The following is a 61,250-nucleotide window of genomic DNA, read 5'->3' on the forward strand; positions in this document are numbered from 1 at the left end:
CATTTTTGTGAGCTCTTTTCTGTCTCCCCCACCCCTTTTGCTGGGGAAAACTTCCTTTTTCTGTGATTTTCACAGATTTCTTCTCCTCACTTCTCTCCCATTCCCTCTGCACTGATACATGCTCATCCTTTCTTTGTATCACTTTGAGGAATTATTATTTATTTATTATATCTTTTTACATGGCTATTCCACACCTTGTACATGTGAGGCATGCACATCCAAACAAATCAGTTTTATTTCAAGCTACTTCTTTGTGTGAGTGCTTATACAATATATGGGTATGGACGCTATTATTATAAAGCCTTAGGATTTTGCCTCTATTCCCAGACCATGGAAGAAATTGCATCGCTTTTGAGCATGGTAACATTGGGATAGGACACAGTCAGCAAACCCAAGGAACGCTGGTAAAGGCAGAGATCTCCAAGGCTAACCTACATCCTAAGGCAAAACCATGTGAAACCTTACTGAGAAAGCAGATTAGTGGATCAACAAAGATTTTTCTGTTTCAGCATGTGAAGAGATTCATTAAAGACGCTCTTGGACATCTGAAGGGTAGAGTGCTTTTAAACACAGTTTTCTGAGCAAACTCCAAATTGTATAACTCTTCTTCAATCAAAATGATTTGCCTTTAACCTGTGAAGAACTGGCATTTTGTGGGGGTATTTTAAATAGAAAGCTACAATAAACCACTAAAGCTATGCTACTTCTCAGTCACTGGATGTAGCTTATAACCAATTTGTCATTTTTTCTAGATCTTATGAAAGATACAGCACTCCATAGTAATGAAATCACAGAACTACATTCTTAAGCCTTGAGATCCAAAGCAGCCAGAAAACAGATTCATGACAGAGAGCATAAAAAGGGAATATACAATAAATAACGGGTAGAGTGATGCTGTTGTTGCAAAAGTATTGTTTATTCCAAGGAAAACAAATCATATAAGTTATTTTATCTAATACTTTTTGTTGATTGTTTTTAGGGGTTTTTTTCTCAGCATCACCAAGCAAACTGCATTTATTTGTTTATAAACTGTATGAAGTAATAATGTTTATAAATTCCTCTGGGTTCCTTCTAGATGAAAGGCCCTGTGTAAATGTTATTACTCTCACACTGTCACATACTTTCCAGAACTCTTCTATTGTTCTTGTACTTCCTTCTGTTTAAGTATCACCCATAAAAACTGAGCAAAAGAGCAAACCAGCAGGATGCACCCTACTGTGAAATCACGCTTGCCATCCTGGGCATTCTTCTCTTTTCAAATCACAGTGGCATTATTGCTACCCAAAACACTAAAAAAACTAAAATTCTTTAAAAATAAAGTGAAAAAGTAAAGCCACAAATGCTACATGCTGGAGAAGGACTTTTTACAAGGGCAGGTAGTGACAGGACAAGGGGGAATGGCTTTGACCTAACAGAGAGGAGATTGAGATGAGCTCTTAGGCAGCAGGTTTTCCCTGTGAGGGTGCTGAGGCGCTGGCACAGGGTGCCCACAGAAGCTGTGGCTGCCCCATCCCTGGCAGTGTTCAAGGCCGGGTTGGACACAGGGGCTTGGAGCAACCTGCTCTAGTGGAAGGTGTCCCTGCCCATGGCAGGGGGTTGGAGCTGGGTGAGCTTTAAGGTCCCTTCCAACCAAAGTCATTCTGTGATTCAATGATACACCGTGATCACCCGCCTTTACAGGACAATACTCATACTACATGTCACGTTCACGACAGACCCAGCCCTGCTATGAGTTGCATCTTGTGCTATCCTGGATCAGAAAAACAAAATTCCTTCACATGAGGCAGGGAAAATACCACAGACATAATGTTTTTAATCATGACTATCATCATTATTACCATTGCTATTATTATTGTTACTACTTGTATTGTTATTACTACAGAGACCTCCTTTCCCTGCCAATTCTATTATGGCAGTTTTAAGTATTTTACTGTTACTCTACAGGTCTGAGACCAATACCAGAGCTTGACTAAAAATACCTGTTCATTAGGCTTGGTTGTTTAACTTAGCACAAATCTGACTGATTGCAGGACAAACTATTTTAATCTCAGCTTTACTTTCTTTTTTTATTCAGAGAATTGGACAGTGACAGAGAATAAGGTTACTATAGAGGTGGTTGTTTCTGTACAGGACAATGTGAAAAGAGGCATGGTTTGGCCTTTAACATTAAGGATTTGGGTGCTTTAGATAAAAATAACTTACACAGAAACAAACTTCTTCCTGTTCTACAAATAATTTTGTAGCTGTCAAATGCAGTAGATATGATAGATATGATACATCTTGGGTACCAATGTCTGTTTTCTATCCTTACACTATTTTTCTGTTGTATTTACACTTTCCTGCAATATAGCAAAGCAGCCCTGTAAGCAACAAAGACAGTTGTTTCCATAAACCTACCCCATTGCCCTAAAGACCTTTTCAAGAAGTATTTCAGCATTACCCTGTAACAGTGATGCACTGATTCCCACATTCAGGGACAAACACTCCTACAAATAATGCTGGTAAAAAGTAAAAGCACGATCCAATCAACATTTCTCTGAGAAGGCAGTTACACATTACACAAAGGGGTATATGTTAAAATATATATGTATGTGCAAGCATATAAAAACTGCTTATATACAATTCACAGCAACGTATTTGGCTTCTCTTCACTGATCAAGAAAATACTGTGAATCAGGAGCCCACTTGCCACCTGCCTTAAGGAGTTTAGATCTAAACTGAAGCGTCTCCCTCCACAGACACTGGAATCCTACCAATTATTGTACCATGTGGGATAGCCAGGATAAATGCCACAGCTCACAGCTGAGAAGGGATACACACAAACAGAACTCCTTGAAGAATATAACTCTTGTGGCATTAAAAACCTTTTTATAAGACATCCAGTGTTTTCACTTCAAAGTAAAGAGATCAAACTGCTCCCTGTGTGCCCATCAGGGAAAAGGGTCTAACAGAGCCAAGAAGAACGTGCAGACCAGCCTAGATGATTTCCAGATCAGACCTGTGACAAACTGCAACCACTGTATTATTTCTCATGTGTAAATGTCAGCGAAAACAGGAATACCAAATCCAAATTGCAGATTAGAATATTAAACACTGTTTGGTTTGGGGTTTTTTGTTTATTTTAAGAGGTGCAGGTGGGGTGCATATAACATATAATGAATAATTTTTGGCTTATGGTTAGGCAAGTCTTTTGAGACTTTATATACAATAAAATACTCTGACTAAAATCTGGAAAATTACCTCTTAAGGCTCTAGCTGTACAGCATCAATAGAAATGTGGTGCCAGCTAATGGCTGCAATAACTGTCTTCATCCCTAGAGAATAATGGATGGAGAATATATCAATATGAGGAGTGGAAGGGCCAGAGAAACTGAGCAGGCACTAGTTATCGGACACAAAGATGATGCCACATGCATGATGTTATCTGTGATAATCTTTACTTAGGGCCCAGGGGGTGGGAAGGATATTCTTACAGAGAAGAAAGTATCCATCACGCCATATTCATAATCATCAACGTTCCACTAAGTAAGCATTTTTGGAGAAGGGTTGAGGGAGCACTGATGTAATAGAAATCAATGAAATTCAGCTTTTCTGCATCTATTGTGTAGAGCAAAGTAGGGGGGAAAAAAGCCTGTACATCACTTTCATTTCTGATTGTTCAGTCATACGAAGTACTCAAAAAAGGCTCTGAAGGAAATCTTAAGAGAACCACAATAAAACCCTCAACTATTTAAAACTCTGTTTAAAATCCACACCTGGACATTCAGAGCTACCAAAGGAAACACACTCTTGAAGCATCAAGTGCATTTTTTTTACTTTGGCCACGTGAGCACTTGAAGCAGTGCAGGATGTGAAATCACTGTTTGGCTTTATCCTCCCCTTGATGCAAGCCCTTTCTTAACGAAATGGTGTTGGCTCCAAGCACAGGCCCAGTAGAAAACAGAGTGAAAGCTACTGCCTTTGCAGGCTGATGCTGTGCCTTTTAAACACCTTTCATAGCAGGTGTTTAAGAATACCACAGAGAGGAGATTATAGGACATCCTGGTATTTTTTCTGTAATATCTGTAGTATGTTTTTCCTGCAAGTTTAAGCACCTGACTTAAATTCACACACCAAGACCGGAGCACCTGTACACTGAGGTTTTGTTACAAAAGGCACAAATAAAATGTGCTGGCTTTCTGCCATTCAAATCAAATCAGCACATTTCCATCTAATCACATGTAGGAAAAAACAACATTAGTACTGTGTCAAATTTGCTCGATAAAACTCGGGAAATGCAGGAGTTAAACATTCCAACAGCAGCACAAACTTGACCATGTTCTACATCCTGATTATTTTATGGTATATTTATTACAACAATATATTAAGCTACATATTGAACCACAAAAACAAAAACAGAAAGACAAATACTACTCATGTGCAACACAGCTGCATTAGCATTTCTGAGGAGCACCGAACTTCACAGTTCTTGATACTGTTCTGAATTCCAAATCCTGCACTCAGTTTCTATGTATAAATAGTCAAGAAAATGGGTGAGAGCTTCTATTAATTCTGTTTCCTTTTTAGGTGTCTCAGTGAGGTTCTGAAGCTCCACGCCATTTGGTTGTATGGATGGAAGATGTGATTTCCACATCATCACCAAATCTGCCTGAAAAAAGAGATTCTCCTTTTCTACAAAGTGGTTTACACAGTAACAGAAATGTCTTCCAGGAGCTAGTGATCCTCTTATGCCATCACTTCTGACCAAAAGCAGTCAGATAACCCACCTGAGAAGCTTCTTCAGGGTGAAAAACTCTCTGGGCAGGCAGTGACATTCTTAATGCCACTGTCCAGCTGAGGGGCACCAGGATGGGTCCAGACAGGATGCTGGCTGACTGTCCTGCAGAGCAGGGATGCTCCAACAGGGAACTCTATCAGGCCTCTTGCCAAGCTTCCTTTTCAGGGATTTCTGCCTTTTAAACTGATTCTGCAATTTCTGCAATTTAAACTGATAATGCCCTTTCCTAAATCATACTTTAAAACAAGGCAGCAAAAGCTGCTAGCCAGTTTGCTGACTATCAAAAAATCTATGCAGTTAACTAGGTAGCTCATTTACATCAAATTTCAAACACATCAGAGTAACTTAAGCTTTTAAAGATATACTCTTAGGTCAAAGAGATTTCAGCACATATGAAACCTGAAAGCTTAGACAAAAGCTTTACTGCAGCCTTCAACATGCCAGAGCATAACACCCTCTTGATAGCATAAGCTATTAAGTGAAACGACTAAGCTTCAAAATCCTCAGGACAGCTCTTCACCAGCACAGGCCCAAGAAACCCATTCATCTAGGGAAAAAACCCACATCTTCATGCCCAGTCCCACCCCACAGGCAAGCTGGGGGGGTGACAGGGAAAGGGCTGTGGTGGCAGCAGCTCTGGCTGCTTGTCGGGTCCCAGAGCTTTCCAGAATACCCCAGTACAAAACGACGGGTGTCTTTAACCCAGCTTTGGAACCTCAGAACTAGAACAAAGCTTGAGAACTCATATTAAAGTTGAGTTTCTCATATTAAAGTTTCTCATATTAAAAACATGGCACAGCTGGAGAAATGCACTGTGAACAGTGACAATTCACGAGTCTGGATATTCAAATCATTTGGTAAATATCTCCAAAAGCTTTATTTTATCCTCTTTCAATTCCACCACTGTTTCACAAAAAAAAACACTGCAAATCAAGCATTATGGTGAGGAAGAGGATACTCCTGCTCCTCAAAATCCAGCTCAGTGGCTTAGTTCTTAAAAACAAACTGCAATGTCTTTAGAAAAACCCAACACACCACCACCAACCAGTAACTGAAATCAGAAAAGCACAAGAATTGGCAAAATACACACTTCAGTGAGTCTTTTCTTTTGATTTTTTTATCTAAAATAAAGCAAGGCTTGTACCCTAATTCTCTCTGGTGGAATAAAAAGGAGTGAGAAGGACGCAAACAAGACTTTTCCCATTCGGCTTCCTTCACTGAACTCTGGCAGATTCCTAGTACCTTACAGCCATGTATAGGAAGAAACTGACACCTATTGGCAACTTTAATATTACTGCATAAAGCTGCTTTTCTTCAAGCTATTATAAGAAACAGCTTCTTCTAGCTATATGTTTCATTAAATACACAGATAATATAAAAAGAGAATTTAGAAGTTTTCCAGTTGCAACTGAAAATACATCCAGAAAGTTTAAAACTCTCCTTTTAAACAATAAAACTCTGATCTTTCCAAAGTAAATTATGATCCCTCCATAATCTACAGATTTTAAGAGGCTATTCTAATCCATAAACAGTGACACCAGTCACTAACTGCTTGAAAAATACATTACTTTTTTTTTCTGGGGTGAACACTTCTTTGGTTTTCCGCATTACAACACACACAGTCTTGGGAGCAGGTAAATGACATCCTAATCCTAACTAAATCCCAAGAGAGAGCAGAGCACAAGCAATAGAAAACGTATCATTTTTCTCAACTAACATATTGATTATTGTGTTACAGCTGTTGAAGCAGCAAAGGGACATATAGGGTACAGGAACAGCTTTTGGTGAGAACCTTACCCACTACAATCAATCGCCTCCTATTGAGAGGCAAGTCAATGGGTACAGAGAGATAAAGGGGAGTCTGAGCAAACAGTTCCTTCATGCTCAAGACATGTGAAAAAGCATTTGCAGGCAAATAGCTGTGTATAGTTTTTCTACTACAATAATTTACTGGTCTGCTTGAGCTCTGGGGCCTGCTAAAGTAAGGATACTTTAAAAAAATAATGTACCTGAGTCTAAGGAACAACACAAAATGAAAAGCAGGCGGATCGCCGTCGATGTGTTTTCTAACTAACTGCTGCTTATGCGTACAACCTGGACGTCAAAACCTGAACATTTTGCACATATTTGTGCAAAATGAGCAGAGGAATTTTTCAGCTACCTACGGATGTCTGTGTAGGTGCTCTTCACTCCAGTGAGAAGTTAGTTACAGTAATAATACATATGCAAAAGAGGAAAAAAATCAGGAAGTAACATTTGGGAGGTTTCTGGAAGCAACAGATTTCCTGAAGCTCCAAACGAAGTCATGGGGACCTGCTCTGAGGATTTAGAAATTTTACAAAATGATAACTAAAATTTCAACCCCATCTGTTTTCTCTCACTCCACCACAAAAGGACCAATTATATACATACTTGTAACGAAGAATTTTTTGGTGAAAGTACAGCTGTCGAAGGCGGCAATTTTCTCTTGCAGGACTACGACAAGTATCCTGAAAACACAGAAATGGAATGTGTACTTTAAACATTAAATGCATTGGTTTAAAGATTCAATATCTAAATGTAATTATTTCCAAAGCATCAATATAAACTCTCCAGTGATAGACTGCCAGGTTACCAATACATGGCAGTTATTGAGAGTTCTCTCTCATCCCAACCACATAACCTTCATTTCAGGAAGTACACAGATCTGATACAGAACAACACAGCATATTTATGATACACCTCCTGCAGTAAAAGCTCCATTAAACACAAAGAATGGGATTGCAAGGATCCTGAATTACTTTCAATGACTCAACTAACAATCAAATCAACAATCAGTAGAACACAAGCTAAGTTTGAAATTATCCCATTGCCCATCTCACTGCAAATCTATTAAACCATCTTATTTACTAAAAGCAGGGATTTTTTTTCATACCAAGAATATATTTCAGCACACAAATACAGAGGAGAAGCAGAATTTGTGTCAATTAGCAAAATTACAGGGGTATGTATATATATTCACTTGTACTTGCACACACTTTCATTGCAAAATACCCATTCACTTAAAATGAAGAATACCAGCCACATGATAACTAAGCATGAAACGTTGTACTGTCTGCACAAATAGAAGCCAAAGATGCAAATTTGAAAGTGAAGCATCTTGAAGGCTTTATGACTAGAGAACATCTTCTCCTACATTGACGACTTCTCAAAACCAAGTTCTTAAAACCTATGAAATGAAAGAACCACCTGGAAAGTTGAGAAATAGAGAAAATCTAGGAGCTATCTGGAACATTTAGCAATCTGACATAATTAAGAATCTGATTATTCTCTCATTGGTAAGAACATGGGACAGTATTTTTTAATTAGCTGACAAGATGGAGCATTATTAAATGCTGTTCTAATAGTTTTAATTATAAAGATATGATGTGGCAAAAAAATCATATCTCTCAACGACTAAAATACACACCTAATGCTTTATCTGAAAATTATGATTGCACATTACAGTATTAGAATAATAATCTTTAAAAAGATGAATCACATCAGTGTCAGCACACACCTCTGGATGAAAGGCGATGCTTATCTCCCATCAGTGTGAAAACCAGCTATTAAGAACCAGCTATTTTCTGGTTTCTTTTCTTTCTTTCTTTTTTTTTTCCTCTTTTCATCTGTTCTGCCACATGAGTACCTCCTTCTTATCCCATGAGAGCTCAGTACCTTTAAGACTCTTTGGTGAAGGACTACACTAAAATCAAATCATGTACCTTATCTACATGCTTGCTGATGTTTTCAGATATATAAATAAGTTTTAAGTCACAATTTCCACCTAGAAAACTCTACTAATGCTCCTCTGATAGGCACGATTGATCTACATGCCTATGAGACGATTTTGCTATTATTTTTGCTACTTGATTTTGCTATTAGTTTCACCAATACATTTGCCTAATAACATAGATTGCATCTGTAGTTCCCTAGATGAGCCCTGAAGCCTGTTCAACAGGCTGGTCTAACACCAGCCACTTTCTTTTTGTCTGATACAGAAAGTGATTAAAGCAATAAGCACTGTTCTGTATCTCAAATTCTTTCAGGACTCTCTGTCACTGCTCTGTTTATCAGTGTATCTCTATCTAGAAACAAGGCAGAAATACAAATTCTTGGAAGGAAGGCAGAAATCAAGGGATGTTTCTGGACAAAAGTCTTTCATGTTCACCAGTCTGCAGACTTAGAACAGGAAGCACATGTACACTTTCAGAGTGAGCAGCTTACTTGCCAGAAGAAGAGGGCAGAATATGCAAGTCAACAAAAGGGATTCTGGTAAGTTAAAACTCATACAAGAAATTAATGTAGGATTTCTTATTTGCTTGTAGCTCTCTCATTGTGGAAAAGATGCTTCTCTACCCCCTCGTGATTTATAAATCTCTATTACTAAGTAAGAAACTCTGCATGAATAAATGAATATTAATTTTGGACAATACAGTAGTTTTAGTTAAACAATAGATCTTCCAATTGCTTAACTGCAGGAGAGAAAAAGACCATAAGAAAATATATCAATTCTAACTTCTTCCACAAGGCCTAAAAGAAAGTTAACCAATGAATAATGGGAAGACTGTGAATTCCTGTGCATGTGGAACGTAGATATAGAAAACCCAGGCATATTTGATAGTAATAATTCCCAATCCTGTAAATGTTTGTTCTCTACTCTTTGAAGATGCACTGTCTTTCCGCATAAATGAAACCTACCAGTTGCATGATTCTAGAGTATATATACATAAATGAGTGACAGTTTTCCCTTCTTCTGCAACTCAAGTTTTATTTTAAATCCAAATTTTGGACTCCTTTAGTCTATAGCATGATTAATGCACCATAAGAACTGCCACTTGGCCATATTTAATGCATTTTCAATCTGAAGTAGTGAGCTTTCCTTGCATAACAACAGGATCTGATACATTCCAGAAAAGCTGCTTCCCTGGATACAGCTATGGAGCTTTGAAGTATTTCCATTTTTACCACTTAGGAAAGGAAACATTAGCACCTGGAAAGACTTTTTAGTTGGGAGAAACTTTGAATGGTGATTTGCCTTGAGTGTTTTTACAATTGGATTTTTCTTCTGCAAGGAGGGCAGACTGGAAAGATTTACTATCATCATGCTGTACACAAGGGAACTTTAAAGTTTTCAAGGGACAGTTGCACAGATAAGTACTGAACTTTCTGACAGCTTTTAAAGGAACCTATTCATGGCACACAACTCTCACTAACTCAACCACTTCCGTGAAACTGCTTTTTGATACAGCAATCATACCCACATCCTGCAATAAGCAGATTGACAGGGATAACAAAAACTACCAGCCTTTACTTCTTTAAACATTCACACCATGAAAATATCCTCCTCATTATTAGGTAAGTTGTGGTATTAAAGGTGTTTGTTCAGCAGTACTATTTTTCTTCTGTAACTCCTACTTGACCTACTGCAGCCATTAATGTTTAGATTTTGATGATACAATCACAGAATGGTTTGGGTTGGAAGGGACCTTAAAGCTCATCCAGTTCCAATTTCCCATCACGGGCAGGGACACCTTCCACTAGAGCAGGCTGCTCAAAGCCCCTGTGTCCAACCTGGCCTTGAACACAATGGTAGACAAATGTCTGTTTAACAAAACTCTTGTGCCTTCCAGGGTTGTTTTTTTGTTTTGGGGGTTTTTATGTTTGGCTTTTGGGGTTTTTTGTTTGTTTTTCCCATCCAGTCTCCAGCACTGCTAACTTCCCTTAGTTGTGTGTGTTCAATACATGCTCATATTCTTTTTTGGTCTTCACATATGCAAGCACGCTACCTGCTGCCATGCAGAACAAACCAGGCACATACAACATATCATTCTGATTACAGATGCAAAATGTTCTGAGCTTCTTAAATGAAAGCCACTGGAGCAGCATATTGTCATATTCAAACTGAAATATTACCTGAGAAATGGAGAACAAAAGCTATGCTTACAGGACAGTCAGAGTAGTAAGTCATGGAGCACACACACACACACCAGAACTTGTATTCATGCTGAAATTTTACATTCCCTACAAAAATGTAGAGTAAAGGTCCTTACCTTTTATTGCAATGCAGATCATAAATAGGAGTTTTGAACTGTATGGACTTGACCATCTCTCCTGTCCGCAAAGAATAAAGGTCCACACAGCAGTAAGGTGGGCTTGTGCTGAAATGAATAAACAAGATTTTCATGGAAACAGGGATGTTTTGTAAAATTCTTTAGAAGTTATTTCAGCCTCCCTATATTATTTAGTACACTACATGAAAAACCCAACAATCTCAGCAGAACAAAGGGCCAATACAAGGCTCCCACATTAAGGTATGATTAAAACTGAACTGATACCAACAATGGTCAAGAACCTATATGTGCAAGTAATCACCAAGCACTTAGTTTCCTTTGTCACAAGTAAGAGTTTGGAACATCAGAAGGATTGAGCACAATACAAGCCAGTTGACAGGCATGAAGTTTTAGCCTACATTCTAGTTATTTAAAAAGCATTCTGCAGAGGAACGCTCTCTTAAGGGAGTACTTACTTAACTCTATGCAACAGCTGAATCGTATGGCTCAATTTGATAGAGACACATTACACAGAATTTACATTACATCTCTGATGGACTTTTGTTTGAATTAATAGATCTTTTCAACTACTTTGTGTCACTTTATCATTTTAATATAAATAAAAGTCTAAGGCCATTTCTTCATAAAAAGGCTTGCTTTCCTTTGAGAGGGAGAAAGTGCTGAGTGTTCCGATAGGGTTGAGGAAGGTAGTGGTGGAAACCATTTTACAAGCTGAGGAGAAGCTTTGATGTGGCAGTTCTTTTCCATAACACCTTTTTCCCCCTCCAAGAATGCATTAAAATGTTGGCTACTTCTAGGTCAAAGAATATGAAGGAGCACAAATTGCCAGCTGTACAAACATATACTAAGTATTGGTAAAAGAGGGTGTTTCCCCTTGCCCATATCTGGTTTATTTTACAGAGTTTAACACAATTCCTGACACAACACTTCCTTGTCTTTTGGATCTGCTCAAGCTGCTTGAGAAGTGTTGGGAGAACTGGAGTACAAATGGCAAGTGTTTATCTCAAATGCCTCAAGATAATGATACATAGAGTAAGTATGCAGCAGAGAAACAACACACAATATATGCACAGAAAGATAATAGTCAAAGAAATAAAAGAAAAAGTAAGTTTTGACATTCTGCCTACTGAAATTCTTCCCAAAATATACATTTTTCTAGGCACATACCTAGGCTACTAACTAGAGGGTGCTCTTTATTACTCTTAAGCACTTCAAAGGCCCTTCAAAAACACTTTTACAACAGTGAGACTCAAGTCGAGTCACTTTACATTAGAAACTCATTGCTGCTAGAAACACAGAAAACCCCAGCAAGGTCTACATAGAAACCCTTCTTGATTTAAGTACATTTATTGCCTACAGGAAATTATTATTTTGATAAAAGGGGTACACAGATTCTTATTTCAAAACAGAAATCACAGAAATTGATATAGCTACAATTATATTAGCATAATTGATACTGATTACTATTTCCATAGAAGCCTGTGTTGAACAGTTCCATTTCTGACTTGACATACAGCTAACTACATAACCACAACTCGTGAGTATGTATTGCACCAACAAAATTAGGGGTAATAATCCTACCACTCAAATAATTTTCGTCATACCTTTCTTTTGGCTGATCATGGTAATGCTTTTTCTGTAACTACACTGGCTACACCCTGTAACTTGAGTTCAAGCACTATTAATCAAGTAGTAGTATGGGACTAGGTCAGAAGTACTCTGAAAGGCTACGAAGCGCCAATTCAAAAGTCCTCTTTCCAAATTTCTTTCCATTATCTTTGATTCCCTGGTATGCTGCAATCCATAAGCAGAAAATAATATGTGTGTTTGGGCTTTGCTGCAATAAATACAAAACCAAGGTCAAATACATTTGAGGATGTTTCTAAGACCTCATCAGCAGAAACAAATGGCAATAGCCAGCAAATGTCTATTTGTAGTACACTTGTAGTCCTTCCTTGTTGCATAATGTCTGTGCTGGTGGCACACTTGGCATTATCACAAGTCTTCAGAGAGCAGATGATGCTTTCCTGGGAAAGTCCCATTTTTTGGCTAAGTAAGTGCTTTATCCACCAACTATGACACAAAATCACAGAACCATAGAATCATAGAAGGTTAGTGCTGGAAAAGACCTTAAGATCTTCCTGGTTCCAACCCCCCTGCCATGGGCAGGGACACCACACACTATATCATGTCACCCAAGACCGTCCTACCTACAAGCGCTTCCTCAGACTTTGGCAATCTTTGCAAAGGTGGAAAGGCAGAAAAATAAAGGTTCAATGACTAGGAAAAGATTTCTCTCTTTAACATTTCCTTCTGGTTGTTTTAGTTTCTCGCCCTGTTCAAACTAATGGCTGTTACAAACCTCATTTGCTGCTGAATACCCTCAGTTCATTAGACACAACATTCATTAAACTAGAATCTATAAATTCTACGCCACAAGCTGTGTACCTAAATGAGTAACAATACAATACTGACATCCATAACGGCACGTTCTTTTTTGATCAGGCTTCAGTAACAACTCAATAACATGGTTTCAACTTGCTGGGGGGCAGAGGGAATAAGAATAAAGGGGTTTCATTTCATTGTTCAACAGAGGCCCATACAGCAAGGATTCTCCAACACTGCAAAATTTCATTTCATTTCCAAAGACATTATTTCTCAACCCTTCTAAAAGTATGAGCCTTTTGAATGGGCTTTACCCTCTTTTCCATCTGCTCGGCTAGCAACAAGATCAATTGTTCTAGAACAGAATGGGGATTACAGACAGAGATCTAAGGATAAATTTCTCTGCCATAGCACTTAAATAATAATAATAGTACCTTAATTAGCCTACACTACTCACAAGCAGTAATAAGCACTATCTTCCCCTCCTCCATTTCGGTGATGTGTACTTTCCTTAACCAGTCTCTGATACACAATGGATTCTACATTGACCCATTTTAGCGTATTAAAGCAACTGAAAAGACAAAGGGTTATTACACTGTAAGTAAATGTGTCTGAAATACAGCAGTTGGAGGCCTATCTTAGCCTGTGCTAACTACCATCATTTGGAAGAAAATGAACCACAGAGACTTCTAGCTAAGAAGCTTTTTTTCTGATGATCTGAAGGACTAAAGGTTCACGTACGTACTGCTGATGTGAATGACTCCGATCATATTTCAGTGTACCAGGGATGATTATGTAAAGGCGAAAGATTAAGACAGGAATGTGAAAACACTGAGGTTTGTGGTCTGTAACAACATTAAGTCTGTCGCAAATAAAATTCTTCCAAATTACTCCCTCAGATTATTGACTATTTTTCATTATGTACCCTAGTTGTTAAAACAGCTGCTTAATACAGAGATATCAACAACGTCTTTAAAGGTAATGGATACAAATTCACCAGTGGCTTCAAAATGTGGGCACTGATAAATATACACTCAGGTTCTTGTATCTTCTATTCGACTGTTGCAGTGCAGGGATAGAAGGAAAGTAACAGATGCCTTGTACAGCTGGCACTTGCCTACATCTGTGCTTGTGCACCACGACAGAACTATCACCTCTTCACAGATTTGCTCACTATGAGTCACAGAGTTTATAAAAGCTCTGTATAAAATGTTTGCATACAGAGACAAATATGCTGTACAAAACACACTTCTCACATGGAAAAAAGGGAGAAGACTGATGGACCAACACGAGGCCAAAACTTTCTGCGCCTAGAAAGATTCTACTCAGCCTGCTCACAAGCGTTTTCTTTCCTCCCAGCTGCCTCTCCCCACTCTGGCATGTGATGAACAATATCCCACTCAAGGGAGAACGGACATCAATCACAGAGCAGCCTCATGAGTCCAAAAAGAAAGAAAAAACAAAGTTTGAGAGGCACAAAATAGAGCTTTTGCTGAAAAAGGTGACCACCAGGGCCTTTACAAGGCTTTCTTTACATGAGGCATTTAAACATTTACATTTACAATTTACATTTACAATTTACATTGTGGCATTTAAACACCCATCAGACCAGGATGGAAGGTGTTTGGCCAATGCAGTGCACAAAAGATAGGGCTAGAATCTTTAGAAAAAGAGATCACAAGAAGCATCTCTATCTACTTACTTTTGGTTTTGCTCTACATACATACACAAGCTTGATGAGATACACAATGCTGTCGCTCGGGAACTAGGACAGAAGTTATGGCATCATAACATTGTAAATAGCAATAAGATTGGTAAAATAATAGGTACAATCTTCTTTACGGAAGTGTACAGATATACAAAATACTGTCACAATATTGCCTGTAGTCCTTTTTAATGGCTCTGTTTTCCTTTTATTTAGGAAAACAATTATTAAGTTACCATTAACAGCTAATGAGTTAAAATGAAAAAATGAATGAAAACTTAGAAAAAGGTGGAAGTGCATTAAATTATCAATGAAATCACATCAAGAGATTACACAAACTGATCTAACAAATGCCGAAAACCCTCTCACTTCCCAAAAACACATCACAGGGATTCTGACACTACCAGTATTATAAATAGCCTATTAAAGCCTGTCACAAAAAACTGTTCTAAGGATTAGTTAACTTCAGGATCTGTTGATTCAGTTGTGACACCTTGAGGTCCTTTCGTAAAGGCAAGGCAGCCGCCTGCAGACAATCACTACAGCATTCTCTGCCCACAGACTCTTTCTGGTTAACTTGACTTCACATGATGGAACAAGGCAAATAGCTTATTTCCAGCTGCTGTGTATAAATTGAGCCTCATCTAAGGTGCCACGTTGCAGTATGCTGCATGTCCCTCTCGCCTGTTGGAACTGCATTACAATGAGCTCCATCTTTCTCTAATTACACAAAGAACTGCATTACATCTGCCTTGTTCTGTACTTACAAGGCAGTTCCTTTCTGTACTTCCTCAACACAAATACTGCACGTATTAGCAGCAGGTTGTCTGAAGTAATGATCCCTTTCTTTCTCTTCCATAGTTTCCACATTAAGAAAAAGAATTATTCTTCTTCCATCATGTATTGACCTTCCTAATGTGCAGGGCAACATAAAGAGTTTTCTATAATGAAAACACTCCCATTCATCACCATATTTGATCTAAGATATGACAGAAGTCTTACATTTAAGCACTGTTCCTTTTCTGATACTTCCAGTTATTATCTGCAAGTTATTTAAACAACATTCAACAAATTCATATTCAAATTTGATGGGACTGGGCTATGAAGTGATGCGAGTTACTGCACAGTACATAGGAGCAGCCTAATATCATCTCTACTGACCTCAACAGAAAAATGTGACAAATCCACAAACTGGCATTACATTCCCTGCGAAAGGCTAGTAACATTTACACCTGGAGAACCATTAAGCCTTCTAGCACACATTATGGAGATAAGCAAATTTAACAGCTGTCACTAAACCAACTTCAGACAGTGGGTCGTGTACTCCCAGTTAAAAGCAATTTGACTTTTATCATACAGTCCTATACTCACCATTGGTTTAGACAGAAATCAAACGATGAATTAAAGAAGAATCTGGCAATTACTTTGTCACAGTTTGTCTGTTGTCTTTAAAGTTTGGTCTCACTAGAAAAACAGCTCAATTTTAATTTTGGCGTTTCGAAACTCAGTGAGGTGCCTGGTTTTGTTAGTGTATTCTGAAACACAATTTAGTGTTCAAAAACATAACCTTTCACTGCTATAGAAACCATAATCATTAATGTATGTCTGTTACAGCACTACATGTTCCCAGACTTACTTTTCATCCTACTATGGCTACACTGGTACCACTTCATTACTCTAATGTATTCCTCTTGTGATGCTTTATTCATTTCCATGCGATTTGCAGTAACTGTTTTCCAAGCCCAGCAGACCAATATAGAAAACAGCCTTATTTTTAATTACTTTCAGTGCCTTTAATAGATAAGAATATTGAAACTTACACCGAGATCATACTCAAAAAAGCCCTATTAGTATAATAATCTCTTACAAGGCCCAGCTTTAACAACCTGTGGGATTTAAAGAAAAAAAACCCCCAGAAATATCAGACATTTCTATAAATATTAAGTTGTTGGGTGCCTTAAATGGAATATAGCTTAAAAACTTACCTTACAAAAGACAACTTGTTTCATTGTCAGGGCAGAAGGAACTGTTACATCACCCAGGCCTCCTGCCTAGTGCAGGCCATTGAGTTTCACCTAGACATTTATCCTTATACCTAGCTCAAATGCTTTACAAGCAGTTCAGCCCTGGCACCGAACAGCATGTCACATACAGAAAACAGGAGAGAGGAAAGTGACAGCAAGTCCAAGGAACTGGCTGGACAAGGTATACCCAGATGATCCACACAACAAGCTACTCTGGGAAGCTTTTTAACAATTACTACTCTATAAAGCATCAAACCTACCAGTAAGTTCTATAAAAGAAAAAGCTCTTTCCTTTTAGGAAGGAGGAGGACCGTGCCAGTGACACAAGTACAAGTTTCTACATAGCAGTGCAGTGGTTAAGGTTATCCAGTAACCTGTTCTAGCTGTCGCCACTCTCTTGATGCTTCATAAAAGGGGAAGCAAAGCAAAACAAAACCAGAGTACACGATCCAGAGTTAATTAATTGTATATTGGAAAAATTCCTTCCTGAACCTTTACACTGGAAAGTTGAAGCATGTGATTTGATTATGATCTTTGTAGTAATATTATTAGCATGTTGAGACCACAAAGGCAATTCTGTTTTCCTCAAGGCCCCTGAAGACGGTTTGCTCAGATTAACAGATTTCAACACTAGAAAGATCATCTTCTCTTTCCAGGCCATGCACAATATGTCCCAGAAGCTCAAAGAAATTATTTTCTACCAAGCAACCTAATCTTGTCTAAAAAGACTTCGAGCAACAATAAGTCCTTTATTTTTATGGTAAACTGTTCCAACATTTAGATCGTTTTATTTTTATGAAATTACTTCTTATTGCAAGACAGATTTTGTACCTTTTCAGCTTTTATATCTCTGTCAACAACACAAAAAAGCTCACTGCATCCTGTTATCTTTTGCATAAGTCTGTGACCACCCAAAGCAATCCAGGCACTAATCTGCAAGAGAGTGAAAAAGACTTAAACCTTAAGCTGTAAGGGTTTGTTTTCAAGCCCTAGCACGTATTTGCAGTCGTCCTCTGGGCTCTCTTTGGTATTGCAGTATTCTTGCCTTCTGCATGAAGGACGAACACCAGAATGAGGATTTTAAGGAAGAAAATTCAAGCATTGCATTCTTTATTCCTTAAAACATCAGTGCAGAAAAAGGTTCATTAAGACTTTCACTATCCCCTAAAAGCCACTGGCTCTCTGCATCCCAGCTTTTCACAATCAAAGCTTGCAAATTCAACTCTGTAATTTCCTTACTTTCATTCATGGTACTGAAAAGATTCATTCAAAATCAGGAAAAGCAAAGCAAGATTTCTGAGAAACTGACACTTCCCAAAAACGCGTGTGCAGCAGTGAAATACAAAGCAGCAGAGACAGTTTAAGTGTACCACAAATTGCAAAAAGCATGGAAGCACTTATTGCTAAATAAGAAAAACCTGTACCGATCTCCGACACATGTTACTAAATCTAATCCTTTAAATACAAGAGAGGAAATTATTTATACAGCACTGAAGTATTTGTGTTAAATACCAAAAGGTACAAATTTCACTGTTGCATCTTCCTCAAATATTCTGATCAAGTCTATCAGACGAGTAAAAGAAGTTCTCTCTTACCTCACCATCCTCACAGTCTTATGGGCACAGAATAAAACTATTTTCAGAAAGTCATCAACTCTGCAGAAACCATTTTGTTACAGGTAAAAGACAAGTCTCGGCCTGAATACCAGAAAAAGACATACCAAAGGAAAACCGCATTGTTTGCTCATGTGTGGAAAGAAAAAAGGATGGGACTTGTGTGATTGTGCCAAAGACCACTAGACAAAAAGTAGTATCACCATCTGTGTGTACAATATGCAAGTGAACCACAGATATTCTGAACAAAGGAAACAGATGAAAGGTGAACTAACATACATCAGTTCCTGTGCAACGTTATATCAGGTAGGCAGAACAAAGACACAAAGACCTGGGAACACAGGTACCCCTCCTTTTAAAGTCTTTAGATAGTAATTCTTGAAAAGGATCAAACCAGTTGATCCTACATCTTACCAATGCTAATGTTTACAAACTGCATTCATCATTTCCCCTTCTACTTCTTTAATTTCAAGGACAGGAGTATTCCGTTTGTTATTTCATAAATAAGGCATTTCTTCACAGTGCAACGTCTGTTAGAAGGATCAGGATGGACTCGGGAAGAACTGGGCTGTCTCAGTGTGTAACTCAGGTTGTGGTCTGTGAGAGAACCTGAATCTTGGCAGTGGTCTGCTGGGCCTGAAGGTTGTAAATCACCACAGGAAAACTGTCAGTATCTTGTTTTTCTATCTCTGCAGCAACATAAACCCTATCCTTCAATGAAAATCCCTTCCTACAAGGACTGGTCCTGTATAAACCTTTCCTGCTTACAGGCGAATTTATGTTATCGTAATTAGCTGCTCTGGTATAAATTATAGAAGCCAAATGTGTTAAGCAACCATGTTATGTCATATCTATTTAAGTCAAAGCTATTTCCATTTTATCTTTAGCAAAAATGATCCTTAAAGAAGTTGAACTTCGTTAAAAGGCAAAACTTGTAACTAAATAAATTACCTTGCCATATGATTACAAGCTTTGAACACTGTTCAAAGAATACTTAATGGTAATAGCACATTAAAGTAAGCTTACTGTAAAGCAAGTAAATTCTCTGCCTTATTCCTCATGTCTATCCTCATGTATATGTTACTATTTGTGTTTTTAAAATGTTCTATCCAGTCCTGTACACACCATCCTTTCCAAGGGTAACCACATGTATTTTTATGATCTGTTAAATTTTGATCCCTTTAATTAAAGAGATATGGTTAGATATCTACCTTTAGGAAAACATTCGTAACAATGTACCTTTGGAAGAGATTTAAGAACTTCTAATAACAAACTCAATTTCATGCCGAGGAACTGCTATGCTGTTTACTTCTACGCTCTCCATATGGCCAGCTAAGGTCATGAATTAACTTAATACTTGAAATTCACTGATTTTGAGGAGAAAAAGCAAGTTGTTCCCTGTCTACACATATTTCAGTTGCTGTTCTATTACAGAACATCACAAGCCTCAGTTTCTTCCATCAGATTTTTATTATTATTAAAAAATGAATTATCCTATTTTCTGTTGGCTTCCAAGCTGGCTTCTTCCCCACTGCTTTATCCTTGTTTATCAGTTCACTAGCTGATAGTCGCTGTTGACAGTGTCAGATACACAGTCTCCCGTGAAGCTTTCTAATTACCATCCCATGAATCAGTTGTCAAGTGCTGCTTGTAAGTGGCAAGGCCAGCAGTCCCCTCCAGGAGATCAAGTGCATCCACTTACTATAACAATAGAGCATAATGGACATACTACACACATGCACAGTGGCATGAACATACAAGACACTTCACAAAAACACACAACAATTCAAAAAGCTTTATTATCTATAAAGCATTAGATGACGAACATGGAGGGGGGGCAGGAATAGGAGAATGTGTGGCACTAAAAATGCAGCAAGATGTTGGAACACTGTACTAATACTGACTCATCACCAGAGAGGACAGCATAACTTTAGGAGACAATACAGAAGTCTCATACCTGGGAGAAACAGCTGCCAGCCCATTATAAAGTTCAAATCTGAGAACTTCAGACACATTTCAATGCACAAAGTACTACAGGCCAAGTCTACAGTCAGGTCAAACTGTGCTATTTCTTTTTAAAAGGTGTCAGAAGCAGCTCTTAGTCACAAAGCAATAAATAGAAAGTTTTCCCTCACAAATATTTCAGAATGTTTATTTTCTTGATAAATACAATATGATCAGATACGAGAACAGGGAAGAAAAACTGTATTATCAGCAAATTAATCTGGAAATTAATGCAGCTTTCTGTAAGAAAAAAACTCCATACTCCTCTTCCAGCATAACACACGGCATCTCATTCTTTAAAGAGATCAGAATATATACATTTTATCACCAAAGAATTAAACTTCTAAAATAAAATAGCATATACCTGACTGTGAACTGTTTTAGTTTAATCTAAAAGTGCAACAGAGTTATACTTATGCTACTAAGAGACAAATGTGGGAAAAGAGAGAGGTAGGAACAAAGGTTTAATATAAAATGGGTGTCCACATAAAAGCTACTTAAAGTTGGGATTTTGGTGGATTTTTCCCCAAGCAAATGAAGAAAGCAACATTAAAACCAGGCTGATGGCTGTAGGGAGATCTACCACTCTATAAATATGCTTTGCACATTCATTAAAAACAAACTAGCATAAAGTTTAATTATTCCTAACATTTTTACTTAAAATTGAAAGATCAAACCAAGTATAATCATGTTTAGGACATTTCTGTAGATAAAGAGCATTAACTTTCCCATCAAAAAATACTTTAAATATATATCAAGCATTTATAGGTGATTTAATAGTTATCTGAATTGAGTACTCTGAACTTGGCATCTCAGCATTTTCAGGGTATCTATCTACTTTATATAGTTTTATGATGCAGATACATGGATTCCTGCTATCCCTTCCTACATGGACTCATACTTAACTATGGGTGAAGGCAAACCATTTCCACTATATGATTTGAACAGGATCATATACTAAACTTGTGATCAGCTGGGTACTGACAAGAACAGACTTCTCTGCTGCAGCCTCTACAACAGAAGTTGTCCTCGTTCCTAAAGTTTACCATAGGTCTGTCAGCAGAAAAGATGCAACAAAACGCCTGTCACAGAGGGCACAGGAAACGATCCCGTTACTGAGAGTTGACAGTTCTGCATTAAAGAGATGAAGATTAAAGCATTCATTTCAATGTAGTAAAAAACCAGCCTACTAAAGAGCAACCCAGATCAACATCTCGCCAGTTTTGTGCACTGCCATCACCTGTAACTTCGGGTGAACATTCAGGTGCTGCTACAATGAGGTTACTCTCAATCACATACCACAGTTCATACGACAGACAAACCTCAGCTGAACAGAGAATGGAAAGTTTTCACTCTTGGAGCTGTATGGGGGAAAAAGTCTGAAAATACAAGTTTTCTTGGCAATCCTGGACTAGACATTTTGAACTGATGAAGGTCACAGATTTCTTGAGTTCTGAGTACTTTTGACAACTATGATGCTCACTTCTGTTTAATTAAATCAGAAGCTCCTTTGCTTCCTATTTGTAATTGCGGGTCAGAAAGACTGTGTGGTACATCAACAAGAAGAGGAAAATTTATGACTTAAGTTTTATCCACATATTGATGTTATCAGAATAGATACTACAAGATCAGTACCACCAGTTCAAAGAGAAAAGTAAAAGGGAAGGGGAATCCTTAAAAATATTAAAATGCTTGGCAACCTCCAAATGAGTCTTCAGTTTTGGCAGCAGATGGCTCTTCCCACATTCTGCATTACCAGCGGTACCCAACATGTTTCTACTATTGTGTCTTCTGCCTGTAACAGCATTACTCACTCTTGTCAGCAGAAGAGGCTTTCTAGATTTATTTTGTTGGGTTTTATTTCAAAATACAGGAAGCTAAATAAAGCCACACAACAACCTACATCCCACCTTTAGGTATTGCAACATGCTGTATTACATTGCTCCATTGGATGGCATGTGGCATGCGTGTCGCTGAAGTGTAAAATATAGCACAAGCTGGCTTTTCAGCTGTGGCATGCTTCTGCAGAGAGACTGGAGTGTGACACACTTTCCACTTCACTGAGACATACCACATGTTACAAAACATAGCTGTCCCATCATATTTCCAGTTAGTTAATAGAGGAAGATTAGCGGCATCTCAAGAGATTTGTTTATCTACAAGGCTTACTTGACGAGAGCTATCACTGAGGAAAAGTACATCTGGAGCTCCACTTTTGAGATCAGAATCACTTCTTCCGGTATATTCTAGGCTAGATTTTGTTCTTGTGTGGAATCAAACAGCCCTTTTATACAAAAGTTACAAACCTGCACTGTCTGTCTTTGATTACTGATGTAAATCTTGGAGAGCATGAGCAAAGATTAACTTGCCAGTAGAATACAACTGCATTTGTTAGACTTAAAACATTTCTATGATCAGCTCATTAAGCTTACAGCCTGGTAGATGGGGTTCCTCCAAAAATAGAAATAGAGAATGAAATTAATTTAAGAGAAGAGTTGTCCTTCCAACTGAAAGCAGAATTCATCACTGAAATAAATGCATGTAACTTATATTGTAACAAACACTACACTGATCTTCAAGATCATACAAGATGGACCAAATCAAAACCGTAGGAAGTCTTTGCATACCAAGAGACAGCCACATGTCACAGCTTAACAGAAAAACATCAGATATCTGGGAGCATGATGCTGAAAGCAAATTGATGCTGAAGTATCTCAGCTCCAGCCAAATTTCACCAAGCACATGCAGAACCCAAAGAGAACCCTCAGCTACCCCTAGATTTTATAAGCTGCCAAGACACATAAAACTCCAAATCACCACCACAGGGTTGTTTTTTTTATTCTGAGGCATTTTTTATTGATGGTACTGTCTGATTAATGGCATCTCAGAAGACAGCATAGTTTATTTAGATGGAAGTTGGTTACTACAGCATATGTATACTAATTGCATATATTTAAGGCATTATTTGTTACACTTAACAACGAATTCTACCAAAACCTAAAACCAATCTGCGAATCAACAGAACTCATTCTTCTGAAGTGCACTACAAAGCTTTTTGGAAAATACAGACCAAATCTTTGCTCTGCTGTTGTGTCGTGCTTGCTCCTCTGCAATCTGTGAACGTGAAAGGGCCCAGCTTGTGTGTGACTGAATCCTCAAGATTTAACTGCAACTGTTAACATGGCTGAAGTATTATGAAGGACCAACTATTTTATCCTGTTGATTCTTGTAACAAAATTCCTTAGATTTCAGGTTTTTTCCTTTTTTGTGTTTTACGTTATGACTCATGGCTCTGACAGGCCTGTTGGCATCTTCTCATCTCACATGTAAGCACCGCCAACAAAGCCAAGTTAAGCAAGCAGCTCCACGCCCGCTTGCCCCACCATCCCAACTCCCATGAAAAACCACTTTTTGGATCCAACATTAAACACAAAACCTTGTACCAACCTGTTTTATCTAAAATAGGTTTGCTGCTGGTGTCATCAACAACATAAGCAGAAGCTAAGGGGATTGTGCAGCACTTCATCACCTCTGTATTAAGTAGCCTCTGCCTCAAACTGCATGACAGCAATCATTGTAAGACATCTTTCAGTTGCTTATGAGTCTACTAAACCTTAATTGTTTATATGCAAGTATATGGCTCAAATTACAATTTTTGAGAAGCTTGAAAACAATCCTGCTTCCAAGAAAGAATTAGAGGGTTTTAGAGTGCATATGCCTGAAGTTGAGTGGAGATAAGCTTAGATCTTATGGCTAAAGCACTTGAAAAGTGCTGTGAACAACAAAGCCTCTACGAAGTTCTGGTCACATCAGGTTGGCCAAAATTTTCACAAATGCCTATTAATTATATGTTCTTATTTCTTCCCAGATTTCATTTATGGCTTAACATTGCAGACCATGTTCTGCAGACGTGCAGAATCTTCACTGTAACTGAACTCACTGAAAGCTGGTTTGAACTTATGGAATAGTAGCTGAAAAGAATTACTGAAGGAGAAGCTCTATAAATAGCAAAACAAATAGCCTGCTTTTCTTGAAACTAACTTAAAGGTTGAGATCCTACATAAATTGCTTAACATCAAAAAACAGTTAGCTTACATTATAGCCTTTCTCTCAGTGAAGCCACCAATACAGCCACTTCCTTTACTGGACCACTTGTCATGAAGTTTGGGTATAGTTAAATGCTATTATTATCAGCTGTAAGGCTGATATTTCCAGGAGGAATTACAAATGCTAAGTACAGGCAAGCAGAAATACTGCATTCTCCCCACAGAAAGAGTCACCTAACACAGCAGAAGCTGAAACAGGAGATACTGTCCTTCAAACTCTGCAGGCAAAACTGATTAAAACATTTAGTGTTATTTTATTAATGACTCATCTGGAGAGCGAGATAATTATACTGAAATACTCTAACAATAATTTAAATCACGATTAATTGTAAAAACAAGTTAGTGAGCAACCATCCAAAAATGTGGTAAGGGGTCTCCTCTGGTGATATTCTGAATATAGTACTAGTCAGAATTCAAAGAAAGAAGGGACTAAGCAAGATCTTTTTTTGAGACCATACCTTACAGCTCTTTCACCAAGGAGCCTTCTAAAGCTCCATTTTGAATCACCGAAGAAAAATTCACTGCATTATGAATTTTGAATTATTTGCAAATTTAAAATTTTAAACCTACAAAAATAAATTCAATCTGCTTCAAAAAACAGATCAGAACTAAAGAAAAAGAATGATAGACTAGGGGGTTTTTAATAGATTTCACTTATTCTATTCTGTCTTTTTCCATACTTCAGAGATTTAAAAGAATCTAATCCAAACATGACTGCTTGAGCTCAGCAAACTCCCTTGCTGTTTCCTCTGTGTATTAAATATTATTGAAGGGAAGAAAGCAAAAAGGGCAAGAAGGATTTCACAGAGACCACTGTAAGACAGAAAATGGCATTTAGTGACAGATGCAAAGTTCAAATGCCATCAAGTTGTAGTGAATTACTCAAGTGGCAGCAATTGTGTAACAATACAGATACAAGGGCTGTAAGTTAACGCAGTTTGCAATTAGCTGCTCAAACTATGAGCAGGAAGTGACAGCCATTGTTTAGGAAAAAACATTAAATAGCACATTTGAACTGATTGAGAACTCAGTATCTGATGGTGTTTGTATCCTCAGAAAAAGAGAACAAGTTAAGTCATCCTGAAATTTCTGACTATTTTGCAATGTACTTTAAAGCCTTCTTACAGTATATAACATAGAAAAAACCCTACAACATTTAAGAGAAGAAAATATAATCCTCAACTGTTCGCTGGGTCTATGTCACATTGATTTATAACACTTACTTCTAAGACAGACAAAAACACACAGATGCAAACAATTACTCTATTTTTGTAGGCAACAAGTGAGGTGGGTGGTAACTGAGAAATCTCGAAAAATCCTGTCACAATATTCCGTTTTTTCTTAAGTAACCCTCATCACACAACAAACGCTCGCCACATCAGAGACTTTCCAGGGCCTGAAGGGCCACTTTGATTCCAGACCGCTGCAGGCATTAGTGGGGACGTAATTAGGGTAAAAAGTTCAACCACAGTTCCATGTCTAGAGTGCTGCCAGAAATAAATTTCCTCTCATTCACTGGTTTCTACTGTACCCTCCCTGAGAAACATATTGAAAACACATTTATCTTTGTAGAGTTTGTTCCTCTTCTAATTAACTTTATAGCGTTTACAGTATTTAATAATTTAAAGTGGAATTTAAAGTGGCCCTGGAACCAGCAGCTCTGCCTGTAATGGCGCTGTGCATTATCTTTTCCCTGTAGTGCTTCCTCTGACAAGTTACTCAAGGAAGGTATGTGCTCCAGCTGGTTTTATCTAGCTGTGCATTTAGCAAACGGCTACTTCCTTCCCTCCATCTCCTCCCCGTATCATTACACACACAGGGGGTTGGAACAGCAGTAAAATGAAACTATGCCTCAGCTCGGAATTCTGCTCTCCCAAACCTCCATGCTATCCCAAGGATCGTTTAGAAAAGGTTTATCTTTTTACAGCATAATAAATCAAAGCTTTAGAAGGTCAAAACTACCCCTAGTTCTCACCAACTGGTCAAAGTTTGACCCCAAATACTCATTTTCTTTCTTCCAGTTTTGATCCAAGATTAACAGTTTATTATAGTTCAAAGGTTATTTCTTACTATAGTTCACTCAGACAAACATTTGGGATATCAGAAGAACACCACATCTTTCCTACCCTTGCATTCACAAATGAAAACACTAATTTATTGCACTCGCATTCTAATCTGTGAGGAAAAAAAATAATCACAGAATTACCAGTAAAAATTACTTCAGTATTGCAAAATTAGTTGAAGTACATTAATATAATTACAGAAACAAGTTATAAGAAAAAAATCGGGGTTCTGAAGAGCTCTTTCTAAGACAAAGAGCGTTGCTATCTTTAGCACATAACATAACAATCAAATCGAACATCACTAAAAGGAATTTAAACTACTTTATTCAGGGGTTGTGTCTCTCAGGATCTTAAAAGCTACCACACAACCTGTTAAGACTGAACTTACTTTTTCTACAGTAACCAGTCAGGATAATGTTTCTCATCTGCTAGAAAGGAAGGAAATCTTTGCAAGGCAGTTGATAGGACAGCACGCTTTGCAGTTAATGATGCTTTACACGTTTGTTCAACAGTACAAGAGCCTTTGGGACTCAGTCCCCCAGAGGTAACAGAAAAGAGAGAGGTTTTGCTACACTTTTTAAGACAGAACTAGTTAAACTAAGTTTGCTCTCCAGAAATTTAAACTTACACACCTTTGACAGTCTTCAAAAAATAAGGCTGAGGAGAAAAAGAAATATGAATTTTGCATGGTCTTCAATAAAAGTCCACAAATACTTAACAAATTTCACTAAATCTACTTCGTGGTGTCCAATACAATTGAAAATCATAACCATCACCCAACGCACTTGGATTTGTGATTTGAAAAAAACATGCTGTAGTTTATCTTGACTGGATACACCATTTACACACTCAACTCATGATCCACACTCTGGCATAGGCAGGTAAGTCCATGGCACAACCGTTACATTTGCAATGGCATTCCAGTAAAAATAGTCCAGGGAGGGTTACTCTGAGCAGTGTGAGGAACTGCGAACAAGAACTTCATTCATCATAGCTCATTTCTTTCTCTTGTGTGATCCTTCCAGAAAGCTTTGCTGTTTGTCTTTGACAAATCATTTCACAGCTAGCTAATTTTAAACGTTAAAAGCCACAGACACTTAGAACCGGACACTGGATTTTAGCATTAAGCAGTTACTTCGCCAGATAAGGAACGGGGTCATGTCATTTTAAAATCTGAATGTGAGAAAATACTAACGCTGTAATGGAGTTGTTTCTATTCTTACTCCTGTAAAGCTGCTTTTTACCTAAACCTTAACACTCCCACAAACACATTCCTGTGTTAAACTTGTGCTAAGGTTGGTAGGCTTTAATCTACAGTAGCTATGTTAATAAAGCACTCTTCCTGAAAATGTGCTGCCAATTGATTTGCCTTGTAAACTGATCAGCAGGGGAAAAAAAAGCTGGCTAGCAAAGTTACACATTTTGTTTGCTCCAGCTCCTCCTCCTCCTTTAATTTGCCCTTATTTCCTTTCTCCTCCCATGATTAAAAAAGATTACCTCTTGCTTCTCATGCCCTTAAATGACCTCCATCCAATTCTCAAGTCATCCAAAATTTTCCATCACTTGACATCTTTAAATTAATATGCCTTTCTAAAAATATATGCTAGAAACCTCACACATGCACCAGGCTGGCTGCATTGGTAACTGATTGAGATCCTTTACTCTCCATAACATAGAAGGTTGAAAAATCTGCTGGCCTCAAGCTTTTTAATCTTCTATAACTGATCTTTCAATTAGCTAAACTCATACCATTATCCGCTTATCATACATGCCTACGTAAGATTATGGCATAAATTCCTAATCTCTTATGCATCTGTATTTGGCTATTTGAACAAAGGACAAATGCACCAAAGCATCAAATACTTTTGTAAGGATGGCTTAGAGAGCTGGGTTGCAATTTCGAGATCTTCAAGATTTCCCCCCCCCCCCAAAACAGAAGATAAAATAATGCTCTCCAGTAATGCGGTTGTTGGGACAAATCACTCACAGGATTTCTACCTTCTTTGTTTTGCTCTGTTAAAACAGGGACTGGCAACAGAATAAAGCATTATAGCAAGCGAGGGAGACCACAGCTCATGGCTAAACAGCTTTAGAAGCAAGGCTAACCTAAGAAATTTCATCCTCTGTGCTCACTCCCACCTTCATGCTACAACTGCCTGCCTTCCCAGTTGCACCTTGCAATTTTGCATGCAACTGTTTGTAAACCAGGTGACTGGAATAATCCGTATTGTTCAAAAATAAACTTGGAGCATTATTTTTTACTTGGATTATTTCTGTCCTCTCCTTTACTGTACAGTTCTACAACCAGCCGAAGTGACACAGCCCAGGGACGCAGAAAGCGGCAGCGCAGAGGCAGCAGCACAAGCACATGAGGTGAGTAGGAATTTTAAGTTGTCTTTGCTGCTAGTCACTGAATGACAGAACAAAAGCCTCCCCTGCTGTAAGCCCACAGCTGTACTGATACAATCCTTCAGCTAGACCAGTATGCTCCTCGTTACAAGAATTCTGACCCCTACATAAACTGTTTAGCTAATAAGGAAAATGAAAAGAAGAAAAATCTTTAGAGTAGAAACAAAGTTTGGTAACTCGTAATTAAGCATGATGGGGTAAACACTTGAGTCATCAGAACACTTGGCATCTGAGGAAAGGTAAATAGTAGGGTTTAAAGTCTTTAAAATGTTCTCTACTCATTAGAGGTGGTTTCGTATGTAAGATACTGCCATCACTCATCTTGGTCTTCCCTGCACCTACACATGCTTCCCCCCCCCTCCCTATTACCTATGTTGTCTACCGAAGGGCAGGTGTGCAATCACACTCAAACCCCTGATTTCTTTCTTAATAATCTAAAATAAAACAAAATTATACTGGTCAATTTCCCCTTAAACTTCTCCATTAGCTAAAATGAAGCATTTACTTAAATTTAAGATAACTATATGTTTATACTTGAGCAGAACAAAAAGCACGTCAAATATAATTCGGACCTCTCTAGTACATTCAGAGGTGTTCTACACATCCAATGTGTCCCTGTGGTATCAACAACCCACATGGGAAACATGCATATATTTCCATTTAACATACTTGGTCTTATCTAGTTATCTTCAAACTGAGTAGCTCCGAACAGCACACGGTGAGTGGTTCTGCCAGGCAGCTCTGTGGCCAACCCTACTACTGCTTTTGATGGAGGGAAGGGGGGAGAAATTCTGTTCAGTTTAGAGATTACTAATCTCGATGTTTCACCACCTAGAAAATTAATTAATACGTACCAAACCCCATCAATTCATTCTGTGAGTGTCTAAAGCTTTATCTTATCACCATGAACAAAGAAAAAGCCTCTATCAAACTCCACAAAAACTAAATTTATGCAGATGTTCTTTCCTCTCTGGTTTTCCTTTAATTTGCAAATCTTGTAATCTAAGACTGAAGTTGACTGAACCAACATCTAAACCGGCATAGCAGTATCAGCCAAAAAACACAATCTGTTTCCCATTTATGTGTCAAGACTGCATCCTTTTGGGGGCTGCGTAAACTATTGTTTTGAAAAGATTATACAGTGAATCACAGAATGGTTTGGGTTAGAGGGGGCCTTTAAAGCTCATCTAGTCCAACCCCCCTGCGAGACATTTCAGTCATTTTACTAGATGGAAAATCTGACTTCAAATACAAAAATGTGTTTACCAAAAGCTAGTCAGGAACTCAGCTACAAGGCAGGAGTAGACATCTTCCCTGTCAAATACTCCTTGTGGGGAACACAAGGATTGCAACCAGTGGCAAATCTCTCTCTACGGAATTTTTACATAAAGCAAGTTTAACATTTTAGATACTTTAGAATTAACTTTCTAAAGCAAGTTATCAACCATGACTCTAACAAAGAATTCAAGATTTAAAATTAAGGAATATTAAAATAATGGTAAGATCTTAATAGTGATACCCAAAGGAATTTAACTTTTACCAGCATATATTGGTGACTACTGTATTAGGTTACATTACAGAGGAGATGCAACCCAAAGTTACTCAAAGTCAATTTCCAGAGTTAATACATTGTTAGATCTGTTGTAGACATACTAAAAATTAACAAGATATTTTTAGTCCTGCCAAAAAATCTGTAATTCAGTGAAACATCAGGGGATATCCCGAGTAAACTATTGTATTTCTAAATTACCAAAGAGATCTTTCACTGTGTAAGTAATAATGGAAAAAAATTCAGGAATGAAACATAAATCTAAACATTGATTTTAGGTAAAGATTAGTTTGTATAAAGTACTTTTATACCCTTCCTTGTTTCATACTGAAGGAACAAAGTGTGAGGATATTATCAGAGACAAAATTATTCATTAATTATTTTCCATTAGAACACATGGTACAGTAGAGAGATAGTGAAAAATACTGAAGTTACTTAACATAAATGATATTTTAAGTTAGTAATTCATAACTACTTGAGAATTTCTGGATTGCAGATTGGCAAATGTTCTACATTAAAATGGATACCTTTCTATCCTATTTCTCTCATTATAATCTATTTACTTTACAGCTAAAGGAAAAGAGAAGAATTTCCTGATGGTAACCACTAATGCAGACTAGTGGTCACAACCAGGAAATCCCAGCTCCTAACTTGAACGTGTCAATATGTCATTGATATAGGCCTAGAAGACAAAATACTATTAAATGACAGTGGCATGATCTAGATAAAAGCTCTACCAGATTTATGCTATTTAATGGTTTAGCACCTTTAGCACCTAAAATTTTTGTACATTTGTACAATGTATGTGCACAAAACATTATCAACACATCCGTAAGTGCAACCACTCATCTATCATGCAGTACCATACATACACAGTATTAACTGCTCTTTAACACATACATATTCTTATGGTCAAACCCATGATAATTTACAGCAACTCCTAAACTGTAATGAAGATTTAACAACCTACTGAGGCTTTGCAAGTCAAGTCAGGTGTAAAATGCTTTACCTTCCATCCAAAAAATTAACAACTTCAATGCACCTCCTAAAAGAGCTACTGAAAATGGATTCTGCATAAATAATTGCCAGGAAAAATAATTTCAATTAGAGTATTGTCTCCAGAAACAGCAGGGTCCAAAATTATTCTTCAACAGTAAGTCATGGGGCCAGCCACCAAATCTGCCAAAAGGTGAACCATGTCCCTTACTTATTAATAACAGATAACAATAGAAACTTATTTGGAAACGTTTTATTACTGGGGTTGTTCCAGGAGCAAGTGTGAGCAGAGCATCCAGAGTCAGAAATTGTGAAGAATTACTAGGGAACACATCCAAATGATGATCGAGGCTGAAGAATTCAAACTTCTTCTCTCTAGAATAATTATCCTTCATAAATGATTCTGACAGACATTAGATAATAACCTGGGCGAAATTTGACTGGGAGAAAGCCAGAGGACTATGGAAGTAGCAGAAACACTTCAGGAGGTCACATCTTTCACCTCTAAAAAGTGACACCTGGTGTCCTATGAGGATGGAGAAAGGGCAGGGGGGCTGTGCTGGTGCAACTGGTTTCTTGGGCGACCACATATTTCAAAGATAAGGACATTGGCCCTACTGTCATAATCATGTCCAATCTCATTTAGTTTATATTAAAGACACACAATGTAGTTTAATGCATCAGTGTAATGGACTGTGCATTGGAAGACTTGGATTTCACTTTCAGATTTGCTTTGGACTTTTGATTTGCTTTTGAGATGGCTTTTGAGGAAAATCATCCAGTCTTTTAGACACACAGTTTACCTTTCTGTTCAATGGGAAGTATTTTAGTGTCAGTGCTACATCATTTCACTGATTATTTCACCTGCCATTTCAGTGGACAGAATAGGCCTCCTGTTCCCCACACATTTTCAGTAGTGTGCTGACAGCTGCAGGGTTTCATGCCATAGCCAGTATGATCTCCCAAGTAGGTGAGGAGATGACTGTAGTGAATGGATCAAGTGCTTTGGAATAAATGCTCTAGAATAAATGCAGCATTTTCTTCACACACATGATTAAACAAGGTGCTTTATCTGTCTACAACCATTAAGATACACAGGAAATGATGTTAAACACAAAACCTCAAGTTAAGAGCAGAACTGAAATTGCAATTCAGGTTCAGAGGCCAGTTGTAACACAGCTATTTTAGTGTTCTACACAAATTCTGCTTTATGCATAACAACCATTATAGAAATGCAATCAAATGATATATGAATGTAACAGTAAAAACCCCAAGCGTAATGCTTGAGCCCATACAAAAGGAGCGTGACTCCAGTTGAGGGCAAACTATCAATAAACCCTTAACTTGAAAGTTACTGACAAAACAGGTAATTTGCAAGGACTCCTTCAAAAGTAATTTGGAACGAACAGTAAATGTCGAAAAATGTTTCAGCATTTTCTGTTGAACATTTACCACCACGAGCAAACTTGTTCTTTATTAAATGGGTACATGAGAGCCTGTAACACAGTCACCTTTGTTTTGAATGATGTGTTAGTCTTCTGGTCACAGTGGAAAGCCTGATTTAAAATCTTCTATTTGCAGATATTTAACTACTAATAAATAGTCACACAAATCAATCCATTCATTTTGAAACACACAAGCATTTTTTTTGTAGAAAAGCAGAAAGTACCAATAATCTGAATTCTTTTCATTAAGTGAGTAATAGAGCAACACCGAAAATAACGATCCTTATAGTTTGTTCATTTCTCAGATACCTCAGCTTCTAAAGCAAGGGTATGAAGGGAAGTAGTTTTTTCCATTCAACATATCCTTTACATATATAAATATATAAATACACTGGATTAAGACAAACTCCTACAAGAACAGTATTTGCATCTCCAGTTATATGCACTCTTATTTAGAAAAAGTTATTTGTGAGATTACATTCACTTACAGGGCAGGGGAAAATGAGAACAGTCACCATAAACAACTTTGCAAGTTTTAAGCACACCAACAGAAAGACATTTCACTCCTTTGCCTACATGGTTTTTGTTTAAAACATTTAAGGCAGGTAACATTAACATGCTAGTTTAACCCAGTACTAATACATACAGAGAAATGTACAGAGACCTCATAGTCTTCTTCCACACCCAGAGTGACTAAATTCTTATCCCAAAAAGGTGCAGCACAGAGTTAGTCTTACAACTGTACCAAGATTTACTTCAACTCTTTAGCCTTTGGATCGCTGTGCAGAGGATTACCCTTGGAAAGCAAATATTTTCCTGTAGGTATAGATAAAAATCCTCTGCATTGTTTTTATCAACATATCGAACATCAGAATCTTTAGGCCCTCTTTTATAAGAGAAGAGATACAAGAACCCTGCCCAGAGAGCACATGACCAGACTGTTAACTTATTTTTCTAACCCAAAGAAGTGGATTTAACATGTGTTTTGCTAATAAACAATGAATGGCTGTAACAACAAAATTGCGTGGTGCTTGTAATTCACAACTGCTGCTGGAAAGCATCTTTTAGCTACTTTTTAAGACACAGAGATTGCTTTAGACACTTCTCAATGATAATTCTGACCAGGATTAATATCAGAAATGTGATTACACTGAGACAAAATAAACTTAAAACACCTCTTCAGCTATTCTATACCAAGAGTCTCTATTTTTCACTCCTTTCAAAATGTTTAAGTCATAGGCCAATGTGTGCTGACATGCTGAAAAAAGTTTCAAAGCACTTCACAGTGTTGTCCCATGAGCAAAAAAAGGAACAGAGCTTTAAAGATGTAATCTAGTGGAGTTTTTAGATGACATTACAATTGATATGTAAGACTTCATTCACGAAAAACATTCTTACCCAGAAGATCCAATGCTTTTGCACACACCAAGAAGAGGCCGCTTCTCAGAGAAATTATCACATTTCTGAGCACCTAATAAGAGGAAACAAAACAAAGCAAATCACTATGTTCTGTTTGTGTTACCTTTTAAAGTGCAGGTGTGCACGCTGCGGGGGCCCAATATTTTGGAAGGATATTGAAAGTATAATACAAAACTAACAGCTTGTACAATATTAGTGATAGAAATACAAATAACAGGCAGAGTCAAGAACATTGGAAGAACTGTTCTTGGAAGAGATGGCAATGAGTTACAAAACAAGTAGCAAAATCAGGCCAGGATTTTGAACTTATTTTCCTACACCTTTCAGTTGGGGTTAAGGGTTCTGGAACTGTTAACAGGTAATTCTTGCTCACTTTTCATTGTTTTAACAGAGTTGTCTGTAATAAGACTGTCACCAGCTCTGCATGGGTTTCACATATTGGTTTCAATTTCTTCTACTGAGGTGTAAGAGTGTTAACCGTAAGAGCGCAGCGTAAGAGCAGCCACACTCTGGAGCACATGGCAAGCTGGCTGCCAGCGTTTGCACAAAGTATGGCCATGCTTACAGCCCATGCCCTGGCCTAAGAAAATACCAGATTAAATTCAAAAGAGTCTTCAATAAGTTCTGCCACCAAAAGATTTAAGCCTTTAAGAAAGTAATTTCCAGCAAGACGCAGGCTATGCCTGCTGTTCACTCAAAGTGAAAGCACAGCTCTAATGCCAAATCCCATCTACTTTTCAGATCAGCTTCACCAGGTAACACCAGCATAGCCTGCAGCAGCGTTTGGCATGGGCTTGTCCTCTGCACTAATCGAGGGGCTGAGACAGTTCTGCCTGCCATGGATCCGTGCGCCTTTAAGAAAGTAATTTCCAGCGAATTTCAAAGTGAAAGCACAGCTCTAATGCCAAATCCCATCTACTTTTCAGATCAGCTTCACCAGGTAACACCAGCATAGCCTGCAGCAGCGTTTGGCATGGGCTTGTCCTCTGCACTAATCGAGGGGCTGAGACAGTTCTGCCTGCCATGGATCCGTGCACGCCGCCACCAAAGCAGACAATGAAAACCAGCCCTCCGCCTTCCCAAACTGCAGTCACACCTTCTGTCAGAGCCTCCAAACTGCTAAATACACCACACTTCTTAAGAAGAGGGGGTTAAAAGTTTTGAAAACTTTGTGTTATTGCTACCTAATAGAAATAAAACTGAGTAAAAAAAAAAAAAAAAAAAACCTCAACTCGTGAATAATGTTTTACTAAATTCCAGGGTTTGCTTCTACCCAATATAAATAACAGAATAACAACCACCACCACCACTACTCATTTTCCTTCAGCCTTTCCTATTTTCTTTCAACCTTTGCCTTTTTAATTATCTATCTATAGGTATTCATGTGTATGGTGAATAATGAAACTGTATTTTTTTTCCTCCATTATACACCAGACCCTTTGATCTATAAAGAATATTAGTGATACAGTGTGTTCAAAACTCAATTCACAAATATGGGCGTACTGCACTAAATCAATTCTTCAGAAAGGCACAACAATTAACAATATACATTTTCACATAACAGACTCTGTTAATTATTAATAACTCTGGTACATGCAATTAATTTGTAACAAAAACTGTTCAGTGCTCTCATCCATACAAGGAGAAATCTTCCCTCCTACACATTTGGGTATTTATAAAGTCGAATGGGTCCCATCAATAACTTCAGCATCAACAATAGCTTTACAAGTAACCTAAACCAGCCAAATGTATTTTCCTTCTATTCCTATTATTTCAAGGTCTTTTATGAGTCACACCTGTACTGTATGTACTGACCTGTGAACTGATAAATGAAACACACAGTCTTCTTAAGAACCTGGCAACCAATTTGTTTTCTTCAATACAAGTAACAGATGAACTCCATTTGTTTCTGTTCACTTAGCTAGTCCCTCAGCATTAAGGGTGAAATGCTGACTACCAGGAGTTCTGACATTGATTTAAGCGGAGCCAGGATTATACCTTAAGTATTTAACAACAGTTTATTTTCTTTTTTTTTAACCAGGATATATTAGAGACATGATTTCAGATGTTTCTTTATAGTCTAGTTCCAAGTCTAATGACTAGGAAGGGGGAACAAGGGGAAGAAAGGTGGTGGAGAGTACAGGGAAACAACTGCACAAAAGGAATGCCTGTTTTTAATACCTACAATGCAGATTTGCAAGATTTGTACAAGAGGTGCTTAAACTTCTGATTTCAGCTTGTAATGACCGAGGGCCTCATTTCAAAAAAATCCATTTTCTACTTCAAATATATACTCTCAGAATGTAAATATTGATACTGTAGAAAAGGATCATTATTTTGAGGACTCTGCAGGGCATTAAATCAGGTTAATAGCAGCCTCATTCATGAGATTGCAAAAAGCAACATGTGTTGTTCTCTGCAATGCTTAATGGAGTCCGCAACCCTCTCCAGTTCTGCGGTGGGGTTTAATCTCCCAGGTTATGGTGGATTAATTTTCATTTGTAAAATTGTGTTTATTTGCATGTGTGATGTGCAGTAACACTGCACACACCTGGCTCCACATCCAGTGTTTAACAGAGTGCAGCAGGATGATTGAAATGAAAAACAGCCAGCTAAATCCCTCAACTACATAAAGTATTGAAATCCTGTTGCAAAGTCTTTTTCTTAAACTCCTTTTATTCTAAATCCTTTTAATTCTGTCATATAACACTACAGCATTTTTGAAAAGCTGAAAATCCTGACAAATCACACAATTAAAGTAATGAAAAATGCCCTCGCTGCCAACAAGGCACCACCTTATCTACAGCTCCATTTAGCTAAATGATACACGCTCTTTAAAAAAAACCAACAACAAAACTAACTTCAGTTAAATTGCTTAAAATTGAAAAAAAAAATATCTGTGGCTAAATGAAATTTCATACAAATCAACATGTAGAACTTTATGGAGTCAAAAGGTTATCCACACATAAGCTCAAAGCAGCTTATGTACTGTACTTCTGATGGAACTGTGAATAGCTATCTCCTGTGCCTCCTAAGGCCTCTCAATAATGCCAATAATAATAGTAACAGCAGCAGCACACCTTTCTGAAGAGCAAAACTGAAACCCCAGTCATTTCCACAGGAGCTCAAAAACTGCTCAAAACTACACAAAGTACCCTCACTTCCCTTGAGTAAGAAATGCACTGTGCAAGTGTCAAATTCTGACCTATTTGGCAATAGCATATATGCACCGTATTTGTCTGGTATGTAATTCCACTGATCAAGTTCCATCACAGCCGTTTAATAACAGTGCATCTCCCGTTCAACTAAACCCCTCTTATTTCTGTTAATTCAAATTGTGTTGCATTTGTGGTCCTGCCCCACAAGAGTGTGGTAGCCAACCAGTACCTGGAAGCACATCAGGCCACAGGCTGGCATTCGCTATGTACGGTTTCCACTCCTTATTTTGTTTTTTATTTTTATCCTTTTTTGGGGGGATGGGGAACCTTTCTTAACATTTCTTCATCGCTACCATTTTGTTTCTGCTTTTTACTGAACACAAATGCGGAAAAGCATATGTGCTACTTGAAACAGACGCAAAGAGGCTCATGTCAGTCCTAAAAATAGTGTGTGAATTCGCCTCAGCTTCAGGGTAGCATCTCTAAATGCTCTTTTTTCCTGCACAGATAAGCTCTAACTGCATTACTCAATATCACATCTGATCAGTGATGCTGCCACTGCTGTCCTCACCCCAGAACTCCAGGTCCTCCTTCAGGGCTGATGTTCTAGACCGTGAGCATCATCTGATTCCATCTCCTTTAACTCCAAGCATCACCCAGATGCGTCATGTTTCAAAGTCCCTCTCCAGCACCTAAATCATCATGCCTGTTTCTCACATCCTCCAAAAGTTATCGCCCTAGAACCCCCTTCAATGCCAGGTGATTTTCATATCTAGTGCTTCCTCAGCCCATCCCACCCTCCCATTTCTGAGATAAGACAGCAATGTTGCAAGAAGCAATGGTGGCAGGAGAACATTGTCTTGGCAGTTCTGTCAGACACAGAGCTATAATGTCTATAGAAAGTTAGTTTTTCTTTTGCAGAGCACCATAGTTTTATTCTCTAATAAATATGTAGTTTCTACATGAAAAAAAAACTAAAAGATGACCTTGAAACCTTTACTAGAGATCAATGTTTCTAGAGTCACACGTTAATGGAGGACAGCTAGAAATATTTCATTTTTCTTGAATCTTGTATGAACAAAAATCCTCAAGAGACACATCAGTCTAAGTTTAAGGTGTATTGGTCTAAAGCATTGATGTAGCGTGGCCAGAACTGCAATGGTGGCATACAGGTCAGTCCACATACCTTCAAAGAAATTAATACTGTTAAATGTCATGCTCTGAAATTCTTCCCTGTATCATCTATAAAATGCTTGCTTGCTATGCTTGAGAATTCCATTCTGTAATTTCTATAATCCATACACATTAACATTCATTATACCACAACAACCCACACAACCTTACAAAATACCCAAGTGAAGTGCACACCTGCACGACCCACTTACACCAATCCAAACCAAGCTACCAACTGCTACTGCCTGTTCAGCTTGTAGGGCTAGTTCTGCTACACAGACTATGCAATTATTTTGGCCTTCAGGGACTTCAAACCACTAAAGCCACCCAAGTGGTTGAACATATACAAAACACACATCTGCCTTCCTTTAGAAAGTAACCTAAATATTATAGTTCTTTTAAGTATACCTGCACATAAAGCTGAGTCAGCTTTTGAGGTTCCAGTTTTACTTTACCAACATCAGAGATGTAAGCAGCAGAGTACAGAGATCAATCTGCTGCAAAATCTAAACTTTCAACAGCTGTAGATTTTCAAGTGCAAAACTTCTGTGTCCTGATTAATTTTAGCTTTTCATCTTAATTCTAGTTTTCACCCCTTCATCCATAAGGTTCCTTTGGGTCTTCGTAGTTTTAAACACAGTACCTCTGATTTCTCTCCTTTATTTCCTTTCTTATTTGCTCTTCTTCCCCTATCAGTCAATATGACTAAGCAGTCAAATTCATTGAGAGATGCAGGACTATTATATCATCTTTTCTGCAAGCAGCATAATCAAGAAAATGGCAATAAATTAATTCAGTTCACTTGAGGAATTTATTTTCATAATGCTGAGACATGGAAATAGGTTTTACAGACAATGACTGATCTAAACTTCAACACACAAGCCTGTCATCATGTCCCCTTTAACCATGAATTACCACACACAATGCTATTCCTGCGGCCCAGTTTCCTGATCAACTTTTAAACTATGCAAGCCTGCCTTAATAAATGGGATAGCACAAGGCAAAAAGCAGGTATTTGGACAGGGTTTTGTAAAATGACCTGGGATAAGTAATAAAAAGTGGGAGGCTGCATACTGACTCATTTCAGAAAGAGTAATACTGATTTTGTAGGAAAAAGAATAGCAAAGCTAACTGAAGTAAATGTATTGTCTCCTTAGCACTGATTCCAGAAGAAAGAGACCTCAAAATGAAGTCAAAACACAAAGATACAAGAGTTCTGAGTCTTTTTTTATTAGTGACTTCATAGGCCAAAGAACACACAAGTACTACAGAAAACCCAACTAAGTACTATTTTGAATGTTTCTATAAATATCACAGGGATGCTAATCAAGAGAAAACACCCAAGAGAAATGTAGGAATATCCAAGATGGAATACTTCATACTATACAGAACTCCAACTCAGGATCATTTCAATTCTACAAGTTTGTATTCACACAGCCAGAAAAATGTGAAAACACCATCTAGACGGAGTGGTGAAAAACTAGAAAACATGTTGAACAAAGAATATGAGTAATTAGCTTAGAATGGCCAAGTAGAGCCATTAGGTGTTGTGTGAGATGAAGCCCAATACACAGAACTGGAGTAGTAGTGAGGATACCACAAACCTGAATCATATAAAATGGAGGAGGAAGCTAATCCACCCTGATTTTTGCTTGTTCTCCCACTAACTACGATGATGTTACCAACCCTGGTTTCCTCTTCACAGAGAACAGTAGCTAAATCCAACTGGCAGAGTTCCAGCTTTGATTTGTATCTACTAATCAATATTTTCTGCCTTCTAATAACCACAAAGTCTTCATTTGTCTTCAGAGACAACTCTGTCTGCTTGTTTTGCCTGAAAAGACAAAAATCCAGAGCCCAGCAAACCAGGCTCCTGTATACATCTAAAGCAGTACTAAACTCCATCACAGCATATGGATCTGAAAGTGAAGAACTAAGCAAGTTAAAAGCTGCGCCAACCAGCTAGCTCAGCCGGTAATAGAGCATGTGGCACACAAAGTGCCAGGATTTAGTATTCTTATTTCTATGACTGACAGTGTCCAGACAGAACTGTTCTCATATTTGGTATCTCCTCTCATAAGCTCAAAATTTGGTCACAGTGTAAACCTTCAGTCTCCAAAAAGGCCATTTATATTGCAAGCTGTAGAAAATAATCAAAGTCATATCTACCACTGAAGGCAACAGTAGATATTCTCTGTCCAGAGAACAGAGTTCATGTCTACATTTTTCGGTGTTATTTACAGAAATCACTCCATTCTTCTGGACATCTTACCCAGGCTGCAGACCAACGGTGCCACAGACACAGAGACAACAAAGTGCTGCAGTGCTGGGCCAGGCCAGGTCTTGCCTGGTTTGTTAGCTCAGACAAAACCCTGCCCGAACATTGCAATACAGCTGCCAGGTCAGAACAGTTCCAGGAGCCATTTCACTGCTCTAGCATGGCACAGAGCCTGAACCAATAAACCTCACCAGATCCGAGCTGGCAGTGTGCAAGGCCAGCTCCTGATACTGCACCACATCCCTGTTACTAGGGCCACTTATAACCTGCTAAATCAGATTTGAGAAGGTCTCCCTTGCAATAAGCCTGCATGAAATAAGCCTGTATGAAATACCTCTTTCGAAACAATGCTTTATTATGCTATGAAGCACATGATGCAGCAGAGGAGCTAACATCAAAGGACTATAGTATTTTAACAAAACAGTTGACAAACTATTAAGTTCTGCTACTGCAAAGTCACCAAGTTAAAACCATGAGCTTTCCTTTCACACCTGGGAATGAGCTTCTTATCACAAACTAAGATCTGTTTCTAGGAACGTGCCAAATCCATCCACCAAGAGAGTCCTATTTTCAATAATTCCCTTTTTACAGCTTTACAGTAAAATAGTGTTTGAGCCTACTGATGGTAATCAGCTTCTCCTTTACAAATTCCTTTTATTTTGTTCAGAATCATTAAAGCTCATGTGTTAGTTATCTACGGCCTCTTATTACAGCTCGACTTTTATCTGATTCCAGATACTGGTCAATGATACATTCATGTACTTTTAATCGAAGATTTATTTAAACCAAGCCATGTAAAAAGAGATCAAAACATGTTTTTAAAAGGTTTGGCTTAATTTAATATGAGCTAATTTGAATAGTTTTCTAATGTAACAACTATCACTGTCAGATGCTAAAAATATGCAATTTAGAAACAGACAGTAACTGCTTGAAGGAGTTCATAAGCAGTGAAACTTACTAGACTGAAAAATCAGAAGGCACTATTTTACTATCAGAAAGAAATCAGAACTTATAGATTCTTCGATTAATTTACTTCATTTTCATTTCCATATACACTTCTCTTTCTCCCTTTTTCCCTTTGAGAGAGGAAGGGGCATAGACATCCATTACTTAATGACACACGTAATAGCAAAAAACCCCATAGCTCATCAGGAATTATGCCATGTTCCCATAAACAGAGTAAAAGGAACAATATGCTTGCAAAGTACTTTGCTTTAAGTTATTTCAACCTACGATACAGTTACAGAGCCACATATACTTCTCATATGCCTCTGCTCAGGAAATTATTGAGCCAATATATAATGTGTCATTTAACCTTTAACTTTCTGCATTTACTTTCTTTGAAACACTGCAGATTATTATGATTTACTACGTTTCTCATAATTTAAACAATGAGATTTTAGGCTGTATTTTCTGAGTTCACCAATGAATTCATAATCTACTACTAAAATTTGGAATCCAGCATAATACCAAAGAACCTTGGTCATACATTTCAATCACAACGTAAAACATGCCAACCAATTTAAAGTGGAAATGCTACTCGCAGCTGTACACAAGAGCTTGCCCACTTGAAGTTACAGGGAGAGTAGATAAGCTAAACGTTGCTGAAACCAAAAAGGAGCCGGGACACCAACAGATCTCAGGCCTTCAACAAGTCTACAATTAGATTTTGTGTTTAAATTGAACAGTGTCATTTTTTTAAGGGATTTGCCTGTTTATGCACAGCTGCTTACATTTTGCAGCAAGCTCTTCCAGGGGTTAGCTCAGAAGCTCTGAAACAATCCAGTTCAAATACTAAGCAGCTTGTCTTAGAACTTGATAAAACCGCACTGAAGAGAGGGGGTGTCTATCAGAACGCAAAGGATGGTGATAAAAGTTCAACCACTAAAAAGCTCAAACTGTTTGAATAAAGTTTACACAAATTAAGCAGAAGTTTCACATAAATAAGAAGCCAGTACCCCCCCAAGCCCCAAATTCCATTCTCTCATTACCTTTACTGGAGTGGAAAAGCAGCCTTTTTTAAAAACCTCACTGCAACTGCTAAACTTAGTGCATGCATGAGTAAACTACTGAGCTCATTTCACAGTTTAGAAAATACTTGGCATTTTCTTCCTAAATAAAGCATTAAAATAATCAGAAAAGGACATTTTCTCCTTGTACAAACTGCATTACTTGGATCATTGTTTAACATACATTGTTTCAGCTCCTGAAAGCGTAACAAAGGCATACTATCCTCCTGAAGAGTTTAAGGGCATCACATTATGAATAGACTTTACAACAAACTGTAACAGGAGATCTGAATAAATGTTAATAATTTCTAGATCTGCTGCTATCACCCACCACGTTGCTATTAAAAAAAAAAAAAGTAATTTCAATATTATTTTATAGCAATGAAATATCAATAATGTTTCCAAATAGAAACATTAACATCTCTGGACTGATCTCTGAGCACAGACAGACCTAGATACCCTCTAAACTACAAAGGAAGCAGCATCAAAGCTAAAATGTGAAGATGAAAAAGGAGAAAGCACTGGATTACAGAGTAGGAGAAAAAAGAAGTAACTAATACTTGTAGAAAGCTGTTATGAAGGTGATGGTTTAAAATTAATGGGAAAATCTACACATCAGGTTATAGCAATGATCTGGACAAAGATCTGTAAAAAAAAAAAGATATGTTTAATTCTAAACCGTATAAACGTATACTTACTGATCTGGGGAGCTGGTAAGATCCGTGCAGCTCGAACCGGACCATGGCGGACAGAAAAGAGTTCTTGAGCTTCACCACTGATCTGCAAAACACAAGCACTGTGACCATACAACATAAAAAATACATACAATTATATATATATATATACACACACACATTTAGTATGTAAGAAAGTAGGTAGAAAGAAATTACATGACAGGTAGGTAAGAACAGAATTTGGCTTTCTAACCAACCATCCACAATTTCTGTAAGTGGGAATATACACAGAATATACACAGTTACAGCAACAAAGATGCCTGCCTCTAACAACACGTGCCTCAGACTGTGTGAATGAGTTTCTAGCACTGTCAACTATTAATAACTACACGTTTTAGAAGAAACAAGACTTGAAGTTGATTGCTGACTAAAATGCACAAGAATTCAAGGAATCAAAGACAAGCATTTATTCTGCATAGTACATGATTCAAAGAAAAATGCAAACTAACCAGTGATCAGGAGAGGCAAACGCTGGTGTAAAGATGAGAGAATCTGATACAGTGGTACATTCCCTATCCTTTAGGTGTAAAACTTATGTTTAAAAATAGAGGGGGGTTAAACTAATTAGGTTTGTCACTAATGGCAACCTTGAAAAGATTAAACCAGAAGTTAAGAAGAATTTCCAGACTTCCTGTAAATGGTCAGTCAGAATGCATTTTCATAGCTGCCTGGTAATGGATCCGATATGGAATGTCAAACTGGGAAAATAGCAAACATTATGAAGATAATTTCCAAATAAGTAACAACTTAAAACAGATGTAATGAGACTAAGATCATGGCCAAAATCTTGGCATAAAGTTTTGCCAAACAAGCAGTTTACAATATCAGAAGAGAATAGAATTTGGAACAAGGTTCTTATGAACCAATAAACTAAATGGAAGTTAACTTTTTCAAATGCCATTTTATGGTTGCTCCCATTTCTTTCTGCACTTCAGCTAACACGTTCAAAAAGTTAAAATCCTACTACTGTTTGACCAAAAAAAACCTGAAGCGTAGTACTTCTGACTCGTACCTTACTTTCAGTCTTAACCCAAGCCTCATTATATAGTATCACTGCTTTAGATAACACGGGCAGAATGAAACATACTCCACTGAAGCACAAATCTTTCATAGGATCACTCTGAAAACACTGTTTACCACAGAGGTAGCCCATCCTTCTGTGCACTGTAAGCAAACACAGAATGTAGTAAACTACTGATTTTCCACATTCCACCTGGAAAACATTCAAGCTACACAAGTGTAGGGATAGAGTTGCAGACAGCTAGCATTCCACACTGGTATGAATCAAGATTACTGTTAATGATGGGCTCAGAATTATTCCTGACAGACACAACATTTTTAAACTGCAATCAATATGAGAATTAATCCCTAAGTCTGCCCTGCTCTTAGTTTATTAGGCGGACGTTCCAATCACAGCAGATTCTCCTCTTCCAGCTAGCAGCATCATCTGAACAACACACAACATTGTAGTACTTCAGCTTTTGCAAAACAATTTTGATTCTCCCTCAGGGACAGACAGAGGCCTCTGCTCTGAAGAGGTTGCTGACCAAGATTCTATCCCAGACAAAAGCATGATGATCAGAAATCAACTCAGTAAAGATTTGCTGATTGTAACTGATGATGCATTTGGAGCGCAGTGTGGAAAAAAAAACCCACATGGACAAAAACACCTGCATGCAGAAAAGACAGCTTGGAAAAAAGTAGAGCACAGCTAAGCAGAAATGAAAGAAATCAGAGACACAAACAAAGGGATGAAAAAAAGATTAAGGCAGCAGCATGTTTTCTATCCATCGAAGCACACCAGCTCCCAGCTCTTTTCATAGGAAAAAAAGGAAAGAAGGAAATGGAGAAGAAATAAAAATATAAGGCTTTGGAACTATTATTATTGGCAATTAAATATTTTTCCCCCAAATCATGTAAATGCTGCTTCACATTGTACACACCTCAAGGGCTATGAATGAAAACAAGAAGGAAAAGAACTAGCATAACAAAAGTATGGAAGAAATGATTCACATAAAATAATCCAACCCAATTCAGTCACCACCTTCTACTTTTTAACTATGCCAGCTCATCAGCTCTAACTCTAATCTACTTCCAATGAAGTTACAGTCCCAAACCTAAGATACGCTAAGAAGTCCAAGCCTTCTTAACTCAGTTTCTGCTCTTAAATATACTGAACTCCAGAGAGCATGTTTATTTAGCCTGTGATGCCCAGACCTGGTAAAGCTTAAAGTTGAGATTTTCAAAGAAATGCCAAAAACATACAAATACAAATGACATTTATTGGTACTTCAGCACCTAACATGAAAATCCCAGACCAGCTCATTTTTGTGCATAAAATGCTTTACTTTTTATTCATTAATCATTTGAAAGGTATCTATTTTATCATTTTATACTAGGGGGAAATTACAGAAAGAAACTTTAAATGGACTAACCAAAGTCAGAGGACCTGACAGTGATAAAGATTATAGGTAGCTAGCTCTTGTTTTGAGACCACTGTCATGTCCAGTGCTCTAGTGTAAGAGGTCCTTTCCTCTCAGCCTCTGTAGGATTTCTTTTTTCCCCAGGAAAGGGGAAACTTTTTAGAACTAAGAAATAAGCAACAAAACATTCAGATAACTTCAGCCATCTGCAGAGCTCACGTACTTTGCAGTTGCTGATTCCTGGGAGACAAAAAAGAGCTAATCTTAAAACATAACCCCACTGCTGACTTTGTAATGAAAATACAAGATGCCACCCAACCATTAACAGAAACAGGAAATCACAGAAGGCATTGGACTTTGTTGTATGCCATGAATTAGTAAGAGCTTGGCTGTTCCTCTGGTTTGCTTGGCATTGAAAAAATACATTAGAGCTTTAGAGTTCAAGATTTTCTTTGACTTGTAATTAACTTCTTTTAAAACACTACCACCCGTGGAAGCTACTGCTATTTGCAGTCTTATAAAATTCTGAATTAACTGTGGTTAATGCTAATGCCCTTCATTTATCTATGTACGACATAAAACTTTATTGCCATTGCTGAGGCCACACGTATCAAGTCTGACTGAAAGCACCATCTTCAGGGTAGAGAGATTATATAGCCTGATCTTTGTGCCAGTTCAAGTCTTATCTCACTCCTGAGACAGCCAACATAGAAAGCCAATCTTTTCTGTGAATGGGACACTTATTCCACTAGGAACTAAAGTGGGACAAGGAACTACATTTAAGAGAAGCGCAGCCCCACCGCTAAATGGCTAACAACTTCATCACTGCCAGCTTGGGTGAGATGTGGGCTGGCAAGTAGAAGTAAAAGGCTCCACATCCCATTACCAGTCCCCTGAGCTACACAGTCTCATAAGCACAGACAAAATATAAATAGACTTTATGAATTGAAAACAGAGCTCTAAATTCTTCAAAAAGCACCTGTGAAGAAACTAGGCTGTGGCTGCCATTTTGGATTTAATCCAGGGAAGTAGCAAGTCCCTGTGGCAGCTTTCAAAGCTCTTAAAAGTTTTTCTTTCCCATTCCAAAAGCCAAGAATATTTCCAAACAGGTTTCAAGAATTGAATATTAAGCTATAAAAGCAGCTTCAGGTACTCGTTCTATGAAAGAGGGAATCCAAAATGACGGCTCCAAGCTGGTCTGATAGAACACTTCAGCTTTCCCAGCGCCTCGTATCAAACCACAAGCGCCAGACCTACATGGAAGGCTGCAAGCAAAGAACACGCCGATTCAGAAACCTGGCCCCCAATGAAGTCTTCATCACTCTCTTCCAATAATGCCAGATTGAAAATGAAGAGGAGCTCTCTCCTCCACTTAGATTACTTGAGCTACTGCTTAAAACATGACAGAGCAGAACTCTGGAGCGCTGGTTAATTTTTGATGACAGAGTTTTATTGTTTGGAGCATACCAGTTTGCACCCACAAAAAATAACGAACAAAGGGAGTTTTGTTCACACTAAGGGTAACTAATAGTTTCCAACCATAGAAAATGGGTTTCACATGGGGGATAAAAAAAAAAAAGAACTCAAACATACACCAAACTGAAGCAAAATTGAGCTCAAAATGCAATGCTTAAACTACCACGCAATTGTATGAATGGAAACTGCTTTTATACTAAAAAGCTGTCACAGAGCACTGGGAAGATATCAGGAGGTAGGTTTTCATAATATTCTGATTTACATTTTAATTATGATATAGATACCATGATATGATGTTATGATAATAAGCAACTGACAGATCCTGCCACAAAGCACTGTGTGATATAATCATATTGGGTTAAAGACTACTACCAGACTCTTGCTACTGAGAGGAGAAGGAGGCACTGTAAGTAAAGGGGCAAATTTTATCACTTTAGTTTAGAAATTCAGTCTGCTTTTTCATTAAAAAAGAAAAATCTCTAATTGTCTAGAGGTTATAAGAATATAAATGCTAGAAGAATGTTACAGTCTACTCTAGTGACTGAATTAAGTATGAAACTGCACCGAGCACTTAAAATTATGACAACTCTAAGTGAATTTAAAAAGCAGTGACAGCTTAGAAATGGTTTTGGTTACAATTTCCTCAACAGTCTCACTTTGCCATACATTTAGAGTTTTAGCATGATGAGGCTGCAGGCTCCCTATAAAACTCTAAGTTAGGGGACAGTTCTGCATTGGTTTTAATCATTTCTACACAAAGACAAGAATGACACAGAGAATGCTGGAAGGAGGTAGTACAATTTCTTCAACAGTCTCACTTTGCCATACATTTAGAGGAGTTTTAGCATGATGAGGCTGCAGGCTCCCTATAAAACTCTAAGTTAGGGGACAGTTCTGCATTGGTTTTAATCATTTCTACACAAAGACAAGAATGACACAGAGAATGCTGGAAGGAGGTAGAATACGGGTACTAACACCCTTCATGAGTCTTCATCTTATCTTTGACCCCATCCAAGGAGAGCTACATGAAATGCCGTTTGGATTCTTCTGATACCTCTCACCACAGCCTTTTGCAAAGTTGTGGCACAAGCTACTTTTCCAACTGGTACAGGGTATGATCTGAGTAAAATTAATAAATACAACAAGCTTCCAACAGTTCTGCAGCCACTTAATGAGTGTAAAACCAGTACATTTCTTGCACAGCACCTGCATCTTCCATGTAAAAAACCCAAAGCCTCAGAAAATTATTTGCATAGATGTTTTGTAAAGTCCTTGGACATTTTTCAGAGTTACTAGGTTAAGTTCTTCCAAGTGGCTAATACAAGCATTAACAGTGGTACCCTCCATCAGGAGGAGGTCTGGATTGCAGCTTACTGTGTGTAAATGAATAGTCCTTTTCCCAGCACTAAAATGAAAAGGAATTACAAAGGAGAAAGAACTACAAAGATGACCACATTGAAAAACCCCAGCAGACAGGGCTTTTGATGAATAGTTGAGAAAACAAAATGGAACTGGCATGTCTGTCTTACCATATACATCCATCTATACATGCACATACACATACCATCTGCTGTACAACTGCAGTTTTTAACAACTTAAAAAGTATTACTTGACAGCAGCATTTAAAGAAATGTAAGGTCTGGCAGTGGAGAAACGGCAGTGTGTGATGCCATCCTTGCCCAGTGAGTACTCTGCATTCCAGAGGTCTCCACATGGAAGTTACCTTCCATATGGGCTGATGCACCCCATCAGTCTGTGGCGGTTTCATTTTACCACAGCCTCTAAGTATTTTTTTGCTAAATATACATCTGCATTTGTTATTAAAAGTTGCCTTTGGTAGTTCCTACTTTATTCAAGTCAAACTTGATCGTTCTTTTTTAATTGTAATACGAAACATTAAATTAAGATGATTTTTCTACTTCTGAAACTTCCAGCGTACAATGAAACAAAAAATTATCTGCCACAAAACCAGCCAACATGCATTTCCCTCAACAGGAACATCTAGAACAGATACTTGGAAACCACATTAGGCAGAAACCAGTTCCAACTGTATTTGAAACATGAAACTGGGAGCAAGGGAAAAACAAATTCCAACTAAAACACAGAACTACACTGCACAATTATCAAATAGGAACTTCTAGCCATACTTTTGTATATTCCCAGCTTTCTCCCCACTTAGCGAGGCATATTTTAAGAACACTTTTAACCTTCCCACCCCCATTTCAAAACAAAGATCAAAGAAAAGTCATTTGGATGGACACCTTCTGCTTCTTATGCAATACAGATTTAGACACTGCACTTCAAAACCTCAGTACCCAGCAGTCCAAACATTATTCCAGTCCTTTGAAGCAGCCCTAACAGTATCTTCCATTTGCAAGTAACACTTCTGTAGTCAAAGATCTTACTCCAAGGAGATGTTAATGTGAAACCACTCAGACTGCAAAGAGACACACACTCCTGGAGGCAGACTGCAAAGGTGTTTAGAAGTCAATGTAACACCATTACGGAGAGTGTCAGCTTAGAAGCTGTCATAAACACTTCATAATCACTCAGACACAAACTGGACTGCCTGCAACGCATTACTTTATTAAGTGCTGAATAGAGGTTCAATTGTACGAATAAAAAGCACAATGCTAGAGATAATAGCCTTACTGAGTGGGTTTTCACATAAATGTCAAATTGTTGCTTTTTCAGATTAAAAGGTTTTTAACCTAGAGAGATGTGAGGTTTTTTTATTCTTAACTGGAATAACGTTGCTTAATTACAAGCTAAATACGCAGCCAGATCAAGCAGAAAGGTCTGTATAATACCAAAGGACACAAAAAAAGTGTTGCCAAATAAACTCTAAATATTAAGTCGGCCACGTAATTGCCAGATTTTATTTTACTCAGACTAAGTCAGCAAAAAAATGAGATGGAAAAACAACAACATGAAAAAAAATCCCAAACCAAGTTACATTCCACCCAGGTTTGCTGCATGTATAAATCCTGCTCTGAAAAGATACTTAAAATTGATGTTAAAGACGATGCTGAGAAACTCTCCAGGACTATCTTACTTACAAAGGAGCCATCCCAACACTGAAATTATACATACAAATTGCTCAGATCAAAGCTGTACCTCTCTGTATGCAGCCTCAGAATTTCACAGACTATACAAATGAAGGGCTGAAAATGTGATGTAGTATCTCTACATTGACATTGTTAAGATAGATGGTAAAATATCCCCACTTTTGGCATTGTTTATCATTTCACTCGACTTCCCCCCACTCACTAAAAATACCTCTGCAAAAAAATGAAGCACACTAAGAGAAAGTGCTCTGCAATTTCATTTGTCTTATTTTCCCTCAAGTATTCAACACTATCACAAGCCGAGAATCATGAAGAAGTGAAACGCACCGGGGGGGGGGGGGCGAGAAAAAAACTGTATTTTCCTACTAAAAAAGGAGGTAACATCAAATACAAGGAGAGAAAAAAAGAAAGAAAAAGAAAAAAGCCCTCCTACAAACCCAAACAGTTCTTTCCCTCTGGGAACATGTATAAGCTACCTTGTACTACCTGGCTGACAGTATCGGTAAGCACACATAAGCTAGGAAAACCAAAGTAGTTTAATTCATTGTTAGTCATCTCCATCAAATAATTTCATGTTTACTGCACTGAACCATGGGGTACAAGCCTAAATGCAGACAGTTAATGCAGAACAGGTTACACCGAGGTAATCCGCTCCCGTACCAAAGAACTGAAGCTCTCTTTCATTCTTGCTTTCTTTATACATGTAAGATCCCATCCGACAGAGCATTTCTCGTGGGCATTGATACAGATAGCTCTGACAGAGACACTTCCATTTGGACACAGAAAGCCACTTAGGAGGGACACACAGAACTCTCACCTAACCACAGAGCAAGGGTGTGTTACACACACACAGAGGAAAAAGCAATCTAGACACAAGGCTGCTCTTATCACAGCATGGCCAGGACAAGCCCCATGTCAGCACAACGCACTTCCATATGTTTCTCACAAAACATGCGTTCCATTGGATAAGAACATTTGAGCAGGATAAAGTAAGCTGGTTTATAAAAATTCTTTAGCTTAAGGCAATGTGACTACTCACAGTATCTTAACTAATGGATCAACTTGTGCTGTAACTGCTGGTGCTACTGCAGTAGTATCGCCTCTCTTAGCTCAGTGTCTTAGTGACACCTAATGTTTGTTTTCTGTAATACACGTCCAAGAACAAAGCAAAGACTTCCTGAACCACTTGAACCACCCGATTTGTACACTCACGCAAAACTGAGCAGGCTTCAAAACAGCGTGCAAAGCCAATCACATACTGTAAAGCCATGCTTAGTATTCAGTGTCATTCAAAGCCCAGGGTAAAGGCAGATTTAAAAAGAAAACGATGAGTGACCAAGTGAGCTTTGCAGCCTCATACACGTTTCTGCTCTAAGGAGACAAAATACGGAACTGATCCAAAGATACGCTTTGCTCCAGTAAAAATAAAGCCACCAAAGTTACAATTAGATACAGTTTCTCAGGACATACAAGCAGATAAAATTTCTTACATTCTGGTTAAAATGTTCCTAAATTTTGGTTAAAGCTCCTAAATTTTAGTAAGAAGTTACTGAATACTTACTCCACTTCTAAACCCTCCTTCAAATGCAAAAGCTCAACAGCTTTTTTTCTTATTCTTCATTTCCAGCTAACAACGTGCAATCAAGAGGGGAAAAGCCAGTTCTCCCACACTCAGTGAAACTCAATTTAACTTAACTTTTGATGTACAAGTTCACATTATTCTCTATTACAACTGAGCTACTGGTACATAAACACATCCTACATAGCTAACTAAAGAGTTCTAAAAAAATATACACATTTCTTACAAAACCAAAGTATTTCACAAGGGAAAGAACTTCATACTCTCTACCTTATTTTGAAAGACAAGGTGTTAAAAAAAAAAAAAAATTAAAAATTGCTTATAAGACTTTTATAACCTGCTGTATTAAACTTTCTTCTGTAGTTTCAAGAAATTTGGGAGAAATTCCCCAAATTAAGACCATGTGCTCATAAACCACTCTGCAACACAAACTGCAGGTTCTGTGTATGACAGCATGAAATCAAACCCATATGCACACACAGGCTTTAATAAAATTAAAATTGCAAATCATGTACATGACAAACATGTGATTGTAAAATACTGTTAATACTGTCACACTCGCATTAAGGGAACAAACAAACTCTTTTCATACTTTTCCACCCTTTTTTCTTTCCGTAGGTTAAAAAGATTTCTGTCCTTTCTGGGATACAAACTATTCCATGATGTCAAGAACTACTCTCATTTAGACTCTGAAAATTCACTTAACAGAAATAATTTGTAGGAAGCCCTCAAATCTGAAGCTAAGTGAAGTCAAGTGTTTGATCGATGCTCAGTATTAATCTTAAGATAAGCATATTGTAAACAAACCGTATGACATCGATGGTAAATGTTGGATCTTTCTACTTTGATAGGAAAAATTAGAAGTAAAATGTTAAAGTAGTAACAGAACATTACAAACACAAAAGCCTCTGGCACAGAACTCTGCACTTACAGGTATGCTCCAGACTTGCATTCCATCACTGTACCCAATCATTAGCAGTAACGGTGGTTCATTCCCGGTGCTGTGTATTTCATGGAATTCCATATTCCTTGATGTATCTAAATTGGGTTTAAATATCAAAGCCATTATTATTAGGTTAGAATCAACTATGGCTGATGTCCGTTATACTAGATGGTGTTTTCTCAATGCATGTTTCTGGTGTCATTAAGTAAAAGCAAGCAAGATGGTTTCAAATTGTATGCAGAAACTATACTGAAGGATATTCTTTTAGGCAAACACAACATTTGTTAAAGTTTCACAAAGAGGCTAGAGAGTATTAAAATCTTAAATGGAGAAAAATATTCTGGATGACATTACGGGCTGTCACTAAATAATACCCAAAAATCTTCTGTTATTCCTTCTTCAATGATTAATAAAACATGGCAAAGCTTTTCAAATACAGCAAAATTTGCAAAGGACCAACAAAATAAACATGAACAAATACAGAAATTACAAATTCAAAGACTGAGCAAAACTATTTCTAGATACTATATAATTAATCGTTACATCAACCTTAAAAAAAGAAGAAAATCCCCAGGGAGAAAAGTACTACAGGACATAATCATCACAGTCACAGATATTAAGCTTTTCTTGAGTAAAGCTCTCTAAAACTACATTTTCAACCATGACAGAATGAACAGAAGCTCACTGCAAGCACATGAGCATCAAAACAAGAGAGTAAATATTTAGGATGGTGAAAGAGGATATATTCAGGCCCCATCAGATTAGGATGCATAAAAGTAAATTTAAACAGAATATGAAGGATTCTGAAGAATATTCTGAAGAGTGTTTGTTGCACTGTAGGAAAGAACCTGAAGAGGGAATGCCTGAGATTTTTTTTAACCCAAACATATAAGGAAAACAAGCCCACAAACAAACCTCAACCAGCCCAAGACTGGACATAAGGCAATGTCCAGGTTGACAGGTCTTTTCTAGTTCTTACAACTGTGAATTTATGAACTGCCAGCCTCTGTGCCATTTCAACAGCTAGAAAACATATTATCTTCCCTATTAACTTCTTGGAAAGGCCGAAAATTCCCCATCACAGCTCTAGCCATGGTGCTATTACTTCCTCTGAGACCAGAATGAGCCTTTACCATATTGCTCTAGACAGGAAAATAAGATGGTAGATGAGAAACAGCAATTTGCTGGAAGACTTCAATCCAGCATTCTCCAGAAGGCAGGTCCCATAGTTCATCAATTAATCCCAGAAGTAACTACCCGATAGCAGCATTCAACCACCTCCCATTCAGTCCCTTACTTCCTTATTCAGAAAAAGCTCACTGGGACAGACAGGTAAAACAGCTCCCATGTTAAGCAGGGATCTACTTGATACTCTCAGCAAAAGCTTGTAGCAATCACTATTTTCTCTTAAAAAGGTTGCAGACCTGTCTTCTGCACAAAGTCTTTGCTGATGATTCATTAAGATACACTGGAAGTGATAAACAAGTTACATGCTAGGAATACAGTGTCCCTGCTCATGGCAGGGGGGTTGGAACTAGATGATCTTAAGGTCCTTTCCAACCCAAACTATTCCATGATTCTAATATTTTGTGGCTTTGCTCTATTATTTCCCTGAAAGATGTCATGGAATCTGCTGCTCCATTTACTCAACTGCTCTTCCTTTCTAGGTTACTCTAAATTCTATTACACCACTGAAAATGTATCTGGGGCCTGGACTGGTTTCACAGTTAGATAATGTGGCTTTGAAATCAATCAGTAGATTAAATAAATTCAGTTCTATGCTTTGTTTTAGACTAAAATAGACTTATTTCTTATTTACCCCTCTTCCTAAGCAAGAGTTAATCTGCCTTTAGATGAAACCAGAAGATCTATATGTTCTATTTGGTAGATAATGAACAAAAGTGCAGTTATTCACTGAGAATTTAGTCCGTCGAGAACAGTGAAATGAAATAATTTTGAGTCAACAAAGCTTATTGATAAAGCTGACCGAAATTATTGTACATAGACCTAAATACCACAAAAATAAGTGAGAGAAAATGAAGCCATACCATTTAAATCTGTATTTTCAAATCTGACCCAAATTATCTTCTCCTTTTCTTCTGCTGGTGGGGTTCCACTGTATGCCTGGACAAAAACCAAAAAGGTTGAAATAAGAAAAGTTTAATATCCTTTTTTCTCCCTCTGTAGACCACAGAGAAAATATAAGTTAAAAAAGAAAAACAGAGATACATGTATCTTATTGCCACTAGTATTCCTGGGAGGTTTTGCTTCAAAGATGAATGATTCTATGATCAACATAAACCAGACTAAATGTAACTCAACAAGCGTAACATCACTTACTAATGTGGAAATGACAAGACATGTATAACAATAAGTCTTCTGGAGCAGGTTAGAAATGCCATGCAACTTACAGCAATTTAGTCAAGCTAAAACACAGCGGCTCCTACAACCTTTACCTTTAATAGTTACACACTGCTTCTAAAGGCAGTGTTAGAGGTTCTCATGTGAGGCATTTTTACTTTTAAAATTCTCTTTAATCCACTTTAAAACTCCGTAAAAAAGATTGAGGAAAGAGAGAGACGTTTACTACATAGTTTATATTTTACTGACATGTTTTACTTATATTTGCAACATCTTTAATATAGCCATTTAAAAGAGAATAAACTGCAATTCCAGTAGAACGGATCCATGTCTCAGCTCTGGGTTGTACAGATTCCCACAAAAAGATGCAATACAAAAAGAAACTTCGAAGGAGACTTGAAATGTTTCTAAATTGCAGGTTTTATAGTTCTCAGGAGGAGCTGCGGTAGTAAGAACGTGAGCTACAGAAGAAATACCATGGTTTCCAAATTAATTATACCAAAATACTGTGCAGTATTTTGGATTAAATATGAAAAGAGCTTATATAATCACTTTATACATGCCAGAAAAGCAATAACATGAACTAAAAATACAAATTTAAAAAATAAGTGTGGGTATTACTTTTCAAAACAAATCACATTCCATGCTTCCCAGGCAAACTGATTTGTAAAATAAAACACAGACTGTATCCTTTAACTACAGATGGGAAAAAACAGGGGCATGTGTGGAATGCAGCAAACTTTAAAATGAAAGTTTGACTATTTTTAATTTTGACCATGAGTCCAAAATGCATTTCACAAATTTGTATCAGTGAGGGGAATTTTTTTTGTATTACTACTGAGGATATTCATGACTAACCAAAAACCAAGACAGTTTCCTGAAGCTACAATTAGCTGCAGCACTTCTCCACTACAGACTACAGCTTTCCCAAAGAATAACAAAACAAAACTAGTTTCTCTCTGCTACCAAGAGGCCCATGGATGATACACAAGTGACTAGTCCAGTTTCATGCTGCTGCTACCTGTGAGAACTATGACCAAGAGCATCAGTGCTATTCTCTACAGAGGAAGAGCCCAGAAATTAAAAATAAAATTAAATTAAATTGAACAAAGCAGAGTGAGGACTCCTGTTTTACAGAACTCATCACGCTGGGGAATGATGGGTTCGGCAGAGCTCCACAGTTCCACAGAAGCCAGGACACTCTGAGGCAATTTAAGATAACAAGACCAAAAAAAAGAGAGAATAAAGGAGGCAAAGGAAACTTCCTCCTTTTCAGCCAGTGATAAACGCTGAGGTGATACAGGGTGCCTACCAGGCTGCTCTAGCACCAACCCAGCTGCACTTCATACGTAAGTTTCCAACTACAACCCAGAAGAAAACATATTTGTAGGAGGAGGAGCAAGTATTACTCCCAGTCTCTCCCCTCACCAACTACTCCATCACCAAAATTATCGCAGGAGAAGGCTGCAATCTTCTTCCTGCTATTTATATTGCAATTCTTTAACTTCTACATAGCTAAGATTTTCATTTGAATTATCACCCATCAGAGCAGATCCGTCAGCCCAATCTTCAGATGGTCTACACCTTCAAAAACTGGTCTCAAGATTCACATTCAAAAAACCTACAAAATTTGGCTTTTGTTTTTCAATATTCTGGTCCCCCTGACACACACTTCAACTGCTTTGTACACCCAAAAAATACTCTGAAAGATCTTCACATACCTGAGGCACAACATCTTGAAGAAACGTAACAACACTTTCCATGTACGACTGTTCCCTTGAAAACAGAAGGAGAATTTCAGCTACCACTGAAACCCAAAGCGGTCATGAATATATTACATAAGACATATCACCAGAGAAAACATGGATAATCTTTAGAGCAAAGGAAAAAGGATGCAATGCAGTTACTTCATATACTGCCAAACGCTGATAATATAAATAGGGCCTGAAGGTGTGTAAAAAGCTCTGTGATACCTGTTCATGAAATAACTGCTTGGGGAGGATGTATAAAACAAGAGGCAAGAAAGAAACCATGTTCTCCACATCCGAGTGGCTGACTGAAGTACAACAGGCATTTGGAAATCAGTCTTCCTTATTTTTCTACTTGATTTGGCTATTACAACATGAAGACTTAAGCGAAGGGCTGAAGTTCTTGTGGGGCAAGTAAACTTTAAGGCCTCGTAAGCGTTATGTATGATGCTGAAATAAATGGTAGCACTTGGGGACAGGAGATGGAACAAAACCCTAACTAAGAATAGTAAGGAGAGGTATTTTCAGATAAGATTTTATAGCTTGGGAAGCTTACTCCTTCTTGGAAGTTCATTAGCAGCAATGATTTAGAGGAGCATCTAGTGCAAGATACATTTGTTGTGGTAGATTTAAACTAATGCTTTTATAAGCTTATCCCTACAAGAGCAGTCAGTCTCTTGTGTAACTGCTGAGCAGTACAAGGGGGATTGACTATCAGACAGAGGGTGTCGAAACTATGCAACAAGTTTGTGCTTTCTGTAGCGAGCAATAGTGAAACATGCTTGCAACAAGAACTAACTTCATCAAGTCTGAGACCATTTAAAAACCCCAAACTCTTTAGACAACAGCTTTGGCAGCCCCACAATTGATTTTTCCTATTGGTAGTATTTTTTTCTGTGCTAACTCAAGATTTGTCATAGCAACAAAGTAAAAACATAAACCAGGAAATCTCCAGTCTTGATGTCCAAAGGTACATATGCTTTCTTCATGCTCTCTGAAACTGTGCTGTGCAATATTCTTTTAATAAAAACTGGTGTTTAGTATTCAAGAATTAAGTACTCTGTCCTATACAAAGCAATAAAGGGGATACCTCAAGTCAAATGCTGCAACAGCTGGATCAGCTAAACTGGTTGATTACTCTTCTAAAACAAAGTTTTCTATTTTAGAAAGCTTAGTCTAACTCAAGACAAAACTCATTTTTGTTCAAAAATCCAAGGATTACTGCATCAAAGCATGTTTTACTGCTTTACGCTGAGGCCTTATAAATGAGCTGTGATTTCTAGTGCTGATTCTTCTTTGATTTATGTAGGTCACCAAAACTGTCTTTGTACACCTTGAGAGCCCTTTATTACCCAGCAGTAACACTCGTCTACAGGTATGGTATTAAACAGTGTTTGAAGTTCTCATGCAAATGCCTACCAGCAAGAGTCATACTGTCTTCATTCTTCAGCTCAGGAAATAACTTTTTTCCTCCCCCCAAGTACATCTTGAAACCAAGCTGATGTTCAGGAAACGTTTTATTCAGTATATGTACTCTAAATCTCTCCTGAAGCTGAGAAACTTCCAGGAAAGTATCTTTAAAGTGCTTAAAACCAACCAAAACAACAATAAAACCTACCACAAAAAGTGCATCTTCCCTTAGTAAGACTTTAGGAGCTTAAGATAAGCAGCAGAATGCTGCTCCGCATACACAAGCTCTCATTGGAAAGACTGAAAATTCTGAGGTAAAAACATACACCTCAAACACAAGCCACCGTATTTAATAAACCAAAAGAACAGGTAATTTCATTCTTACAGTGGTTTTCTAGTATTATATTTTTTTAAAAGTGTATTTTGAAGAAACGTTCAATACAAACAGAAACACCTTTGTTGAGGAGTTCCACAACATTCAAAATAAAAGCTGCTTCTATCACATGGCTCTAACACAACTTTCTGTGTTACCACAATCAGTTTCTAGTAAAAATAAAGTGAATCTTGATGTCGAAATACACAGCCCTCTCCCGGGCAAACTAGCAGCTGCTGAAACTGATGGTACAAGTGAACATTTCAATATGGTGCTGCAGTATAAACATCCCCAGGACAAAAGAAAAACTGCTACAAGAATCCTTTAACAGACAGAGACAAGACCATAAATCTGGACTGTCTTACTAAGCTCTTTTGCCATGAAAGTATTTTCATGTGAAGACAATGAAAATAAAGGATGCCCAAGCAAAAACATGGTCTCTTATACACTCTGACTGAAGAGAGGCAGCTTCTTATTTTGCTCTTGGCTTTGTTCTCTCAACTAAAAGCAAATAAAAATTAGAATCCACAATTCTATTTACTAAACGACTTTAATGACAGGCTTGTGTGTTTTAATACATCCACCCCTGTGACAAGGCATGATCAGAAAGAACAAGAAAGGAAGATGTTCCTCCTAGCCTAAGGAAGAAGTTTGCAATCACTGATCTACAGGAAGAGAGGTGTTTGTACAGCAAGTAAAATTGTGTAAAAAAACCCCAAAACATTGTAATATCTTCATTTTTAAAATGCACAACTTTGCAGGTTTTGGTGTGTAAGTGAAAAGTATCCCGTTTAGAGAGACAGTTTGACCTGCACAGTCCTAGGACACAGGAATACAACATCAGTTTATTTTATTGGAAAATATACAATACAACGAAACCACACGATCAACACAAGCCCTCACAGCTGGCTTTGAAAGAGAATTCAGGCTAAGGTCTTCTTCTACCAGAAAAGAAAATCAATTTCAAACAAGGGCTACTCTTCTAGGAGGTGCTTACGTGACAGCTTGTGGGCGAACCACCACTCCTCCAGTGCAGCGGCTGGGGCGGCGCGGGGACTCTGTCGCCATTGTTTCTCCACAGATACCTGGACGAAACACACTGCTTTTTAATAACAATTTGTAGCAAGATTATCAATTATATTGGTTCTTGACATAATCCTCAAGATGGTAAAAACCTCTTGAGGAAAGAGACAACATATACCAACCTGTATGTCGCTACATGCCGCTTTACAGCGCTTTAAAACGAAACACAAAATAAACCACAAGCAAATCACTTCTGATTTCAGTATCTCAATCACTAGAGCTCCTGCAATGCATGTGAAAGCAAAACCAATACAGATCTGCATGATAAAGTGGAAAATTTTCTTCAAACTGTACATTAACTACAGTGGTACCAGTATTTGCTAATAACCAAGAGTTACAGCACCATCATTTAAGACTAATAAGCTGTTGTCTTAGAAAATAATTGTATAAAATAATCACAATCATAATTACAGTCTGTTGTAGTCTTGACAATGTGCAATGGGTCACATTGAAGCTAACACAAAAAGCGTAATGGAACACATTCTACTACTTTTCCATGTCAGCTTTTTGTGTCATCTTCAAGTTTTCTTTCACGCTTCTGTTCTCTATGTGAAAATTCAGTCTAACATTTCTAAAGGCAAAAACACTTGAGGAGCATCACAGATCCCAGCCACCTCTCCAGCCGCCCTGTTATCCTGTCCTACTCCAAACCAAGAATCAGTGCATAAGGTGAGAGAAACACGATTATCAGCATCAGTCCACCTTTGGGCAGTCTTTGTAAGGGCCACCTCTTTAATTAAGGCACTTCCCCCCATAGAAATGAACAACAAGACCTTCAGCAACACACCTGAAGCCTGACACACAAGCCTGGGAACCCCAGAAATAAAAACAGCACGTAATATCCCTT

The 61,250-nt window shown here is 37.8% G+C and overlaps 1 protein-coding gene across 1 annotated transcript; it reads right to left on the minus strand.

The window, feature by feature from the left end:
* Positions 1-7,189: 7,189 nt before the first annotated feature.
* On the minus strand, positions 7,190-60,402 carry LOC104400596 (breast carcinoma-amplified sequence 3-like; the record flags this gene model as incomplete). The annotated part of the gene is made up of 8 exons (XM_010018394.1): positions 60,318-60,402; positions 57,511-57,565; positions 55,477-55,552; positions 53,417-53,523; positions 43,904-43,985; positions 34,567-34,639; positions 10,849-10,956; positions 7,190-7,266 (listed from the first exon to the last, which is right to left on the minus strand). Coding segments are annotated over exons 1-8 (649 nt in total), but the record flags the coding sequence as incomplete, so codon positions are not given.
* Positions 60,403-61,250: the final 848 nt, after the last annotated feature.

This window comes from Nestor notabilis, unplaced genomic scaffold, assembly GCF_000696875.1.
Source record: "Nestor notabilis isolate BGI_N333 unplaced genomic scaffold, ASM69687v1 scaffold30547, whole genome shotgun sequence".
Taxonomy (NCBI): domain Eukaryota; kingdom Metazoa; phylum Chordata; class Aves; order Psittaciformes; family Psittacidae; genus Nestor; species Nestor notabilis.